The sequence below is a fragment of the Alnus glutinosa genome, chromosome 3, assembly GCF_958979055.1.
Source record: "Alnus glutinosa chromosome 3, dhAlnGlut1.1, whole genome shotgun sequence".
NCBI lineage: Eukaryota > Viridiplantae > Streptophyta > Magnoliopsida > Fagales > Betulaceae > Alnus > Alnus glutinosa.
In genome coordinates, this window is record NC_084888.1 from 35,023,696 (window position 1) to 35,093,775 (window position 70,080).

The 70,080-nt window shown below is 35.4% G+C and overlaps 7 protein-coding genes across 8 annotated transcripts; 3 read left to right on the forward strand and 4 right to left on the reverse strand.

The window, feature by feature from the left end:
- Nucleotides 1-2,030: 2,030 nt before the first annotated feature.
- LOC133863409 (uncharacterized) lies at nt 2,031-2,903 on the reverse strand. The gene is made up of 3 exons (XM_062299350.1): nt 2,406-2,903; nt 2,207-2,302; nt 2,031-2,120 (listed from the first exon to the last, which is right to left on the reverse strand). Exons 1-3 carry the CDS (start codon nt 2,901-2,903, stop codon nt 2,031-2,033), a joined length of 684 nt encoding a protein of 227 aa, XP_062155334.1.
- A 3,335-nt stretch (nt 2,904-6,238) lies between these two features.
- Nucleotides 6,239-8,416, reverse strand: LOC133863410 (uncharacterized). Its single transcript, XM_062299351.1, has one exon. The coding sequence runs from the start codon at nt 8,414-8,416 to the stop codon at nt 6,239-6,241; it is 2,178 nt and encodes a 725-aa protein (XP_062155335.1).
- Nucleotides 8,417-11,699: 3,283 nt separating this feature from the next.
- On the reverse strand, nt 11,700-13,827 carry LOC133864996 (uncharacterized). Its single transcript, XM_062301454.1, has 3 exons — nt 13,778-13,827; nt 13,064-13,146; nt 11,700-12,800 (listed from the first exon to the last, which is right to left on the reverse strand). The coding sequence occupies exons 2-3, from the start codon at nt 13,081-13,083 to the stop codon at nt 12,014-12,016; spliced, it is 807 nt and encodes a 268-aa protein (XP_062157438.1). The 5' UTR covers nt 13,084-13,146; nt 13,778-13,827; the 3' UTR covers nt 11,700-12,013.
- A 5,493-nt stretch (nt 13,828-19,320) lies between these two features.
- LOC133862880 (protein INVOLVED IN DE NOVO 2) lies at nt 19,321-29,173 on the forward strand. The gene is made up of 8 exons (XM_062298789.1): nt 19,321-19,537; nt 20,448-21,373; nt 21,618-21,799; nt 22,206-22,295; nt 22,394-22,681; nt 23,126-23,335; nt 28,168-28,412; nt 28,884-29,173. Exons 2-7 carry the CDS (start codon nt 20,473-20,475, stop codon nt 28,408-28,410), a joined length of 1,914 nt encoding a protein of 637 aa, XP_062154773.1. The 5' UTR covers nt 19,321-19,537; nt 20,448-20,472; the 3' UTR covers nt 28,411-28,412; nt 28,884-29,173.
- Nucleotides 29,174-30,823: 1,650 nt separating this feature from the next.
- On the forward strand, nt 30,824-39,707 carry LOC133862881 (factor of DNA methylation 1-like). 2 transcript variants are annotated; one of them, XM_062298791.1, is made up of 7 exons: nt 30,824-30,970; nt 31,677-31,953; nt 33,037-33,185; nt 34,825-34,950; nt 35,060-35,272; nt 35,361-35,619; nt 38,993-39,707. In XM_062298791.1, the coding sequence occupies exons 2-6, from the start codon at nt 31,698-31,700 to the stop codon at nt 35,595-35,597; spliced, it is 981 nt and encodes a 326-aa protein (XP_062154775.1). In that variant the 5' UTR covers nt 30,824-30,970; nt 31,677-31,697; the 3' UTR covers nt 35,598-35,619; nt 38,993-39,707. The 2 variants fall into 2 exon arrangements, with proteins under 2 accessions (XP_062154775.1, XP_062154774.1); XM_062298790.1 differs by having other exon boundaries at nt 30,825-30,995.
- Nucleotides 39,708-41,825: 2,118 nt separating this feature from the next.
- On the reverse strand, nt 41,826-44,308 carry LOC133864422 (expansin-A4). Its single transcript, XM_062300753.1, has 3 exons — nt 43,954-44,308; nt 43,343-43,661; nt 41,826-42,404 (listed from the first exon to the last, which is right to left on the reverse strand). Exons 1-3 carry the CDS (start codon nt 44,099-44,101, stop codon nt 42,095-42,097), a joined length of 777 nt encoding a protein of 258 aa, XP_062156737.1. The 5' UTR covers nt 44,102-44,308; the 3' UTR covers nt 41,826-42,094.
- Nucleotides 44,309-61,369: 17,061 nt separating this feature from the next.
- On the forward strand, nt 61,370-66,968 carry LOC133863488 (telomere repeat-binding protein 4). The gene is made up of 10 exons (XM_062299441.1): nt 61,370-61,637; nt 62,608-62,756; nt 62,900-63,737; nt 63,863-64,039; nt 64,178-64,240; nt 64,341-64,420; nt 64,812-65,053; nt 65,758-66,072; nt 66,184-66,247; nt 66,798-66,968. Exons 2-10 carry the CDS (start codon nt 62,676-62,678, stop codon nt 66,966-66,968), a joined length of 2,031 nt encoding a protein of 676 aa, XP_062155425.1. The 5' UTR covers nt 61,370-61,637; nt 62,608-62,675.
- Nucleotides 66,969-70,080: the final 3,112 nt, after the last annotated feature.

The following is a 70,080-nucleotide window of genomic DNA, read 5'->3' on the forward strand; positions in this document are numbered from 1 at the left end:
TGAAAATATTATATCATGATGATGTTCTTATCTTATACAAGGGTCATGAGTTATACTCTGTTTCTGTGGTCAAGGAGTGTTTGAATCAGTTTAGGGATATGTGAGCATTTTCTGCTAACCATGATAAGATCTGTTTATTTACTTGTGGAGTTGCAATTGCAAAGGCTGTTAAGAATCAGTTGTTGGGTATTTTGTGGTTTCAAGAAGGTAAGCTCCTTATAAGGTATTTGGGAGTTTCCCTTAATTTCTTCTAGATTAAAGAAGGTTGAATGTGTGGTGTTAGCTAAGAGGTCTGCTTCTAAGGCTAAGAGGTGGGCAGGCAGAGCCCTCTCTTATACAGGGAGGCTTCAACAGATTAATTCAATTATTTTTGCCGTGCAAGTCATATAATAGTCTTCTCTTAATCTCTTTTTATTCTTCCTAAAAGTGTCATCATTCAAGTGGAACAAATTCTCAAGTCTTTCTCATGGAAGGGTGGTAAGTTTAATAGTCCAGGGGTTAAAGTGGCTTGGAATTATATTCCCCACCCCTTCCCTTTCCTTTTTTTCTTTTTTTTTTTTTTTTTTTTTTTTTTTTCACTTCTCCTAAAAAAAAACATTAACTTCAAAACATTATAACTTTTTTTATTTTTTGTATTATATCAGCAGTTTTTTTATTACTATTTAAATAATAATAAATAAATAAAATCCCTCAAATATGAGGGGAAGGGGCTGCCAAACAAGGTCGGCATGGTAAGCTTGCGAAACAAGGCCAATGACATGGCATAGTTCCTAATTGTGCTTTTTCCATTAAACGGTTCTTGGAGAGAGCTTGCGAAGCTGCTACCTTAATATGTTATAGCGTAAGATAGTATGGCATGATAAGATTATTTATCACCACTCTTTTTTCTTTTTTCTTTATTTTACTTGCAATTAATTAGGAGATTATATACCCAAGACAGATTGGTTGCAATTAATTGGCTTACTTCAGGAAATGAAATGTATTTTCTGTGGGTTGGGTGAGGAGAATATCGACCATCTTTTTGTTTGCTGCAATTTCTCATAAAGTATTTTGTTTAATCTTTGGTATAGATGTAATATTCCTTAGGCTCATAGGAATTAGGAGAAGTTTATTCAATAGATGGCCTCACAATTTAGAGGCAAATATTTTCCCCCCATTGTTGTGAGAATTATGGTAGTTGCTATAGTTAATTCAATTATTTTTGCCGTGCAAAGTCATGTAATGGTCTTCTCTTTTTATTTTTCCTCAAAGTGTCATCATCCAATGGGAACAAATTCTCAAGCCTTTCTTATGGAAGGGTGGTAACCTTAACAGTCCAGGGGTTAAAGTGGCTTGAAATTCTATTCGTCTTCCCAAGTAAGAAGGTGCATGGGCTAGGTCTTAAAAACTTTGAGATGCATAATAAAGCGGCTATGTAGCATATGTCGAACCATGTATGGCTATGTTTCAATAATGCCATCCGGTTAAGTTGGTTAACTATAACATTCTAAGGAATAGGTGTTTATAAGATGTGAAGATTCATGTGGATTGCTCTTTGTTTTGGAGAAAGATTTTGGACCTTAAAGGCGTTATTCGGGATAATGTGTCTTGGTTGTGGGTTCATAATTGTGCTTTCTCCATTAAGCAGGCATGGGAGAGCTTGCGAAAATGTTGCAGATATAACTCTAATTAATTGTATTTGACTTCATAAACAATACTTTGTTTATGTCTTTTACCATTGTGCTAATTCTATATCATTTCATAGACACGTTAAAAATCATATGATTTAACATAATAGCATTATGTATTTTGGCATATGCTGCTATGCATACTGTTTCCATAGCATGATTTCTTTACATAATTGTAGTATTGTCTGATAATTAGGATATTTAATATGTTGCATATTGACTTTAGTTATAAGAGTAATGTCTTCTTAGTTTATCTAGTTAAAAAGATAAATATATATATATATATATGTCATCGGCATGAACTTCGTCTTTGATGCCATCAGGAATTGCAATAATCCTCGACATGCGGGTTTTGTACGCACGTTAAGATTGACAGCAACTTCTAAGGGACAAGACAAAGGTCAACAACCGAAGAGTACCCAAGATATTGCCGAAGTACTTAATCAAGTTTGTCTATGCAAAGATGATCAGATTGGTGCATACAAATTATAACAGATATTCATACTTAATTCTCCATGGATTATAATATATCCTCTTACATAAGAGAATATAATGATGGTCTGATCAAAAGAGCCAGATTGAGGCTTCCAGCTGGCACATTTTTTTCTTCTCCAAATTAACTTGGCATATTCCGTCTGTAAAAAAATTCAGAACAAAAGTAACAATCGCAGATAGTGGATTCCCGAAAATTGCTTCAATAATGAGCTTTAGAACCACTTCTATGACTTCGGTACCAACCTGTAAGGCCTTTTGCCGTACTTCCAATCGTAAGGTACTAATTGTATTTGTTCCATCACTTTGTTGCTTCAACTTCTTGTCTACCAAGTCTTTCACACATCTCACATGGTAACAGTATTTGCCATAAGTGGAGACATAGGCCCAACCCTCAATCTTTTTTGAGATTTTATTTCTTTGGCAAATTAGGCACTTCGATGCAGCCTTTTCCTTTAGCTCTAGATTCACCACCCCTTCATTACTTGCATTCAACCCCTGATTAGTTCTGTTACTTGGGAGCCTGAAACAACAAGGATGCAGGACAAGTTGTTTGCTCGGAAGAAAAAGCTCTAGGAATGCATTCTTCTTAGGCGGAGAGTAGTGGTACCTGAACCCTTGGACATCCTTCCCACATGCAACACAAGATCCAACGTGTTCTGGAGATTGCTCATGAAATATGAAGCGGACATTCTCGGAGAATAATGAGTGCATGGTGGTACTGTTGGCCGAAGCTGAAGTCATGCGTTCCTCGTGAAGTTGATAGCGGCATTCGATCGGCTAGCTTTCGAATTCGAAACCCTAGTTCTTTACACCCATCACACTTATAAGGTGCTTTGCTATTCCTTATGAATTGAAGCGGGTGTTCGTGGGTATCTTCTGAGACAGTTTACTTGCAATAGATCCTAAACAGTAAGCAAAGAAGACAAATAAATTCGGAGTTTGATCATTATATATATATAATATGTTGGTCATCCATTTAATCCCAAAGATTTGGACAAAGTTATGTTTTCTTAATTATTCACACTTGTGATATTTTTATATATATTCCAACAAAAATAATTGCTAATGATATATATCCACCTTGAAAATATTTGAAACGCGCGTACCCAAAACAGGCCGAAATCGCCATGTACGTGTAACAGTCAACTTCACTGTCACTGATTTAAGAATGGTTTTAGATGAATTTGATGAAGGTTTTTGTAGTAATGGTGGAAGTAATGGATTAATAGACTGAAAATTACAGATAAGCGGCAAATTCGAGGATGCCCTCCCTCCAATACTGTTTTCACAGCAATAAGCAACAAGCAAGATAACCTACTGTTCCCTCTTATGGCCTTATATACTGGCCTTACAAGACAGTTAATAAAACGCTATAACTAATGCATAAAACGCAACGACTGAGAGTGGCTAAAAACGACAATCAGCACCCCATGGAACGCAGATGTCCAACGCACCGTTTTAGCCCCTCAGCAAGCCTTCCAGCTGGGCTACACTCAACTCTTATTTAATATCTAGCTGCCACGTGTACGTCAGTCAAACCACTCACTTCCTTTAACTCAGAACTCAGTCGACTTCCCGAGACTTCAACTCCATCCTGTTCCTCATCTTTCTTCTCGTTCTCAAGCTTCCAGCTTTCACCTTTCTTCCATCTTCCAGCTTGAGCTCTTTATTCGTTACAATACCTCCCCCTATCAAAGCACCTTGCCCACAAGGTGCGGGTAGGCGTTTGCGAGAGTATGATACTCCTCCCACGTGGCATCGTCCGCTGTTTGTCCTTCCCAACGAACAAGAACTTCGATGAAGGGTCGATTATCCTTCGGTCGCGAACGACGGCCAAGGATCTCCACCGGTTCAGGACGGAGCACCCCTTGAGCATCAACTGGCGGAAGTCTTGGTAGGGCCGAAGACGACGACCCCAACTTTGGTTTAAGCTGGGACACGTGGAAGACGGGATGTATGCGGGCATCTGGAGGCAGATCCAGTTCATAGGCTACATCGCCGATCTTGCGGATGATGGTGAAGGGCCCGTAAAAACGGGGAGCAAGTTTTAGGGCTCGGCGGTATGCCACGGATGACTGCCGGTACGGCTGCAATCTCAGGTAGACTTCTTGCCCTATGTCAAAATTTCTCTCTGATCTCCTTAAATCTGCATACTTTTTCATTCGTTGTTGGGCATTTTCCATGTTGTGTTGGAGAAGACTGAGAATTTGTTCTCTGTTACGTAGCACCTCTTCTACTGCCTCTACGCGAGTAGTGCCCGGAATGTAGCTTAGCAATCGGGGTGGAGGGATCCCATATACAGCCTCGAATGGGGTTATCCTTGTAGAGGCATGCCAGGAAGTATTGTACCAATACTCTGCCCAGGGCAGCCAATTGGTCCAATGCTTAGGACTGTCCTGAGTGAAACATCTCAGGTAGTTTTCCAGGCATTTGTTGACTATTTCTGTTTGCCCGTCTGTCTGGGGGTGATAGCTGGTACTCATCTTAAGAGTAGTCCCCTGCAACCTGAATAGCTCACCCCAAAACGCACTGGTAAATGTTGGGTCACGGTCCGAGATAATGGATTGCGGCATGCCGTGTAACTTGAACACATGGAAAATGAATAACTGAGCCACCATAGCTGCTGTGTAGGGGTGAGATAGGGAGATAAAATGGCCGTATTTGGATAACCTATCTACCACAACCAATATCACTGAGTGTCCCCTTGAGGAGGGAAGTCCTTCCACGAAGTCCATTGAGATGTCGGTCCAAACCTTGGTAGGGATAGGGAGGGGCTGGAGTAACCCAGCAGGGGAGGTATTTTCATACTTGCACCTCTGGCACACCTCACATTCTCGGATGAAATTTTTTATATCTCGCCTCATGCCCTTCCAGAAGAAATCTCGCTTGGCCCTATGTAGAGTCTTCTCATACCCGGAGTGCCCAGCTGTAGGATCACTGTGTACAAAGGTCAATACCTGTGTCTTAAGTTGAGGAGAGTGCCCAAGGATGATTTTGTTCTTATACAAGAGAAGGTCATCCCGGACAGAGTATTTCCGGGTATCTAGCTCATTGCTATTCCATTTATTCCATAGTTGCTGGAGGTCTTCATCCTCTGCATACTGCTGTTTCAGATCCGCTGTCCAGCTAGGGGTAGGAATAGAAAGTAAGGTAAGGGTTATTTCCTCAACCCAATCCTCCCTTCGAGAGAGAGCATCCGCCACCCGGTTATCTGCCCCTTTTTTATACTCCACTAGGAAGTCGTAACCAAGCAGTTTGGTTATCCACTTCTGCTGGAAGGGGGTGCCTACCTTCTGTTCCAGCAGGAACTTTAAGCTTTGTTGGTCTGTTCTTACCAAGAAAGGTTGTCCCAAGAGGTAGGGCCTCCATTTCTGAACTGCAGTGACTAGGGCAAATAGTTCCTTCTCGTAGGTGGACATGTATAGTGCTTTACCCTTGAGCGCCTTGCTAAGGAAGGCTATAGGCTGCTTCCCTTGCATTAACACAGCCCCTATGCCAACTCCACTGGCATCACATTCTATAATAAAGGGTTTAGAAAAATCAGGTAGGGCCAAAACCGGGGCTTGGGTTACAGCAACCTTCAAGGCCTGAAAAGCCTCCCTAGCTGAGTCATTCCATTCAAATGAGTTCTTTTTAAGCATAGAAGTCAGAGGGGCAGCGATAGAACCATAGCCTTTGATGAATTTACGGTAATACCCCGTCAAACCCAAAAATCCTCTTAATGCCTTAATATTTTTCGGGAATGGCCAATCCACCATTGCCTGAATTTTTTCTGGGTCAGCACATACTCCCTGTGCAGTAACTATATGACCCAGGTAATCCACTTCATCACTCCCAAATTTGCATTTAGACATCTTAGCAAATAACTTGTTCTGCCTTAGAAGTTCAAGGGTGGTTTTCAGATGTGATAGGTGTGTCCCCATATCCCCACTGTACACCAAGATATCGTCAAAGAAGACTAGGATAAACTTTCTTAAGTAAGGTTTAAAAATATGGTTCATAAGGCCCTGAAAAGTGGATGGCGCGTTAGTTAGCCCAAATGGCATAACTAAGAATTCGTAGTGCCCTTCGTGAGTTCAGAAGGCTGTTTTGGGAATGTCAGCCTCCACCACACGGATTTGGTGGTAGCCGGATCGTAAGTCCAGCTTAGAAAAAACCTTGGCTCCTCCCAATTCATCTAGTAGTTCATCAACCACAGGTATAGGGAACTTATCTTTCACGGTTACCTTGTTTAGAGCTCTGTAGTCCATGCACATACGCCAAGAGCCGTCCGCCTTTCTAACCAATAAGACTGGAGAGGAGAAGGGGCTGTTGCTGTGCCTTATAACTCCTGATTCCAGTAGCTCCTTGACTATCCGTTCAATTTCCTCCTTTTGATAGAAGGGGTACCTATAGGGCCTGACTGACACGGCCTGTACCCCGGGCTGTAATGGTATGGAATGGTCATAAGAGCGGTTAGGAGGTAACCCTTTTGGTTCCTGGAAGACATCCCCATACTCCTGTAAAATAGGTAAAATGGGCCTAGGTGAGTTGGGGAGCTCTGCAGTGTCTCCTTCCTGCTTTCGCATTGCCCAACACCCTGCTGAGTGGCTCACCATCTGGAGCAAAATACCCTTCTGTTCTTGCTTCGGTAGTTTAAAAGAATCCCCTTCCTCAAAGCTCACATTTGGCCCTCTTTGCAACCCTAGTAACATACAACTCTTTCCCCCATACTGGAACTTCATCTGGAGTTTGGTGAAATCCCACATGATAGGCCCCAAGGTCCTTAGCCACTGTATTCCAAGCACTATATCACAGCCAGCTAGTGGTAATATAAACAACTCAGTCCCAAATACAGTTCCCTGCACCTTTACTTCCATTCTTTGGCTTCGGCCTGGGCTCTTCACCTCTTGTCCATTAGCAATCTGGACCAAGATACCATCCTGCTTCACTGGTCTAATTCCCAAGGTGGCTGCTAATTTCATGTCAATGAAATTATGAGTGCTGCCAGAGTCTATTAGGATAACCACTTGGTGGTACCTCAAGAGACCGACTACCCTCATAGTCTTAGGGCTGGGACTGCCAGTAATGGCATTTAGTGAAATTTCCGGAAACTCTTCCATAAAAAATTCCCCCAGGTCCTCTTCCAACTGCTCTGGTTTCTTGACCAATTCCTCTTCCCCACCTTCCACTGCTTCCAGGATAAATAACTTCGGAGCCACGCAAACATGCCCCCTTGTCCATTTCGCGTCACAAGTATAGCACAGGCCTTTTCGTCGCCGTTCGTCCATCTGTGCTTGTGTAAGTTTTTGAACCGGAACCAAGGCTTGGCTCGGTCTCAACCCTTCATTGCCCGGTAGCCCACCTCCCCCTGGTGGTCGGAAATTCTGCTTGATCTGATCCTGATGAAACTTCCTATTAGAATTGGAAATGACACTTCCCTTAGCAAATCCCACCGGTAGGTTAACACTCAACCCTTGGCCTGAGTACTGGAATTGTCCAGAATTGGCAGCCGTTCTAGGGTACCTTCTACACGTAGCCACGCATTCCTCTTGCATTCTAGCTAAGGAGTAGGCATCCACCAGAGTTGTAGGATTGAACATCCTCACAGGCACTCTGATTTCGTCCCTTAGTCCCCCCAAAAAACAGCTCAACTTGTGATACTCGGGTAGGTTGCGGACCTTCAGAGCCAGAGTGTCGAACTGGTTCTTATAGTCTTCTAACGCACCTTCTTGTTTTAGCTTTGACAGGGACTCCATCGGATCATCATACGAGCTTCTACCAAATCGAATCTGCATTGACCTCACGAATTCTGCCCAAGGAATGGCTGGGTTACTGGCCCGTAATTCCCTGAACCAGACCAACGCCTTGCCATCCATGTGAAAGGAAGAGATGGATAGCCGATGCTCCATTGGGGTACTATAGTATTCGAAGAATTGCTCAGCTCTACAACACCAAGTCTCCGGGTCCTCACCGTCAAAACGAGGGAAATCCAGCCTTACAGACTTCGGCTTCAGCAACCCATCACCCAGACCAGATCCAGATGATTCTCCGCCACTGTAGTCCTGGGGATAAAGCACAAACGGCTGAGCCTCATTTCTATTGTTCGTGGTCGTTCTGGATTGCTTATCCAAGTGCTCCTGAATCTTCTGCATCTGAGCCGCAATACGCCTGTTCACGTCTTCCTGTTGAGCTACTTGAGCTTGTAATAGCCCCATCACATCTTCCCGAGTGACCACATCTTCCTGGTTTCTCGAGGGATTTTCTGCTGCCATAGATCGGGTTTTCATGTGCGGATCAGGCTCTGATACCAATTTGTAACAGTCAACTTCACTGTCACTGATTTAAGAATGGTTTTAGATGAATTTGATGAAGGTTTTTGTAGTAATGGTGGAAGTAATGGATTAATAGACTGAAAATTACAGATAAGCGGCAAATTCGAGGATGCCCTCCCTCCAATACTGTTTTCACAGCAATAAGCAACAAGCAAGATAACCTACTGTTCCCTCTTATGGCCTTATATACTGGCCTTACAAGACAGTTAATAAAACGCTATAACTAATGCATAAAACGCAACGACTGAGAGTGGCTAAAAACGACAATCAGCACCCCATGGAACGCAGATGTCCAACGCACCGTTTTAGCCCCTCAGCAAGCCTTCCAGCTGGGCTACACTCAACTCTTATTTAATATCTAGCTGCCACGTGTACGTCAGTCAAACCACTCACTTCCTTTAACTCAGAACTCAGTCGACTTCCCGAGACTTCAACTCCATCCTGTTCCTCATCTTTCTTCTCGTTCTCAAGCTTCCAGCTTTCACCTTTCTTCCATCTTCCAGCTTGAGCTCTTTATTCGTTACAGTACGTGAAGAACAAAATGGTGATGCAGCGTTTGTTAGCTTGGTAATTAACAGGATCGATCAAAGTTTTTGCACACAAAAAAGGAAAAGATCAGTACAAATATATATTTATTGGACAATAATATAAGCATATTAATTCACCAGGATGATTTCGAAGCCATACGAGATTCTTCCTTTTAATTCTTCCTCTTCTTATGCTTGGAAGGACATGCGAAATGTTTGTCCTTAAATAACGGGCTTTGGTCTTTCTACGGGCTGCTGAAAAATAAAGAAGAGTGTTGTTTGTAAATAATGATATTTTTTATATGGATATAGCCTGAAGTAACGTGTCTGTTAATTAGAACGAATGGATCTCGTACGATTCACAAGAAATTATAAAGAAGCCAATCACTACAAAAGAAGCTCTGTTTGCAAGGGGTTGAAAATGATCTTTATTTTTAAAGAAAAATGTTTGGTTTCATTTTTCTCACTTTTTTTTTTTTTTTTTTGTCAATATTTATTATTTTTTATATAAAAGATGTATAAATTCATCATTGAATTTAGCTCTGAGACCACATACATGTAGGTTCCACAAATTCAATAGTAAATTTGTAAAAGAGGTGTACGTATACGTAAGAGAATGACATCAAATACATATCATTCTTAAAACGTACATAGAAGTAAGTCTTCAAAAATCGTATTTCCACTTTGATATCATGTTAATTAAATCATTACTAATCTCAATTAAAGAAAAGAAAAGCTCTGTTTTGTAAGAGGTTGAATACAATATTCTTGAAACAGAGGAGTGAGCTGGGCCTTCAGATCGAGATCGTACGATTTGATACCATGTAAAATCATCACTTGTTCAAAAACTTTAAGACAATAAAAAATAATTAATTTAATCATTTAATTAATATTTTAACAATACTGGCCTATGAAATTAAAGATTCTCAAGCTCAAATCATGGGGAGAATATTGTGCAGGAAAAACCTTGGAAGATTAAAGCACTTAATTTCTTGCTAAGGAATTGAAGTTCATATGTAGTTGTATTATATATACGTACTTAACTTTTTCTACACTTTTCTCTAAACGCGCGAGCAACGTATATATAATTAAATTTTAACAATAGTTTTCATGGCAGGGGAAAATGATCTATCGTCTTCCCTAATATATATATATACATGATCAGTCATTTTAAGTAGGAGCTTCAAACAACAATGATCGATCGATGTAGGAGGACATGCATGCAGGTGTTAAGATTTCTTACAAAAAGACAATTTAAGCAAAAATACGCATAAATTTGAAGCTTCTTATATAATTGTTAATAATCTCTTTGGGAATATATGTACCGCATTAGAAGAAGAAAATAGTGATGTAGCGGCTAATTATAACAACGTGATCGAATATATATATAATTAAGCTTATGAACTCATGACCTGGATGATTCCAATTAGAGCACGATGAAGAAGTCAATAAGAATTGATTAAAAGTTGAATTCACAGTTCATTATATTACACAAATCATGTCTTTATTTATATAAATGCAAAATGATCGAAGACTTTAAGCAACATATATGACTACGTGTTTATTTGTAAATAATAATGCCAATACGTACCACAAGTCAATCATGGAAGTTTCCTTAACATTTTCCCTCAAGTTGGCATGGATATATAAATGATGTAATGTAACTGCTGCAACGACTTGCTGATCACTTTTGGTAATTATACAATAAATTACCATTAGGCTCACTTACGCTGTCCATTATGTGAAAATTAATCAGACAACTAGTCTCACATGACAACCATCAAGAGACTAAGATGTGTGTTTGTGTGTGTGTGGGGGGGGGGGGGGGGGGGGGGGGCATGTGTGGATGAGATCGATGGGGCGAATGGGGGGCAGTAATGTCACAGAGGGAAAAGCCAGGGCTACCATATATAGTCTTTTATGTGGGATCAATGGGGAAGAGAAATTCAAGGTGGGGAAGCCATGGGAGACCGAGCTACGTTGGAGAGAGTTGGGCTAAAGATCAGAGAATAGAAAATAATGTGTTTTGATTATAATTTTTTTTTTCCTAGCTAGTTTTTGTTTTCTATTATGATGTGGCAATTTTTTATTGGAGGGCACAAATAATCTGTTTGTGCCGGATCTTTATAGAAGTTACTTTCTTTATAACAAAATAGGCAAACCGCGTATTGTCATTTTCTTAAGGAGAGTGAGTAAATTTCAAATCATAAATAATATAAATATATCTCCTACACGTTTTTTACCTATATCATTTTTAAATTCACCATTAAATTTATGAGACCCAATGTGTATCCTTCAAATTCAATAGTAGATTTAAAAATTAGTTATACTGAGATGTGTTTAAGATGTGTCGGGAATATACGCGGTCAGGCTATTTTGTTAAAGAAAATAACTTCTATAAAGACGTAGTACAAACAAATTTTTTGTGCCATCCAATAAAAAATTGCCACATCAAAATAGAACACAAAAATTGAGGAAATTAAAAAAAAAAAAAAATCAGAACACATTATTTTATATACTTTCTCTCTTAGACCAACTCTCTCCGACCTCTCCCATGGCTTCCCCATCATGAATTTCTCTTCCCCACTGATTCCACGTGAAAGACTCTATGGTAGCCTTTCCCTCTCATCCACAGCGTAGCGTATGAGGCAATACAAAAGTCAAAGTGCGACATTGACTAACTATTAAGACAAAGATTTGACTGTTCAAATTAATATTCATTTATGATATCACATTGATGTACTTTTGTTAAGCTTGATGGGGACAAGACAGAGATCACCAACGGAAGAGTACTCTACCCAAGGTATTGCCAAAATACTTCATCAAGTTCATCTATGTAAAGATGATCAGATTGGTACACACAAATTATAACAGATATTCATGCATACATAATTCTCACCATGGATTATATATCCTCTTACATAAGAAAATATAACGATGGTATGATCAAAAGATCCAGATTGAGGCTTCCAGTGGCACATTATTATTATTATTAATTATTTTTTCCTAATTAACCTATTCTGTCTGTAAAAAAATATAGGACAAAAGTAACAATCGCAGATAGTGGATCCCCGAAAATTGCTTCAATAATGAGCTTTAGAACCACTTTTATGACTTCCGTACCAACCTGTAAGGCGTTTTGCCTTACTTCCAATTGTAAGGTACTTGTATTTGTTCCATCAATTTGTTGCTCCAACCTCTTGTCGACCAAGTCTTTCACACATTTCACATGGTAACAGTATTCACCACAAGTGGAGACATAGGCCCAGCCCTCAATCTTTTTTGAGATTTTCTTTCTTTGGCAAATTAGGCAGTTCGATACGGCCTTTTCCTTTAGCTCTAGATTCACAACCCCTTCATTACTTGCATTCAACCCCTGATTAGTTCTGTTACTTGGGAGCCTGAAACAACAAGGATGCAGGACAAGTTGTTTGCTCGGAAGAAAAAACCCTAGGAATGCATTCTTCTTAGGCGAAGAGTAGTGGTACCTGAACCCTTGGACATCCTTCCCACATGCAACACAAGATCCAACATGTTCTGGGGGTTGCTTATGAAATTTGAAGTGGACATTCTTGAAGAATAATGAGTGCATGGTGGCGCTGTTGGCCAAAGCTGAAGTGCATTCCTTGTGAAGTTGATAGCCAGGACGACAGTTCTTTTCGAATTCGATACACCGGTAAGATGATCCATACCCTAGTTCTTTACACCCATCACACTTATAAGGTGCTTTGCTATTCGTTATCAATTGAAGCGGGTGTTCGTGAGTATCTTCTGAGACGGTTGACTTGCAGCAGATCCTGGACGGTAAGCAAAGAAAGATAATTAATTCAAAATAGGAACTCTTTAAGGAGACTAAAGTACACTTTAATTAGACTTTGATCATTCAAATTAGAAAAAAGACTTTGATCATTCTATAATATATATGTAAGTACGTATTCCATTTAACCCAAAAGATTTGGACAAAGTAATGTTTTATTAATTATTCACACTTATGATATTTTTATATTCCAACAAAAATAATTGCTAATGATATATATCCTTGGAAATATTTGATACGTACCCAAAACAGGAAATCGCCATGTGAAGAACAAAACGGTTATGCAGCGGTACTTGTTAGCTTGGTAATTAACAGCATCAAAATTTCTGCACATAAAAAAGGAAAAGATCAGTACAAATATTTATTGGACAATTATATATATAAGCATATTAATTCACCAGGATGATTCCGAAGCCACACAAGATTCTTCCTCTTCGATTTTATGCTTGCAAAGGCATGCGTAGTTTTGATCCTTAAACAAGTACGGCCGGCCGGGTTTGGTCTTTCTCCGGCCAGTTGAAAAATAAAGAAGAGTGTTGCCTATAACTGATTAATGATATTTTTCTATGTATATAGCCTGAAGTAAAGTGTCTGACGAGATTAAAGATTCTCAAGCTCAAATCATGGAGGGAAGTAATTGCGCAGGCAAAGAAGATTGATAATGCAGTTATTGCTATCAAAGGAAGTTCATATTTAGTCATATACTATATATGAATCTTTGGCCTGGCCACATCCATTTAGAATATATAGTTCATTCATTGCTAAATCTTTTGGACTGGGTGGCTTGCCACCTCTATTTAGCCTAAGCGGGTGGCCAAAACCATTTCCTACAGCCGGCTTAGAGGTGGGTCGACCATCGCTTATGAGTGAATAAATATATTAAAATTTAGGTATCCAAAAAAACTGAAGATAAATATACGTACAAATTATTGGACAAATATAAGCTTACTAACTCACCAGCAGGGTGATTCCAAAAGGCACGCGAGATTCTTACTTTGTAATTTGTATGGAGAGCAGGATATATAGTTCATTATATCAAACAAATCATGTCTTTATATACATTCAAAATGAAGACGTAGTCCAACGTACATATGACTGGCTGACTGCGTGTTTACTTGTAAATGAAGGAACTGTATATAGACTATGTCACTATAGTAGCACGAACAAGTCGGTCATGGAAGTTTCTTTGAGATTTTCGGGCCGGCGTATATAGCACTCATGCGTGCACGGCGTTTTTGACTTGTACGTAATTTGTAAATTAACTACTTATTTTCACAAAACAGTCTAATCGCGTGATGTTCTTTTCTTAATCTTAGAGCATTCTTAGTAGCCTCACCAAATTTTACTCACCAAAATAACTAAAAATCATTTTTTTCTATTTTGGTGAGCCACTTTATTAAAATTCCCCAAATAGCCTCATCATTTTAACTAGTTAATATTCACTATTCTATTTAAATAATAATTTTTTCATATTTATTTATTTTTTCTCTATATAATCTTTTTATAAAAAATCATTGATATCCATAAAATAAGGACATTATGTGTGAGAGATGGGAGATGAGAGAAGAAAATGAGAGAAAAAAGCAAAAAAGTGTGCTAATCATGTGAGAGAGAAAGGTGAAACAAAATTTGGTGAGTGGGTTGTTGAGTGAAAATGCCTCATCTAATTTGGTTAGTAATTTCAGTCATCAAATTTTTTTGGTTAAAATGGTGAGGTTGCTGGGAGTAGTTTTTCAGGATTTTCATCAAATTGGCTCACCAAAATAGCTAAAAAACTATTTTGGCGAGGCTAAATATTTTGTAAATTAACCTAGCTGGCATTTCTCTTGAGCAGGAGGCTTGGGAGTTAGCCCACTTACATCATCACATCGTTCATCCATGCCAATATATTTGCTAAAAAAAAAAAACTCGGTCTCGGCGAATTTCAAATTGGAAATATTGCTTGGCACATCATTTTGTAAGAGTTTTTTTTTTTTTTTTTTTTTTTTGTAAAATATTTTGTAAGCCTAGCATTCCTTGTGAGGCAGTATAACGACTACAAAGACAAATTAATATGTTATTTATTTTTTTAAATCAAAATACATGATTTAAACTACATAATTGATAAAGGTATAGTAAAACTTTTTTAAATTTGGATAAGTAACTTTTTATATATTTGACTTTATCAAGCAAAATACCTATTAAAAGATCAAGTGAAAAAGGCAGTACTAGATACTCCGGCCATGATCCCATCCCATCCCATCTTAATCAAATGATCAGGTAAAAAAACTAGCCATGATGATGATGTCTTTTAACCGTTAATTAATTTCGGGACTGAGTCTTAACCATATATATTAGGAAAAGGAAGAAGACTTTTTTTTAAAAAAAAAAAAAAAGAACGAGACTTTGACTTTTGAGTTATGACTCGGTCACCTGTACGTGTGTTAAGACTAATTAACCCGATCACGACGCTTCTCCTATTTTTCCAAGTTATCAAATTTCTAAGCACTTGAGTCCGTTTGGTTCGCGAAATAAGTCTTTAAAATAAAATGAGTATTATTTTATTGAAATAATTATTTATTTATTAATTTGGTAAGGACTTATTTTTCTAAAAATTTAGAGGAATAGTTATTTTTGATGAAATAGACAACATTTTTCAAATATATATATATTTCTTTAATTTTTTCAAACTAAACTCAAAAAAAAAATAAATAAATAAAGAATTAAAGAATTGAACCTTAGATCAATAGTTGGCCGGCCACCCACACCAAACCTCAGGGGTGGTGCGGCCACCCCCGGTGCCATTGGGGGTGGCCTCGACAATGAACCTCTAAATTTTTATTTTATTTTATTAAGATTTGAGTTTTTTAGAAAAATAATAAATTATGTGGGTTGTTTAGAAAAATATGAAATTATGTGGATTTTTTAATAATTTTGGTTCAATTCCAGTTGTGGTATATGTGTTGTTACCAAACTAAGGAATTTGAATAATTATTCCATTCTACTCTTCTTCATTCCCAATAATAACTTTTCATTTTCCTAATGAAATACCAATTCCATGTACCAAACGAGGCCTTAGTTTAAAAATATATAATTAGGGAAACCTGCAAATTGCCAAGAGTTTTCCAATTGTAATCTTGAATTATCAAATCGTGTTGCTTTGATTATCTGGGTCATTTTGCAACTCAACAATCATCTAGCTTGCTTCAAGATTCTGATTCCATATCTTATCTGATAGTGATATGCATCTCAGCTAAAAGCTTCTTAAGCTTCATCTTTGGTTATTAATTTCCCTTCTATATGCTAAATAATTGTAATTTTTTAAGTTTTTAAATTTTTTTTTTTGTCACGGTGAAATAGCCAAAATGCAACAAAACCAACATTAGTTATGAGAAACTACGTACAATGCATATAGATCGATAAAGGTTCCCCATGTGTGCCTTGAAGATTGATTTAATTAATGAAGGCGTATAATCTTGTGAATGGGGATTTTGTCTTGGCAGTTTTAAGGATTGTTGTTGGAGTACCTAGAGTTATGGCGCGGTGAATTGCATTGAGTTGTGTATCATCACTCCTACATTCTCCCATTAATGGTGAGCTCAAGGACTCTTTCTATAGGAATAGAGGTCGGTCTCGGCAAGGTGAGCCTTTGTTGCCTTATCGTTTGTTCTAGTGATGGAGACTTTTTCAGGGCTTAGGAAGAGTATGACGAAGAGGACCCAGTTTTGTTTCCATTGGAGATGCCATAAGGTGAAAATATTATATCATCTCTGTTTTGCTGATGATGTTCTTATCTTATACAAGGGTGAGTTATACTCTGTTTCTGTGGTCAAGGAGTGTTTGAATCGGTTTAGGGATATGTAGCATATGTTGAAACATTTATGGCTATGTTTCAATAATGAAATGTATTTTCTGTGGGTTGGGTGAGGAGAATATCGACCATCTCTTTGTTTGCTGCAATTTCTCATAAAGTATTTTGTTTAATCTTTGATATAGATGTAATATTCTTTAGGCTCGTAGGAATTAGGAGAAGTTTATTCGGTAGATGGCCTCAGATGAATATTAGATTATTCCAAAGAAGAAATAGAGATTCAAAATGCATTCTTTCAGATATTTTATTGTGAAAAATTTACGTACCCTTCTCAAACTACTACTTAATTAACAATGGTCTTCCAAACTTTCAATTGGGACAATGTCTTCCCAAACTATTAAAAAGTTGCCAACGTCCCCCAAAGCCAATAAAAAGACAAAAATGACATTACAATTTTTTAAATAAGATAACAATACCCCTAAAAATTCAAAAAAGGAAATATATATATATATATATATATATATATATATATATATATATATATATATATATATATATATATATATATATATATTTCGTTTAAACGAAATTTTTTAATTTATTTGAAAAAAAAAAAAGGAAAAACTTTCGAATTTTTAAATTTGGCCACCCTGATCTTATGTATTTTTTATTTTATTTTATTTTTAGTTTTAATTTTAATTTTACTATTTTATTTTAGTATGGGTATTTTCGTCATTGGGGAAAAACATTGACAATTTTTTCTAGTTTTGGAAGACATTGTCCAAATTAACAATTTGGGGGAAATATTATCAATTAGGTGGTAGTTTGAAGAGAGTATATAAACTTTATTTTGTTTTGAGTTAGATTTAAAGTAAACTCCTATAAGGATACTATACGTGATTCTTCCGGTAATCGCTTTTTTGCTAAGTCTTGGAGTGTTTATGATGTAATCTTTTAAATTTGCTTACCTTTTTACTTACTTATAGGCTCATTTTTGTTTTTGTTGAATTTTTTTAAAGTAATGCTATAAGGTTGATAGGGCTTGTTTGGCAAAGAACAGAACAGAATAGAGTAGTGGGTTGTTAGTTTTGAAATTAGTAAAAAGTAATGATGTGATATAAAATAAAAAGAATTTATATAAAAAAGTGAAAAAAAAAAAATTTGTATTGTAGTGAATTTTTTTATTTGAATAGTAATAAAAAATTATTGATGTGATATAAAAAGTGAAAAAAAAAAAAAAAAAGTGAGAATGTTTTGATGTTGATTGTTATTAGAAAGTGTAAAAATAAAATAAAAAATTGTGAATAGTACCAGCCACTATCCTGTAATGTTCTGTGGCTTATCTTCCTTGTTTGATAGAATACAAAACAGAACAGTAGTGTTCATGTGTTTTTTTTTTGTTTTGTTTTTTTTTTATTTTTTTTTATATTTTTCACCACCAATCAACATCAAAACATTCCCATTTTTTTCACTTTTTATATCACATCAATAATTTTTTATTACTATTCAAATAAAAAAATTCACTACAATACAAATTTTTTTTACTTTTTTATATACAAATTCTTTTTATTTTATATCACATCATCACTTTTTACTAATTTCAAAACTAACAATTTACTACTATGTTCTGTTAATGTATTTATCAAACAAGGCCATCAAACAAGCCCATAAACACGGTTATATTAGGCCAGTATAATGAATGAGTTGTACGTAGCATTACATTTTTTAAAAAAAAAATTATATATATATCTACATTCTTATTATAAAAAAAAAAAAAAAAAAAAAAAAAAAAAATTACTACTCCAGAGTACACGCCACCGTTAAGTAGATAATGATGTCACCCGTGAATCTGATTGGTAAATTATGCATGTGACGGCTCTTCATTACTGTTTCTGGGCACATGAAGCTGGGATGTCATTGGCAGTGTTACTGATATTGTGCCTCAGAGGTGACTAAGTCATTCCCAAGGCCGTCCCCAAGGCGAGTGCAGATTACTAGGCACGTGCAGCCGCGAAAAAGATAGTCTGTGGCTTCCTCATGATGTTCACACATGAGCTCTCTCACGTAAATAATATGATCTTCTTGAATTAAATTTGATGCATTTAATCTGTCTTAATTTAGTAATTTTAAGATAACTAATATGTAGGATTTTATGGTTTTTTTTTTTTTTTCAGATTTTCTTAGGTAATTAGATTACAATTTTTAATAGTTTCATCGAATTATGAATATGGATACAAAGATAAAGTTTGTCATTTTGCTTTAACAATTAATGTTCGGGTAATCCGGTGCGTCCACCACCAATTTTATTTTTTAGTTTTTAGTTTTTTAATATTATTATTTTTTTTTATACATATTTTTTAGTATTTTAGTAATTTTGTTATAATTCTAATAAAGAGCATATGTCTTGTCATGAAACTAAAGTATTCATAATCTCTTCTATTTTTTATGAGAGTGAAAAAAAACTTTTTTTTTTCTTTTATGGTAGAAATTTATTTATTATTTTTGCATAATATATAAAGCTCTTAGAATATTTTTATACTATAAAAATTAAACACCTTTTCTTACCATGCATGTCATTGAATGGTTTAGGACTCGATTGATTACTGACAGTTCATGGTTAGGCAATGGAGGCGCCCCCAGGCTAGCATTAATATTCTCCTTCGTTGTTCAACTAAACCACCTGACGCGCTCCAAGCGCGCGTTCCATCTTGCGCTGTTCAGAGTCTTCAGACTCTCTCTCTCTCTCGACAAACACAGACAGAGGAACTCACACTTTTTGTAGTATTGGTGTGCGCACAACTCTCACTCTCACAGCACCAAACCTATTCACTTCCATGTCTCATGTCTGACCCAGTTCCTTGATCAAACCCTAAATCCAACTTTCCCAAGTCTTCAAAGGGAGACCCCAGGAAGCTCCAATTGTGAAGGTAATCTTCTCTGTTGCTCACATTTTCTGCTTTATTTCTTTCTTTGCATGCATGGATCTGTTTGGATAATTGGTCTGAAATGCACGATCTTTTTGGGCTCGATTTTCTTTCTGTCTCAGTTCTGGAGTTTGAGGCTCTAGACTACTCTGTAAAAGTCATATCTTTGTTCCTTTCCGCCGATCCGCTTGTGCTTTTCTTGATTCTAGTTTTTATTTTAAAAATTTTTAGTACAGATCATGTGGTTAGATTGAGGCTTAGTTGAGCTGAATTGGAAATGGGGTTTAAGAATAACTGTTCTGTTACTGGTGTCTGGTTATGTGTATTTTGAATGTTTGATGGCCGTTGTAATTATGTGAGTGTACTACATTGTGGTCTCAAATACAAGATTATCTTTGGGTTCTGTTCAAAGTTCAAATATTTAACTTAATATGGTTGATTGGCTTACCAATTATATGGAGTAAATGTTTTAAAATGTAGTTCTTGGCATTATATACAATGTTCCTTTGGTCTGAAATTGTCACTTGGTTCTGCAAAAAAAAAAAAAAAAACAGAGAGAATGAAATGTGGAAAACTGTTTAATTGTTGTGAAAGCGCCACGCTAGTGAAGCTCAAATGTCCAATTTCTTCTCGGTTGATCTTTTAAATTGTGCAAGGGTCATCCTTGCTTGGGGGGGTATTTTGGATTCAAAACAGTAAGATATTGGATGAATTATAGCAGTTCTGCATTAAACCCTCAATGATGTCTACATTCTCTCCTTTGCTCAGGTTAAACTAGTTTGACTTCCTAATGGTCACACTTGAGAAATCACCTAGAAAAGAAAATTTGATAATAACCAACAGAAATTATTTATGTAAGAAAAGCGTGAAAGCTGATTTTAACCTCTTTGGTGTTATTTTTTCAATTTTCTAGGTACTTTTTGACTTTAAGTGGAGTGATGGGTTACGGCTCAGGAGAAGACACAGATATTAGTGAATCTGAAATGGGTGAGTATGAAGATAAATCTTATGAAGAATTGAAGAATGGGAATCAACATTTCAAAAACTCAGATGAGACATTTGCTTGCCCCTACTGCCCGAAGAAGAGAAAGCGGGATTATCTATATAAGGACCTTCTTCAGCATGCTTCTGGGGTGGGCAAAAGTAGTTCGGAAAAGAGAAGTACGAGAGAGAAGGCTAATCACCTTGCTTTGGTGAAATATTTGGAAAAAGATTTAGCAGGTCCATCAAAACCTGTAGGCAAGGGTGATCCTCCTATTGGCTGTGACCATGATGAGAAAATTGTTTGGCCTTGGACAGGAGTTGTGGTTAACATGCCAACTAGACGGACAGATGATGGGCGATATGTAGGAGAAAGTGGATCCAAACTGAGGGATGAGTTGAAAAGTAGAGGGTTTAATCCCATAAGAGTCAACCCTCTATGGAATTTTCGCGGTCATTCAGGAAGTGCTATTGTGGAATTCCACAAAGATTGGCCTGGGTTACATAATGCTATGTCATTTGAGAGGGCTTACGAGGCAGATCATCACGGGAAAAAGGACTGGCATACTAGTAATGGCCAGAAATCTGGTCTTTATGCTTGGGTTGCTCGTGCAGATGACTATAATTCAACCGGAATTGTTGGGGAACACCTACGAAAGATTGGAGATGTTAGAACGATTTCAGAAATTATGGAGGAAGAAGCCAGGAAGCAGGATAAACTAATATCTAATCTGACAAACATTATTGAACTCAAGAACAAGCACTTAAAAGAGATGGAGGAAAGATGTAGTGAGACTTCAGTCTCTGTTAGCAACTTAATGGAAGAGATAGATACGCTCGTTCAATCTTATACTGAAGGTTTGTTTTTTATTGTAGATTTCAAATGTTTAGTCTTCTTTAATCTCCTGAACTGGGTTGTGCAATGCAATGTACTGCACTTGTTGGGTTAAATAGAATATCTTCTTAGCTATTTACAGCTATAGAATTCCTGAATAGTTGGCAAATTCTAGTGTAGATTTCACCGTATTGGATTTGTCACTATGAATTATTCCTTTTTGGCATCAGACTGGTATCAATTAATCTATGCCATGTTTGCTTACAGATCTAAGAAAAGTGCAACTGAGTGCTAGGGATCACTTTCAGAGGATTTTTAATGACCACGAAAAGATTAAGTTGCAACTGGAATCTCAGAAAAAAGAGCTTGAGATGCGTGGGATAGAATTGGAAAAGCGTGATGCGCAGAGTGAAAGTGAAAGAAGAATGCTCGCTGAAGAGATTGAAAAGGTATCATTATTTGGGCTTGATTGCTGTCACAATTTCTCTTATATTTCATAATTCACATGCTATGATTATTGAAGAGGTAAAATTTCTTTGATTAAAAAAGTTTATTCAATATGAGAGAAATGGTCAAGTGTGTCTAACACCTAATTAATATCCCAACATCTACATGCTGTCTAGAAGGGGAAGAGCAACTATGCATATTTTTTCCACTCTGGTAAATGTCAAATGTAATAACCACAGAATGATTGATTAGAAAACTATTTAAATTTGATACTGTCAATGTAATTCCTATTATTTGCTTAAAATTGATTCAACCAATTACTGCATTTATTGAAATGTTTTTGTATGATTATATATGAATTTTGCAAGATGATATGCTTGACCACCCTGCTTTTGGTTATTCTATCAGAATGCCATAAAAAATAGCTCTCTGCAATTGGCCTCTTTGGAGCAACAGAAGGCTGATGAAAATGTATTGAAACTGGCTGAAGATCAGAAGGTCTGTTAGTTGTTTTTTAGTGTTTAAACATTAATCAACATTTCCTTGCCAATTTCACAGAAGAAAATTTGTTATATGTTACTATTGATTTCATACAGAGGCAAAAGGAGAAACTCCATAATAGAATAATTCAACTGGAAAAGCAACTGGATGCAAAACAAGCGCTGGAATTGGAAATTGAGCAACTGAGAGGGCAACTAAATGTCATGAAGCACATGGGAGATGATGGAGATGTAGAAGTTCTGCAAAAGGTGGAATCGATACTCAAACAATTGCGAGAAAGAGAAGGAGAGCTTGATGATTTAGAAGATTTGAACCAAACTCTAATAGTGAAGGAGCGCAAGAGCAATGATGAACTGCAAGAAGCTCGAAAAGAATTAATAAATGTATGTTCTTCTCCCTTTCAATGAAAAGCTGCAAGAAGATTTTAAACGTATGCATATTATTAGAAGTTAGTACTAGGGTGCTATATTGTGTGGATGATGTAAATTATGATTTATTTATTAATAGTAGGATCCCCAGAGGCGATTGGCTCATGAGTTAATATGCCCTTATTTTCCAACCCCAAAGTCATTATTTGACCCTGAAATTTTGAAGGTGTGGGTTTCAAATTCTGATTTTATTAGAGTGACATACATTTTGGTTTTTGTATAAATGCTTTTATAACTTGGAATAGTGGGATGGCGAGTGTTCTACCCTGTTACATTAATTTTAACTGTGGATCATGGGCTGGCTTATCGGCATCTTCCTTATGTTCTGATCTAAACAATATTAAACCTAATACCAGTTCAAATAGCCTGTGAGGAAATATTATTTCTCTTACTTTGTAGGGCTTGAAAGAAATGGCAAGACGTACTTCTATTGGTGTTAAAAGAATGGGAGCACTTGACAATAAACCATTCTATGAAGCAATGAAGAGAAAGTATAACGAGGAAGAAGCAGATATGAGAGCTTCAGAACTTTGCTCATTGTGGGAGGAATATCTGAAGGACCCAGACTGGCATCCTTTCAAAGTTACTACCGTTGATGGGAAACATCAGGTGTTATTCTTATATGTCATAATATCTGCCTCTCCTAGATATTACTCAGTAGTTCTGGTTTAAATCTGTTCCATAGTAAGTACTGCATGTTATTTTTCATGAATGCTGTGCATGTTACATGTCTTTATCTGGCATAATGATTCATTTTAAAGGATGGAAGGAAGGAATTTTATTGTAAGCAACAGAAACACATGCTCCCCTCCAACCTCCCCCCCCCCCCCCCCCCCCCCTCCAAAAAAGAAAAAAAAATAAAAAATAAAAAAGAGCAGACCAAGAAAAAAGAAGAAGCAGCTCAAAGTGTGTGGAAAGGGCTCTTTAAAGCAGTCTCCTCCATTTCTTTTTCCTTTTGATTATGATTCTTTGAAATTTTGCACTTTATTTTGAAATTTTAATGCCTGAAAAAGAAGCTATTGGACACTACCACATATTGTTGTGACATGATCATATGATACTTGCTATTGCCACATGTGAAGACCACATAAACATATGTATTTAATTCTTGAATTGATGGCCATTGTTCCTAAATAGGACGACCAGAATCTGTACTTTTTTTCTTTTTATTTTTAATAAGTAATCAATATATCATTAAAAATGTACGCTTTTAATCAGATTGGCTTATTACTTATCAAAAATATATCATTGCAAGCGTAAAACGCCTCCAAGTATATAAGAAGTATACAAGAGAAGCTACCCCGAGCTAGTAAGGCAAAAAGAATAAGAAAATGATGGTAACTAATCATTAAAGGAGAAACAAAAGCAGCTGTCCAAAGATATAAGGTGTTAGAAAAATAAAGACTTAATCTCCTCCAAAGCCCTCTCATAGTCCTTAAAACTTCTATCATTCATTTCCTTCCTTAGACACCACAAAATGCACGAAGGCACCATTTTCCACATGAGCACTCCGAGTGCTTCTGACAATCCACCAACAAGCATACAAATCGAGTACTCATCTAGGGATAACCCAAGACAACCCAAATTGATTGAAGAAAACATTCTAAATGGCACAAGCAACCTCACAATGAAGATGGACCATGGACTTTCCCATTCATTTTACACATACAACACCTATCAACCATAATGATGCGCCGCTTTTGGGGATTGTCCGTAGTAAGGATCTATCCTATGACTACCGACCAAACAAAAAGGCCACCCTCGATGGAAACTTAGTCCACCAAAGACATGCACTTCCCAATTATGAGCCGCTCTAGCAAAGCTCACATTTCATTGAATGACACCTCTAGAATATTTCATGTGAGCTGCAACAGAAGAATCCTTTGCGCAAGCTAAAAAAAAAAATCTGGAAAGGCTTCCTTCAGAGCCATATCCCCATACTAAAGATCATACTAGAATCTAACCTTGGATCCATCTCTTACCTCAAATCCAGTATGACTACAAAACCTTTCCCAACCCCTCTTAATATTCTTCCATTATCCCACCCCATACGCCCCAACTGGCTCACTAGAACACCATCCTCCCCATGAACTTTCATATTTAGAGTCTACCACCACTCTCCATCAAGCTTCTCTCTCAAGCCCATAGTGCCAAAGTCATTTACCAAAGAGAGCATGAATGAACCTTAGCAAGTTCCTAAACCCAACCCTCCCTCAGAGATCGGCATACAAACCTTGGACTAACTCACCAGGCGATATTTGAACTCTTCATCTAGCCCACCCCATAAGAAATCACGTTGGAACTTCTCAATACGATTTGCAACACTCATAGGGAGAGGAAAGGACATTAAGTACGTATGTAAGTTTTTTTTTTTTTTTTTTATAAGTAATAAGTTGGTCTTATTAAAAGCGTAAGGCGCCCCTCAATACACCGACAGTATACAAGAGAACGCACCTAGCTAGAAAGTGAAAAACGAACAAGAAATTCATCAAAGGTAAACGACAACGGTGACACAAAAGCCACCGTCCAAAGATACAACGTATGAAAAAAAGAAGCTAAAATATCCTCCAAGGATCTCTCCAAATCCTCAAAACACCTATCATTTCTTTCCTTCCAAACACACCAAAGAATGCATGTCGGCACCATCTTCCAAATAACAGCACTCCTCGGCCTATCAGCCGTCCACCAACACGCAAACAAGTCAAGGACTCTCAGAGGCATAACCCAAGACAGACCAAAACGAGAAAAAATAGCACTCCACATAGTGTATGCAACATCGCAGTAAAGGAGAAGATGATCCACTGATTCCCCGCTTCTCTTGCACATGCAACATCTATCCACCATAATGACATGCCTCTTCCTGAGGTTATGCTCCGTTAGGATCTTGCCTAGAGCCGCAGACCACACGAAAAAAGCCGCCCGCGGAGGAGCCTGAGTCCGCCATACACTCTTCCAAGGAAAGTGACTTCTCACATCGCAAGCCAGAGAGCTAAAGAAAGACCCAACCTTGAACAAACCTTTTTTGGAAGGGATCCACCACAATTTGTCTTCACTACCTCTATTAAAACTGATCGAGTGCAATACCTGGAAAAACGCAGCAAAGGTATCCACTTCCCAATCATGCGCTTCTCTGAAAAAGCACACGCTCCACTGATTGAAGCCACCCACAAGCTCCACATTATTCGCAACTGAAGCATCCTTCGCACGAGCAATTCCAAATAAAACAGGAAAAGCTTCCTTAAGAGTTGAGGATAATCCTACCACTCCCCAACCCTCCCTAAGAGATCGGCATACAAACCTTAGACTAACTCATCAATTAATATTTGAACTCTTCATCTATCCCACCCCATAAGAAATCACATTGGAACTTCTCAATACGGTTTGCAACACTCATAGGGACAGGAAAGGACATTAAGTACGTAGGTAAGTTGGATAAGGTGCTCTTTATAAGGATAATCTTACCACTCTTAAACAAATACAACATTTTCAAACTAGCTACCAACGTTCTATCTTCTCAATTACACTGTCAAGTATATGCTTAGCCTTATAGGATGCCCCAAACGGAAGACCAAGATACTTCAAGGGAAAAGATGTAACCCCACAACTTAGAATCCCAGTCAGCCCAACCACATTATCAACATTTCTCACATAAACCAATTTTGAGTTGGCTAAGTTCATCTTCAAACCTGACACAACTTCAAAACATAAGAATAAGCTTCATAAATTGCGTAGATGATTTGGGTCGGCCCCACAGAAAAGCAAGGTATCATAAACAAATAACATATGGGAGATATTAGTCTTTGTCCCCACATAGAAGTTAGATAACAAACCTCCACTCACTGCAGCTGAAATCATCCTACCCAACGCCACCATCAATATGACAAACAGGAAAGGAGACCCCATAAGAAATCACGTTGGAACTTCTCAATACGGTTTGCAACACTCATAGGGACAGGAAAGGACATTAAGTACGTAGGTAAGTTGGATAAGGTGCTCTTTATAAGGATAATCTTACAACTCTTAAACAAATACAACATTTTCAAACTAGCTACCAACGTTCTATCTTCTCAATTACACTGTCAAGTATATGCTTAGCCTTATAGGATGCCCCCAACGGAAGACCAAGATACTTCAAGGGAAAAGATGTAACCCCACAACTTAGAATCCCAGTCAGCCCAACCACATTATCAACATTTCTCACATAAACCAATTCTGAGTTGGCTAAGTTCATCTTCAAACCTGACACAACTTCAAAACATAAGAATAAGCTCCATAAATTGCGTAGATGATTTGGGTCGGCCCCACAGAAAAGCAAGGTATCATAAACAAATAACATATGGGAGATATTAGTCTTTGTCCCCACATAGAAGTTAGATAACAAACCTCCACTCACTGTAGCTGAAATCATCCTACCCAACGCCACCATCAATATGACAAACAGGAAAGGAGATAGAGGGTCCCCTTGCCTCAAGCCACGAGAGCCAATAAAGAAGCTTGTGGCAAAGCTGTTCACCAAAACTAAGAAATGGACCGAGGAAATCCAATAAGCTATCCATGAGCAGTATTTCCCACCAAACCTGCACCTTCTCAGCATATGCAGCGGAAAATCCCAATTAACATGATCATAAGTTTTATAATATTTTTGAGTTTTTGGAGTTAAGTGCTTCTTTTTCTACATTTTATGAGTTCTCTTGTATACTACCTGTGTACTAGGCTTTCACTCCTCAACGCTTTGATTGAATATACATTACATTACCTATTAAAAAAAAAAATTGATCATTAGTTTTTTTCTAAGTCCATTTTACAAATAATCCCCGATTCTCCATATCTCATTCTGTTATCAAGGCATTCATTGGCAATAAGAATAAGATTTAGGATCTGCCTACCTTTGATGAATGCATTCTGTGACTTCTCTAGGTTATTTAATTGTCAGTTATCAAATTTTCCTCTAAATTTGAGGGTCAGATTTCAAGTCTACTTTAGTTTGGTTGTAGATGCCAAATATTGTTTTGCTTCTGTAATTAGATAGGCTGAATTTTTGAATTACATTGGCAAAGTCACTTGCAATTGACATGTCTGAACAAACCAAAAAATAAAAAATAAAAGGATATGTTTGAACATTTGACCTGCTTGCATGTCTGTTTGGTAGTTTATCAATGTTCTTTTATGTAGCTTGTCAGGAGCGTGCTTTCTGCTGTCTATCCATTTGTACTCAATTAGTAAATCTGCATTTGTTAATTGGTCTGTCGGGTGTACTTTGAGACAATTCTTTTAAGAATTAGAAAATCTAAGTAATGTTCAAGGATTCTGCTGCCCTAATTTATTATTGAAGCTTTTAATAGAATAGTTGCAATGATATTCTAATATTCCCATAGTACATATTTTTTTTGCTTCCCTTTTAACTTGACATGGTTTACTTAAGATGAATGTCATTGTTTCAGCAAGTTCTAGATGTTGAAGATGAGAAATTGAAAGGTCTGAGGAATGAATTGGGTGATGAAGTTTACAAGGCTGTGACAACAGCTTTAATGGAAATAAATGACTACAACCCAAGCGGGCGGTATATAATATCAGAATTGTGGAACTTCTCGGAGGGAAAAAGAGCTACACTCCAAGAGGGAGTCACATTCTTACTAAATGAATGGGAGGAAGTAGTAGCTAAACGCAAAAGGGGAATGCGTTGAAGGTTGGTATAAGTTTCAGATACTTTACTGTGAAAAATTAAGGGCTGATAAAATGGATAGCTGTTTGAGATATTCATTAATAATATTAGATATTGGTAGGCTAGCATGTAGATGAGTTTTGAATTTGGCCTTTGCTACCTTTCTGATGAGATTTTGCTACTTTTGCTAGGTGGCATTCCTTTGGTAACTGACTAGGCTAGGTGGCTTCTTTTCATGGAAAACAATTTTGATTATTGGTTATAAATTTAACAGTGACAGAAGCATGAGTATACACACCAAGTTACTTCGTTCTCTAAAAGAAGTCTTCCGCAAATATTGCATTTATATTCAGCTTAAATAGTCTAGCTATTATGCTAAAGTCATATATTTCCCTATTCAGTAGCCCTTACATACCTGTGAATCGTGATTTCAGTATTTTGTAAGCAAAGCGATATTGAATTTTTCTGATGTGGAAACAATGTTGCTGGTTGCAGGAAATAAATATCTGAGTCCCCAAATGTAGCAACTACGGAGATGGAATGATCTTGCCCCCTTTACTTGATGGGGGAATGTGTCTAGGGCATTTCTTCTCTGTAAATTATGAAATTTCATGTTGTACGAATTCTGCTCTCCATGAGACAACTTGTTGTATGAACTGCATTCATGAACCCACGCCAACACTTGGCATTCCTGTTGTACAATGGATGGAAAACCTATTCCAATAATGTAACCTTTGATCGATATGCAACTTCTGTTTTAAATAAGCTTTTTCCCTGTTTCTCGATTGTCAAGAGTTACCATTGTAGTCACATTCAGCCAATATAATAAGGTGTGATCTAAATTGGTTCCTAGACATATTCAAACATCAAAGGTCATTCAATTAGAACGAAGCCCTCTATTCATGGCTGGTCACTCTGTTCATGGGATCTTGCTTCATTAGTGGTTAGCTTGAAGGACTTTCTTACATAACTGTGGGTGGTACAGGATTACTTGGTCTTTAGTCACAGAAAGAATAGGCTTAGCCGCTAAGTCTCTTGTTTCTTTAGAAATTCTGCACTGGCAAGTTCCTCCCTTTGGTTAACTGAAAGCATTGGATTGGTGATCAAAGGAAAAGGTCAAAAATTCTCCCCAAGGAAGGCCCCATGAATTTGTGTTTCTGATCCTATTCTATGAATTTGGATAATCTACTTGCAACTGATGCTGTAGACTGTAGTAAACACCTTTCATCATACTTAGGGTCCATTGCAATTGCAGATATGTATTCTTATAACAGTTGCAACTTTCTTTAGAAAGCATAATAAAAGTATTATGAAGGTGCCTTCTTGGCAGCTCTGATCGTGAATTTAGAAGTGTAGCACAACTGTGACTAGCTGCCCAAATTGAAATTTAGAAGGGGTGCCTGGAAGGTCCGACTAATATGCCAGCAAAATCTAGACGAATTGACTCTTAAAATATGCAGCAGCTGTGTTTAAGAAGGCATGATATGGGAAGGTTGTCCCTTTTCTGGGATTTCCCCATCTTTCGTTTTAACACAAACATTAAAGAAAAAACTTGGAGAAAGCTTCATAATAACTTCGACAAAGGCACAAGAATGGTTCTTAATTATAGTGTTTTTGAGCTGAGTAATGCTAGAAACTATATTTTTATCTTACAAGCATTTTACAATACTGACAAGTGACGAGACAATTCCAATCAATTATTGATCAATATTTGTTAAAAAGAAATAAAATCTAAAGAGTTGGTTAAGAATATCACGTCAGTACTGTGGGATAGTTGTGAAATAAAAATGTAGTATATAACATTACTCTTTTAAGTTTTTCCCGTATTGATTGAAAATAGAGTAACGTAATACACTACATTTTTATCTCACTTTGCTAATGTAACACTGTCAATGATCAGCTCTTGTTTAAAGAGAAAAAATTAAAAAATCTAATGACTAATTGATAGTATCACATCAGCAAAGTGTGATAAAAGTGTAGTATATATAATTTTTCTCTTGAAAATATGTCATGGTTCTTTGTTTTTTCCTATCCATATTGATGAGGACAGCATAAATTTTCTCCAATGCAATGTGATTTTTCTTGCTTTAGTAAAAGACTAGAAAAGCTAGAGTATACATCGAAACAAACAATTTTTTTTTTTTTTTGGGTCAGATTATTTGACACCCAAAATTTGGGCCAAGATATACTTTATCTTGTAAAATTGTGTGTCCAGAATCGAGGTTCTTCTGCATGCATGTGATAAGCCCAGTCTTTAATCGAGTTTACACTCTTAGATCCTATGAACACGTTAAATGCATTAAAAATATGAGGTATAACACAGTCAAATTGATCTCTAATGTAAGACGTGTAATTCACATTTTTATAGACTGAAGTATGTAATTTCTCGAGGGAAGCTAGTTATTCACCTCTCTCTCACACACACAAGAGAATCAAAGTAATTTGGAGATTAGGTATGACGTAGTTTTGAACTTGGTCTTTGTCCATATCAAAAGCTGCCACCTTTTCTCCCCCTTCTCTGCCTTTCACTCCAAAGCCACTCACCGCAGAGCACCATAGCAGCACAAAGGCTGAACTTGAAAGTAGAAACCATTTCCCCACTACTTGGTATTTTAGTCTCTTTTCTTTGTTCTTTTCTTGGATTATGGGTAAAAAAAGGATGCATTTTGTTTGCCATTTTACTTGCATCCTGAGATTTGGGTGCAATGAATATTCCTTATTTGTTTGTATTTCCAATTATTTCCGTGATTTATGTCCATCCTGATTCGATTATGTGTGGTTCTCGAACTTTCTTAAGCAAAATGTCTACTTTTATGCTTTCTTTTTTTCCTTCTTTTCTTGCCTGGGGTTTTGGGAGATTTGGGTTTTTGGGAATCGTAATTTTTATATTACATTTGATCTGGTTAAAGCCAACTTAGTTTAGTTCTGTTATCCATCATGATGATGAGGATTTTATCTATGATTAAGATTAGGAAACATTATTAATGTGTTTTATTTTCCCGTCTCTTTATTAATACTATTTACGATTAGATTAATCAGCCCAAATGATTTTCTATTATAAGGTAAAAAATGACGATGGAAGAAGAAGCTTTTACTCTGTTATTTTCCACTTGTATAAATTGATAGTAAAAAGCCCGTATAATTTTTACTTCACAAACAACTGTTTATGCATAAAATACCCTCAAAATGTCCATTTTCTAGATGCATGAAGTCCTAAATCTGATACCCTTGGCTTTAGTTCACGTAATGGTTCAATTTGCTTAAACTTATTTTTGACTGATGCTGCAGGCACCTAAAATTTTTGTCCAGATGTGGAACCACAACTATGAAGATGAATTAATCAAATGCCACAGATTTGCTGTGGGCCTTGCAAAGGAGATTGATTACAAGAACCAAAGGTTGTTGGAGATGGAGCATAAGTATAATGAGACAATGGCTACTGTTTGCAGACTTAAAGAGGAAGTTAAATCCAAAGACACGAGATTTTTGGAAATGAAGCAGAAGTACAATGAGTCCTCTGCAACTGTTAAAAGGCTGATGAATGAAACAGATTTGTTGCATTCAGGTTTGTTATTCATTTAAGTTATAAAAGAACCTTACTGTATCATTCTTTGTTTATCGTTATCATGTCATGCATATATATCAATTAGGCACTGGTGGGTGTTGTATTTAGTAGTAAGATCAAAGTTCTGAGATTGAATGTCTCTAAAAGAGGCTTTTCCTAATTTCTTAACATCTATAAGACAATGATAGAAGTTTTAAGAACCGTGAGAGGACGTTGGTGGAGCTTAAGTCATTTTTCTTTAATACTCTTTATATTTGGACAGCTGTGTTTTTAGCTCATTTGATGCTTAGTTTTCATGATTTCCTTGTTCTTTTCTCTACTTTTAGCTAGGTGTTTCTCTTCTATACTTTCTGTGTATCCGGGTTGTGCATTTCGCTTTTATATTTCGATTACTTGTCAAAATAAAAATAAGACAATAGTTCTGAATTTTTCTTCATGAACAATTTTTTACAGTATTGTTTGTGCAGGACAAATTTTACATGAACATCTAGATTAAAATTTTGATTAAAAGGTAGAAGGTCGAATACGGTTGACTTCTCATTGCTCATATGAATAGAATCTTGTAGGAAAATATTGCGGCAAGATACTTCTTTTAGTTTCTAAGTGACAAACCATGAACTGTGTTCTCTTTTGCTTTCTGATACTGCAATCCAAATTTTTCTAATTCAATAAATTTCAAGAGATAAATGTGAATCTGTCCCTATGGAAGTCAGGAGGTGACTTTGATCTGTTAATGCTTCTAAGCCACTCCTGATTCTAAACTATACTTAGTGGATGCAAGCTTGTCAAGTAGCATTTCTCCTAGAAACAAGCCACTTCAGGATATTATTGTCAGTCTCTGAACTTAATTTATTAGATATATACATTATGAAGTTTGAATATGTCTCTGAAAGGGCTTATCAAAAAAAAAATATGTCTCTGAAAGGGTTTTTTGTTTCCTCCTTTCATGTTAGTCTCACTTCCATTCATTCAACTATTCTGTGTTGTTTACATATATCACTGCACTTATAGTTTGCGTAGTCGTGCACAACATTTAGATTTCTCGGGTATTTGTTGATAATATTTCCCCTTTCATCTCCCCAGAGATGAGAAAAACGCAGTCCATCAACAGGAAGCCGGATGAGGCCTTGAAATGTAAAAAGAAAGAGCTCGACCAGCAAGCCAAAGAATTGGAAGAGAGTAAAGCCCATAATGACCTGGAGCGAAGAAGTTTTTTGAACGACATTGAAAAGGTTAGTACAGTAGTCAATAGACACCTGAACATCTCTTTGAAAACTTCAATATTACAAGAATATTAAAAAGAATTACGTTGAATTGGCTCAATTATATGATTGCATTCAGTTATTAATAAGATTTTTTTTTTTTTATAAGTACTTATTAATAAGATTATTTTTTTTATAAGTACTTATTAATAAGATTATGTTAAGCATGGTAAAGTGATGCTGCATCAGTTCAAGCCTTTGGAAACTTTTTGGTGTTGTCTTGTCATTGTCAAATTTCAATCAAGGGTGTGAATGGGAATGGCTATTCAAATTAGCATATTATCTGTCATTGTTTGTAGCATTTCTTTACTTTAAGTGTAGTTACAGAATCTTGGCTATAATTTTGTATAGAAGGATCTCAATTGGTTCTCTTTAAGTTCTTAAAGTCCTGAGAAAGCTGCTGTTATGTGCTTTTCTTGAGTGAAATGGATTTAGGGAAGAAGATGAAGAACATGATAGAAATAGAGGGTAAAACAAGGACCAAAGGCTCTTGGAGAGGCCTATCTCTCTTACAAACCATGGGCTCTTCGAGAGGCCCGAGCTCTCCAGGACTAATTACTAACTAGACTCAATATCTTCTCTTTTCCTACCTTCCTTCTCCATTCTATGGGATTTTATAGGAGAATGTCTTTTGCCACCTCATCCCCTTCTAGAACATTTTGGCCAACCGAATATTGTTAGCTCCTAGATACCTCCAGCTCACTACCTTCTAGAATACCCCTTATATCCCTTACATACCCATTATATCCCTTACAGCTGCAGTACTACATTTTCATACTGCTGGCTCTTAGTTGTATAACTGGTCACTAGGAGCTACATTCTATGTGGTATTACAGGGAAGTCGAAGAATGTGCATGAACTGTGCTATAAAGATCGGCATTCAGCTAGAAGGGGCTAAAGAGTCTTTTACGTGTCTTAGGAGATATGCTAAACATGGGCGAGAAGATCCTTTCTGTTCCAACAACGTTAAAAAAGTTGTCCAGCAACCCTTTATACAAAAAGCAATGTAGTTGAAAATTGGGTCTAAATATTTAGATTATTCCAGGCTTCTGCTTAGAAGCTGCATTCTATATGGTATGATAGAAAAGTGAAAGAATATGCATTAACTGTGCTATAAAGATTAGCCTTAAACTAGACAGGCTAAAGCATATTTTATCAGTCTTAACTATCAGATTGTAACTGCTCCACAATTCTACACTGTATTCTATCAACATCGGTTACATCCAGTGAACCTGCACTGAAAGAAAACCTCGAGATCTACTTTCCCACTGTTAATACATTCATGTCTCAAGTTCAACTATGCGATGTCCCCTGAAGTTCAGGGAATAGTGTTATTCTAATTAACTAAAATAGCTCCCAAGTGTATGCTTCGCAGAATCTTTCTTCTTTTTATTTTTTATTTTAAATTGTTTTTCATGTCTTGACATTAATGTTTTATTATGTGAATAAGCTGGATGATGCACTCAGTAATATACACTTGATCCAGAGGAATAATGCATGTATCACTTTCACAACCAGAGGAATTATAAATGTACTCTTTCTGATAAGTTAGAGATTGATGGTAATTTTTGATAAGCTGACATAAAAAGTTCGATTGTAACTCATGCAGTTGAAAGAAGAATTGCAGGCTCAAGAGGAAAAGACAGATGCAATAGAAAACCTTAACTCTGTTCTGTTGGTTAAAGAGCATATGATTAACCAAGAGCTACAAGAGGCTCGCAAAGAATCAATAGAAGTATGGCTTTATTTCCCCCACTTTTTGCATGCAATTCGCCAGTTGTTTCGCTTTGCTAGTTCCACCTCCAAAACATGCTAATAAATGTCCTGGCTGTTTTGCCATGCAGAGCTTGCAAAATATGTTGACTGGGCGATCAAAACTGGGAATAAAAAGAATGGGGGAGGTTGACTGGAAACCTTTTGGAGATATATGCTCACAGAAATTCCCTGGTGAAGACTGGGCGAAGATATCTGCTGAATTATGTTCAGAATGGCAAGAAAAGTTGAAGAATCCACATTGGCACCCTTTCAAGAAAGTCATGGAAAATGATGAACCACAAGTATGTTCATATACATATACATTTTGATGCTTTTGTGACCTTTAATATTAGTTGTGACTTGAGAATGCCAGAAAATGGTGAAATACAGGAACAAATAGATGAAGGCGACGAAGACTTGAAAGAGTTGAAAACTAAATGGGGTGAGGATGTATACGAGGCTGTTACCAAAGCATTGCTGGAAATGAATGAAGTCAATGCAAGTGGGAGCTATGCAGTCCCAGAAATTTGGAACTTAATGGAGGACAGGAGAGCCAGTATGAAAGAAATCATTCAGTATATAATCAAGCAATTGCGGGCTCATATGCGTAAAAGAAAACGTTGTTAATGTTGGCACCAGGTCTCACTTTGTAAGTTTTCTTCAATTGGCATACACCATCTTTTTCGCAATTGTTGTTAATAGTCTACTCTCCATAATGATTAATGATATATATAGTACCTTGGTATTTTTAGAAGTATGAGTTTATGATTTCATGAGTTATTAAAAAAAAAAAGAAAAAAAAAAAAAAGAAGAAGAAGAAGAAGAAGAAGAAAGTGGGTGGCCTCCAAACCACCGGTGATGGCTAGGGGTGGCTCATGGCCACCTTCTTTCCTTCATTTATTTTTTTAAAATAATTATTTTTTAAGTTTTTAATATTTTGCTTTTTATATTTATATATATATATATTTTTTTTTTTATTAAGAGTAACATATGTCGTTACATTATTGGCATTAACATGATACCTAACAAAACCCGTTAATTTTTTTTTTATGGAATTTGGCTGCAATAACTAATATATATATATATATATATATATATATATATATATATATATATATATATTTTAGCATACTTTGAACCTCTGATTTTATTTTCATATCAGTAGAGTTTCTTTTGTCAATCTGCATCTGACACCCAAGCCACACAAAACTATTGGGCTGGGCTTGAGATGGCTCCAAGCGGCCCAGATTGTCCAGTTGCCGCCCTTCAAACCCTAGAATTGATGCGATCCCAGCTATAAAAAGTCTTGCCTCCTACCTGCAACCCTATTACGTGCTCTGTGCATTGCACGAGATCTCAATCTCTGTTATTGCACGAGATCTCAATCTTTGTTTTCTGGGTTATTTGATAAAATAGGGTCTGGCTATGATTACAAAGAGAGAGGGCTATAGTGGGACTTTCCAACGAAGAGAAAAAAACCCAGTTCGATTTGGAGGAGAAAGACTGAAAGTCGCCGCCGGCCCCGAGAGGGGAAGGCTTTGGCGTCTCAAAATCTGTCTCTTTTTCTTTTTCTCGATCTGGGTTTTCCCCACAATGACTGATCTTCCAATTCTTTTACACTTGATATGAGCCCCAAACCCTTAAGATGGTTTTTTATTTTCTTGTTTTTGTGCATTTGTTGTCTATTTTGTGAGAAACACTTGTTTGCTTTGTATTCTCACTGAAACAACGATGCGTACAGAGAAAGCCTTTTTGCTGCTCTGCGTGTTTTCCGAAACAGGTTTTGGAAACAAAACCTGTTCTTGGGAACTTGCGGGGGTGATTGGGCAGCGGCCAGACAACCGTAGCGATGGTTTCCACAGATGACGGGTCCTACTATCTCGTTCATCTACTAAATCCCATCTCACATTTTCTACATTTTTCTCTCTATTTTTCTGTGTGTTTTGGCTCAAATATAGGTGTTCAAGATTGTTATATTTGTTCTCTGTAGTAGTCCTTTAGCAAATTGTAAACTCAAACCAAAATCAAAAAATATCCCAATACACTTAACTAACATCTTTGGTCTTGATAAGAAACATAAGCCGAGGGTTGTATACAACTATCCCAAGAATGATTTGGGACCATTGAAGTTAGCTAGAGCGACAGTGTTTGGAAACATATTTATGTTTTGGTACATCAAGTGCTCGATGGTTTGCCTAAACGACCTCCTGACCATCATAGACATTATCAACATGTTCGTAGGTTATGAATGCTAGTATTAATGATGTCCGCAGTAGATGCAATAGAAGGAAGTTGCTAGAGCCATCGGTTTGGCCCATATTGTTGTAGTGAGGTCCCAACCTAGACCCTCAATCGTGTGCTTGTCCCACGGCTCTTGTTGGACCTCTCTAGAAATCTTCGAGTGCAGCAAAGCGACAGGATTTGGTATTGTTTAGGTGGAGATGCCCAATGGTGGGCATGGTGAGTGGTGATCGATTGGTTTGTGGGAGTTGGCAGAGGGTAATGGAGTGTGGTCATGATGTGTGTTTAGTTCTGCGAGATTAGGAGTTCTTGATGGTTTGGGGTTTTGGTTTGTTTCAGGTGGTGGTTAGATTGATGGCTAGTCGAGTTAACTGTTGCTTTTTAGTTTGTGGTTTTTTCAACATTGGACCTTGTTACACGGCATGCATCTTCAACTTCAAAATGCCTTAGGTGTAACAGAACTTTGCTAGCAACCAAAAGACAAAGCATTAACAATCTTAAATGCAAAAGATTAAAACTGATTTTGCCTTTTAATGTCAAATCAAACACTTCCAAATAGAAGGTAACCTTTAAAAAACATTAATCATCCTGTTTTCTAACACAATGGCTCGTTTGGGTATGTGATATTTTTAAAAAATATTTGAAATTGTGAATATTGAAAGAGAGTTTTTTTTTTTTTTTTTTTTTTTTAAATTATGTTTGAATGATTTAGAAAATCTGAGATAAATTTTAAAAAATTGGATAAAATTTTAATAGAATTTGAATTCTAAAAAATAGTATTTGAAAAGTATTTAAAAAATACTTTTAGTTAAATACTCTATTGGTACCTGAGTTTGAAGCCATTTTAAATTTAATACCTAAATTTTTAAAGGGTGAAAACTCAGTTGGTACCTCTATTAAATTTTTTGTTCAAATTTTAACGGTCGGTCACATATAACTGTTAGGTTGACGGTGGTTGACACGTGGTACTATAAAAAAAAATAATAATAAAAAAAAATTTAAAACTAAAAATCTTTAAAAATTAATTTATAAATAATAAAATTTTAAAATAATAATAATAATAATAATTAAAAAAGAAGAGGGGTGGCTGAGCTTGGCCGGTCTGGGTGGAGGGTGGTTCGGCCACCCCATGGCCAAAAAAAAAAAAATATGTTAGTTTCGGCCATCCCATACCGGCCAGAATTGGGGTGGCTCAACCATCTCTCATTTTTTTCAATTTTTTTTAAAAACTTTTATTATTTATAATTAATTTTTAAAGATTTTTAGTTTTTATTTTTTAGACAGTGCCTCGTGGCAGACCGTTAAAATTTAGACAGAAAATCTAATGGATGTACTAACTGGGTTTTTACCTCTAACTTAGATACCATATATGATACAAAATAAAACTCAAGTACTAAATTTAAAATGGCTTAAAACTCAAGTACCAATTGAGTAGGTTATGCTTTCACAGTGCTATCAAAAGATGCTGTGTAATCGAGTGGTTGCGTAGAGAGAGAGAGAGAGAGAGAGAGAGAGAGAGAGAGAGAGCGTGTTTTCAGAGTTTGCTTGTCGGGGGAGGGAGCCTCCCTCCTCCCGGTCTTTTGTCTTCCAAGCTCGTTGAGCTTTGGAGATTTTGTCCCTCCCTGGCTTAACCAGTGGAGGACGGGTTGTCTTCCTACCATTAGGGTAGGGAGTTTTAGTCCCCTTGACCAGATCAGGTAGTGGTTTTTGTCTCCTAATTCTTTGGAGTTGTGGAGTTGATTATTGTGTTTTTCTTTGTTTTCTTTTTGTTTTTCCTGCAGATTATCTCCAGTGACGTTGTTGTTTTGAACCCGATTGTTCTCTCGAGTCCCTGGTGTTTATCGTCTTCTCTGGTAGTGTGTTTAAGGTTTTTCTTGGAAAGCCAGATCTATGTGTCTTCACCAGAGATCTCTTGTCACGCGCCCCCTAGCTGCTTTCACTATCGTTTGTCGGTCCAGTCGTCTCAAGCTGTGGTCGCGTCGCTATTCCCTGACCGGCTCTTGGCCAGCACGCGCAGAGTTCCTGTATCTACACCTGAGGGCCATGCGTCGTTTCTCAGGCCTAGTTTGTGGTGGTTCGTGGTGGTTGAGTTTTGCTGGGGTCTCGAGATTTGGTGCGTGTCTTGATCGTGCCGACTTAGGAAACGGCCAGCTCCTTTCCGGCAAGGGCAGTGGTTGGATTTTCTGTGTGGTTTTGTATATTCTTGTCTCTTTGCTTGGTTTCTTTGCAATGGGCTGATATTGCTTGGGCTTTTTAGTGGCTTTTGCTAGACTAGGCCTCTTTTCCTTTGTTGGGTTGTGCTTTATTGTTTTGAGAGGCCCTAATGCTTGGTCTTGTTATGTCTAGCCTGTTGTATTTGTTTCCCTGTTATGTTCTAGTTTAGGCAGTTTGCACTAAGGTCAGATTTTACTAGTCATTGGTTAGCACGGGGTGGTGCTGTTTGTACACCTATGGTGGATTGCTTTGTACCCTTACCTTGTTAAATGAAAGATTGATCTTTCCTTTAAAAAAAAAATATATATCAATTGAGTATTTAACCCAAATACTTTTCACCCAAACATGCCCTTCACCGCTTCACGTTTCAAAAACTTCATCCCATTATGATTAACTCAAACAAAGTTTTCTTTAAAATGGGTTAAAAAAAATTATCTTATTTAGTCTGTTAAACAGACGTGTGATTATAACATGCATTTTTTAAAATAACATGCATTCAATCCTAATCCTCTTCCTATTAAGAAGCTAATTCAACATAAGGAAATTAAGTAAGGTTTGAAAAGGGGATACAAATAATACAATTCATTCCTTTCTTTTTTTGTTAGAATGGAAGATAGATATCGTCCTTTCAAAACCTAGCTGGTAGAGAATCTCCAATAACTTAAGGTCTGTTTGAAATTGCGTTAAAAAGTTTAAAAAGTACTTTACTACACATTGCGTAAAACAAAAACATGTTTGTTTGGTAAAAGACTAAAAAAATATCTTTAGACTATTTTGCTCTAAAAATATGTCACAACGCATTTTTTGAAAAAGTTTGAAAATGAAACTTTTTCTCGAAAGTTCTTTTTGGATATAAAAGTTCTATTACCTAATACAATTTCATATAGTCTGTTAGTCATTTTGCCTTTTTAGCTAAAATGGCTAACCATTCCTCCCAAAATCTCCATTAGATTATGCAAATGCATTTTTCATGCATTGGTGAATAGTGTTTAAACCGATGCATGATTAGTTTCTCTCTATTTCTTGAAGATTTTTCTTCCTCTTTTCTTTTTTCTCTCTCTCACTAATGAATGACATGCATTCCTCTCATTTATCTCTCTCTCTCCACGCATGACTGCTTGAAAAATATGACTGAAAAAAAAAAAAAAAAAAAAAAAAAATTCTAACGAAAAAATATGATCCTTAAAAAAAAAAATTAAAATTAAATAAAAAAATTAAAATAATATAAAATAGATAGAATAGCATATTAAAAGCCATATTAGATAAAAATATGACGCATATCAAAAGTCATTAGCTAAAATAGGATAGAATAGCTTTTAATTAGCTATTTTAGATAAAAATGTAATAACACAATATTGTCTTTTTTTGCTCTCCTGAACTAAACTTTCTAAGAAGTCACCCATTCTAGTATAATGGTATTATTCTCACATAAGCACGTTTAACTGCAGAATTCTAATGGGTTCGTAGTCATTACGACTTTATAACGCGTTGTGTCAAGAAGAATTTGAATGTACATATAAGCACATCCTCATTCTCATACCCAGGCGATATGAGACGTCACAAAAAATATGACCAAATCATTGGAGATGTTCTTAAGAGTTGCATTTTGGGGTAATATTAAACTCAATCCCCGAATGAACAAGAGTGCAAGGTATAGAACAACTAGGGTACCGCGGGTCCTGCTCGCGTTGGTTCTGCTTTGTAGTGACCAAGAAGCACGAGCTTCAGATCAACCAGCCATTGACAATCACTTTTGTGGTTCCCAATTGGTATGGAGCTTCCTGTCCAATGTAGGGACACTTTCTTCATGATCTAGGGTTCAAATGTAGCTTGCTCTAAGTAGGGAGAGCTCCTATTTAGTCCCATCTGTCCACACTCTTCCCTTTCATCCAAGGAAATTTAGGATTGATTGTTTGGTGTAGTGGATCGCAAAATACTTCCATGAAACAGAGTTTAAGTTTGAGAAGAAAAGTAGGACCTTCTGTTTAGCCAAGAAATGTCCAATCCTTCTTGATAGTTCAAAACAATTCTATGAAATAAAGCACGGAGTGCCCGCTCAGGGGTAGAGGTAGCAAGGGGCTTGGGGGAGCACGCTTTTCTCCCCACCCCCCACCAAAAAAAAAGAATTAAAATTAAAATTTTGCACCTGATTTTTAAAAAAAAAAAAAAAAAAAAAAAAAAAAAAAAATTGCCCCCAGCCCCAATTGCAAATGGAACGCTGGCTCCACCCCTGTGCCCGCTAATAGTTCATCATTCTTACATATACGCCGCATTTTGTAATGAGATGGATGATGCTTTAAGTCTTAGAATGATCATTAACGTCAAAGTATATTGTCACATTAATTAATAAAAACCAAGTCCAGCTCTTTGCCCCAAAACACTTGAGAATACCAAAGTAAATTAAAAAAATAAAAATACTTCTTGTATATAGTATTTTAAAGTAAGAAAAGCCGCGGGCTTACATAAATTTGCAGCCACTTCAGCCCCTTATATCGTTTCCTTTTTGCTTTCCCTTTTGCCCTTTTTACCAAAGTCAAAAAGTTTCACCCTCCACAAACACACTTTTCCCGCATTTTTCTTACTCAATCAACTTTCCAGGAAAATAAAAACGAAAATAAATAAAAATTCAAAGGACCATAATGACATATTTAGCGGGAAACTTCGAAATTTTAGACCCTAAAATTCTTTCCGGTGAATGTTTGTCCAAATTGCCAATTAGAGGGTACAATGTTCCATGAAGTGGAGGTGCGGCGGTCACTGCCTGTAACTCTGAAGGAGAGTGACTGACCAACGAAAACCTCGTTTGATTGCCAGTTCTGACCCCAGTTACGACTCATGGTCATCCACCCAGTCTTTGACCCTTTCACGCTCACCTTCACTATGTCCCCTGCACCTGCGACGTTGGTGACCAGAACCAAGTTGAAGTATCGGAAGCCGTTGATTGTGAACCTAATCCCACCCTCCTTTTGGCACGGTACTCTGAAAAAAATAAATAAATAAATTTAAATTATTCTCATTTCAATTAAATATTAAAATTAATTTATTCTTATTTCAATTAAATATTTCACATGTTAAGCTTGATTTGTTTAAATAATAAAAAAAGTGTTATAATTTATGGAAACGGATGATTTAACAATAACTAGTCATTTGGTATATCCCTTAAATTCGTGTATCTCAAGGAATTAAGATTCTTTTCATTTGCTTTAGAAATGGGCAACAATTCAGAGAGAAAAATTAAATTTTACAAATCATGACTATAAATAATTTTACATTATTTAAAATTTCATATTCTTAAATATATTGTTTAAGAATATATTTTAAATTTTAAATTTCAAACGAAGAAAATCAAACCTCTTCCTCGTACTGTTACGCGGTTTTGGGTGGGGTACAGAAAGGTAAATCTGCTTTTCTCTTGGGTGTTGTGTTTAACACGAAAAAGGGTGGGTCAAACCGGAACCCTTTTCAGATTGATGGACGAGAGTACAAGATCTTATGGCAGAGAGGCTCGGGCCCACTTCTTTGGGTCTTGTTTGTCACGGTAAGATCAAAGATGGTGTGGACGTGACGACAACGTGGATATGATTATCTGGTGTAAGCATTGGATGTACGGTTCTGATTTTACGGACTAAAACTAAGTACCACAAGTAAATCACAGGGAAATCAATTTTCTGACACTTGTCTGAGGACTGTACGATTTACGAAGTAGGAGAAAAACCAGTCAACAGCCAATCACATGGATCGGCTATTCACATGGATCGGCTGGATAGCTTTAAGATAAATTGGCTAAACGATTGTCGTCCAGGTAAGATACGGCAGGTCGTTTTTACAATACCACCGTACCTCCACCTTTCGTCAAACAGAGCCTAGGGGAGTTGAAAAGGAAAGCAAAAACGCATAGTTCAAAGAGAGAGACTTACCGGCGGTAAGAGACGGGGACAATGCCCGCACGGTACTCTGCGATCTTGAGGAACATGGGCATGGCGAGGTCGAAGTGGGGGCGAGGAGGGTTGCACCACCCGCCGTCGTCGCTGGAAAGGGCGTAGTTGGGAGGGCAAAAGTTGGTGGCGGTGATCAAGATGGAGGGGCTACCGGAGTGGCACCACTGTGGATCGTTAGCGCACTTGATCTCGAAGCAAGCCCCGCAGCTGAGACCGCTGTTGAACAGGGCAGTGCTCAGTGCAGCTGTGTTCACGCCGTAGCCTTGGCTGTAAAGGTTTCCGTACCCACAAGCGCCTCCTGTGGAGAAAGAAGAAGAAAATGAGTTACTAGTCTTCTTTGGAATGGGGTTTTGAAGAATGCGAGTATCATAATTGGTGGATTTGATAAGAGTAAAGTACTCCTGGTCCTGGACTTTCTACTCTATGGTGCTTCATTGGAAAATGCGGCTAGAAATAGTTGATTTCAAAAGCTTCAAAGGAATTTCACAAAACAGAGTAAAAACAGAGTCAGAAAACAGAGTTAGAGTGGTTTTTCAATTTGGTTAGACTTGATGAAGAGAACAGTGAGACGTGAGTAAGGGGCACAATACCCATAGTTCCAGAGGCGTCATTGCCACCGTAGAAAGTAGCATGGGCGCTCTGCCAATCTCCACCACTGTAAACGCCTGGGATTCTGGCGTCAACCAGAGTGAGAAGCGCCATCAGAGAAACAATGCAGGCCACACTCAAAGCAGCCATAGCTTTCAAATGCTCTTAGAGACTCAGAGAAAGAGATGGCTCAATGCTGGCTTATTAGGAGGATCTGGCGTGTGAGAGAACAAGGCAGAGAGGACGGCTATTTATCGAGGCAGTGTAGTGGGGAATTGTCAAAAAAAAGGTGGAAAATGGGGAAGAAATTATCACCCTTAATTAAAGGTGTTTGGTCTCTCCCTAATCAAAACCAACTTTTTTGGTTTGGCCGAAATTCCATTCAACCCTCTCCAAAGCCCTTATTGATTATATCAAATTGACGGGAGGGCCATTTATATATTTTGCCTTCATTGATAATAACAGTTGGGTTTTTTTGGGCAAAAGAAGGGACATGTAGTAGAATGATTGTGTGGGACAAAATGAACCTGGTCCTCGAGGTTGATACTTGATATGAAATCACTTTGCTTGATTTTCAAGTTGTGCCATCAACTGTGGCCGATTAAGAAGAATTTTTTTTCTTTTTGTCTCTCTCCCTTTTTCTTTCTTTTCCCATCTTTGAAATTTTGGCTACCCAACCCAAATTTCTTTCCCTGTTTCTTTATCTTGGTTTTAACTAACTATAGAGGTTAGATCATGCCCCCAATTAATGAATATTAATAAGGATTTTTTTAAATATATATATATATATATTTGGAAGGCTTAATTATATTCATTATTTTTTAATTAAAGCCCCTAATTATAGTAAGAAGGCAATTAAAAATGCATTAATATCATTTAATTCCCCAACATTCCATTATGAAAATAAGTCCTAAAAAATTGATAGTATTAAATAATAGAATCAAATAATATTTAAGTCATTTTTAAATAAAAACCCATTTTTCAATTTTAAATGTTCTATTATTAGAAATATTAAAGAGAATGAAAAATAATATCCAATATGTTGTGAGTAGAGCTTTTGGAGCCTTGTGATGAACATTAAACAGTCAAAATTCTAATCAGAATTTAAAAGACAACAATAAGTTCTGATCTCAATTGTCAATTAAATCATTTGTAAAAGATGTGGATTGCTTTCGCATTCAATGCTAATAATATATAATTTATTTCAAACGTTAAAAAGATAGGAATTTTTTTATTTATTTATTTTTATGAAAAAAAGATAGAGATTATGCTACACAAGTACTCTAACATTCAAAATAAAATGAGGAAACAAAAAGTAAATGCTAAGAAGATGGAAAGTTTTCAAAATATTTTATTCAATTTAATTATAAACTTCTATCTTTATAAGTTTTCATTGTTTTCTCTTTATATTCCTATTTTTAAGTCTTATTCAAATTTAAATTATTATCTTCTTCTATACTTTCCTTATTTTCTAACAACTCAATATTCAAGGCATTAAAATCATTCCTTAGCTAATCATTGACAAAAAAAAAAGAGGTTAGTTATCAAAAACTCAATCAATCACTTGCATTAGTTACCAAAATGAAATGTTAGAAAAACTTAATCCGTAATTTTATATCCCAAAAAGCGAGAAAAATAATTATATTAAAATAAATATTATTTAATTAATATTTAAAAATAAATAAGATGCATCACTTAAACTTGTCATCTTAGGCCTCAAAATATATCGAGCCGGCCCTAAATTAGATTGACTCAAATCACATGCTACACGTGTCAAAAAATTGTAAAAGAATTGTAAGTATAACATTAGTTGGTTATATATTATAACACGAACGTCAACATGCTTAAAAACTTATTTTTTGGTGGGAATATATATATATATATATATATCCACTTGAAATAACCAAACTAAAACCAAGTTTTATGACTTGCCAAACACTTACTCAAAGTAGTGGGTACTCATGGTACGGACAGAATGTGAGTATGCTTGCTTCCAATAATGGACTCCTCACGATAATAGGATATAATTGTGATAATAAAATAATTAAAATAATTAAATATTTAATATACATTTGTCAACCTCCACTCCAACATGAATTGTATTTTTTTCCGAACTTTATGCCCAACCCAACCTACCTAAAAGAAAAACTCTCTTTTTATCTCTTGCTTATTTTACGTAATTGTTTTTATCAAGTAACTCAGGTCTAACTCTACGAGTTTACTTCTCCACCCCCACACAAAAAAAAAAAAAAACAATTAATAATTATATAATTGATCACAAAATTTGACCTTAATTACTATGGGCCGTGTAAGGAAGATGCAGTTAATTAGCCGCTGCAATTAAAGCTTTTCGATTTCTTAAAGTGGAAAACCGAAGGCCAATGCCGTTTTGGCGCCGCAACAATTTACCCGCCAACTTGAAGCGTTTTTTGTGCTTTTGGTGCGATGAAGGCAAAAATTCAACGGACAAATTAAGATGGGGGGCCGGGCGGGGCCCCATTTATCCGCATTTACCGCTCCACGTATCACGCCGTGCATTAGCCGTACGTTCGAGTAGACTTCCCTATACTATGGCTATGCGGTCTTGTGTTCGCATTGGTCTTCGTTCTTAAAGTTGAATGTTTTCTTATTACGTACTCTTTTTCTCCACTAATTTATTAATTAAATACTACCAATTACCAACTTTGTCAAGGTTCAATGTGAAATGAAGGTGCTTCATTGTCTTATTGTTTTGGATAAGTACTTCTTACGTACCCAAATTCAATGAGTTTTTGGATTGCATTGGGTAATTCCTCTTGTCTTGTCCTTACTTACAACCAAAGACTTAAAAGACCATTTTTAACTAGTCTTAATTTCTTTCAAATCCTTCCAAACATTTTCAAATAAGTCCATATTACTATAGATTTTTGACAATTTTTTGTTGTTGTCCGTATGGTTAGTAATTTAGACAGCAAATGTAAAAGAGTTCATATGAGTCTCATATATATATGCTTGAACAAGTTCCCGACAGTCTGCATAAAAGTGGATTCCATAGAGGTTTTTTCATATTTGCAATCTGGATAGCAAATTGTTGAAGATTCGGATTCATTGTATTTTCTGAGTTTGCAATTTTCATTATAATTTTATTTATAACCGATATGACGACGGTCCGTAATTGGTAAAATAATTAAAGAATACCGGATAAAGCATAGTCATAGAGCAATAAGTGAGGGGTTATGGGATGAGATGATGAAGTGTACGTTGGGGTAGTGAGGTGTAATCTTGGTGGCAAATTCACATGAATTAGGATGTTTCATGGGACTCAAATCTCAGGGTCATGGGTGGCGCCTGGCGGGTGGGTGCGTGTTGTTGAGCTACGGTTTAATTATTTTGATTACGTGTTCGATCTTCTAGATTTGGTTGATGCCCCGAAATGGACATTCTTTCTGCTTCTTCTTCTTCTAAGCAAGTACAACTGTACAAGGGAGAAGGAAATGGTCAACTTAACTATGGGTATGGTCCATACAAATTATAGGGAGAGTAGATAAAGTTCTAAATAGGTGGGCTTTAAGGGCCACGTACACCAAATTTGATAATCCTAATTTTTCATCAAATTGAATTGGAAGTAATTCTTCTAATTCAATTTATTATATAAGGGATTGGATTAGGATTGTTTACAATTATTTATTTAAATTTGAAAGAATTTGAGCAAATGATTGTAAGAGACCACTTATAGAAACCACCTGACCAAATAAAACTTGGACTGCACAACCACTTATCCGATTTGGTGGCCGGGTTTCATAAATGGTCTTTCACAATCACCTGCCCAAATTCTTTCAAATTCGGATAAATAATTGTACACGATCCTGATTCACTAAACGAGTAATTCTAATTTCTAAATGCATGTCACCACTATGTTTTATTTGCATTCCTCAAAATTGATGTAATTTTTAAAATTATTATTAAATCAAAATCAATAGTTATTTATGACAAATTCAATAGTTATTTTAAAAGCAACATTAATTTTGGAGGACATGAGGTGACCTGTAGCATTACTCATATTAAACTGACATGTCCAAAATACGATACACATATTAGTTTATTAAACTTAATTTTTTTAAAAAAAAAAAAAAAAAAAAAAACTTTATTCATCTACAACATGTGAATAAATTACATTATTCATAAAACTAACATTAATTAATATTAACGTTAACATTAATTAATATTAACGTTAATAAAATTTAAATAATAAGTGTACGTTGGGGTAGCGAGGTGCATGTACTTATCCCTTGAATGACTTTGTGTTAATAACAAACAACCTTGTGCATGTATTAAGTGCTATATATAGTTTACCAACCCTACATATTATATATTCCCACCATGACTCTTCATACGTAAATATTATTTAAAAGAAAAACAGTAAAATACATTTTTGATTTCTTTAATTAAGTGCATGTGGGTTAGTTTTGTTATCAATTGATCATCTGAAGTTTGTATCTATTGTCAATATAATCATTTTGCATGTGCATTTCCTGTTGTTCCTTTATATACATTAATATCACACGTATATATATATATATAAGAGTAAAAGATTCCTGTGAAAATTAATTTGAACAAAAACAAAAGAAAATAGGCTGTCATATATAGGATTCCCTTGACAGTAAATACAAACATCAAAAACCAAATATATTGTCGAGTTCAAAGTTCAGGCCAGATTGATAGTAAAACTCAAATTTGAAATGGTTAAAATATATTGTAATTTAATTAAGAAAGGCATAAAAAGTAGGCTAATGAAGGAGGAGTCACATGATTGAGATTCTTTGAAGTTGGGCCGCCAACATTAATTGTTTACTTTTAACTGTGCAGTTTTCTTTTTTCTTACCTACTGCGGATATTCAATTGTTAAGCATAACTGGATGAGAAGTGTAATTATGTTTCTTGAGTATCTCTAATATGTAGGCCGGCGTTTGCATGTGCTCGCAGGAGGAGCTTGAAGCTCAGGGCGTAGGCAATCGTGGGTTAGTTGTTGAGGCCGGTGATCACTTGATATATGAGTCAAGAAGATCATGGTTGTCTTCGTGTTCGATCTTATTTTAGAGAGACGCTAAAAATTATACTTTTTATTTTATTTTTATTTTATTATGTCAACGCGGTCTTATCAATCAATTATTATTAAAAAAAAAAAAATTAAAAGTTTATTGACACTATCACATCAATATAGTGAGAAAAAATAAGATAAAAGTATGGTTTCTAGCATTACTTTTTTTAAAAATGTAAACTGCTATGTAACAGTCTACGTGATACTCATTTCACATGACACTTATCACGTCAGTCGTCACTAAAATTTACATGTTAATCTACATGACATTTAATTACCACTTCAACCACTAAAATGTAAACTGTCACGTGACACTTATCAAGTTTACAAATTAATGTGGCACTTTATGCAACACTTATCATATAAACTATTAAAAATATAAATTGACACGTAGTGGTTCATGTACGTGACTCATTTCCATAAAATTTAATCTGTCACATGAGTTTATAAAGAAATTATACATATAATTCTTGTGGGTATATGCTTGATTGCTTTCATTCTAGTAAATTAGACATCCCACGAGATGTGGAATTTACGAAATATATTTGTGGCAAACATATTAATCACTAAATGTGCCACAAAGGGCACAAAAAGGGTGCCCTGATTAGCAAAGAATATGTAATTAGGAAATTAAAATAATTTGGTTGAATTAATTAGTGGGTATGTAAATTCTGATGCATGCATGCTCTTTCTTCATTGAAAACTTGCCTGATCTTTTCGAAACCCTAGGGACCATTCACCATATTTATGTCTTCTCTTTAGACGAAAGCAAAACCCTATGGTCTGTGTATAGAGCTCTATTGAGCTTTACGCGATCCCCAAAAGGACAAGGTCCCAAGTTTCTCAAGCAAGCAAATTTAGAATCATATATCTTCAGCTTTCTCTCTCCCTGTGCACCGGCCACCGCCATTACTGCAACTGTGGCTCAACCTTTTCTTTTCGTTTTCGTTTTTTGCAGGAATATCCTTTAATTTGGAGGTCCCCATGTGCTTTAGTCGATCTCTAGGTACTTTAAGCTTGATGAAGGCTAACTGCCACATCAACCAATTTAACTACCACCCATAATAGTGAATAAAAAAGGGTTGAAGAATCAAGGAATCGATCATTTCTAGCTATAATATAAGAAGAGACATAGTTCTTTTGTTTTTGAAGAGGGTTGGGGGGAGTGTAGGCACACGAAAGCATCTCCTTCAAGCTGCTTCCAATCATCAACTTGACCAACTTGACCCGTTAGTACTCAAGTGGAATACACTTATACACATCCCTATATGTGTGTGGGTCTGTGTGTTTATTACATATATATATTTATAGTCTCCATTTTTTCTTTGAATAAATTACTTGATGGGGTGCTGCTTGTTAGGGGTACTTTTACTACGGGCTGACTTAACAATCCACAAGATTCAACGTTAATCATTAAACAATTAAGTTTGTGTCAAATTTTATTGTACCACATGGCACTCATGTATATATACTGCCACATGAATATGGACGATAAAATTACTTTTGTTAAACTCCATTTTTTTTTTTTAGTGAAATAACCATGAATAAGGTATTTAATTTCTTCTTGTTTGTGGTTACAAGCAATTAATTCATCTTTAGATCACATGTTTATATTGGTAGCGGGTTTAATTAGTCCAACTCTTCTCAATGGAGATACAGACTCGTTCATCTAGGTTTAGTGTTGTTGGCATATTCTATGTCGAAATCTTTTGTATTGCAAGTTTAAGTCTAGTGGTTGAGGTTGTTCTAAGATGAGGTTTCAAAATTGGGTTAAACTTGAAGATCATAAACTGTCAATCGTTCGGCCGTGATCATTGGACGCCTTAGGATATCATATCCAAGAAATTTGGTTGCAGTCCCAATAGCAGTATGTTCAAATGAAGGTTCTTCATAAGCAAAAATTTAAGCTACCCAAGAGGCTCGATTGGAGAGGCGATCGCACAACGTTCGAATGAGAATTGACAACAAAGAGCACCAAGAGCCTCGATAGCAGAGGCGATCATGAAATGTTCGAACACGATCTTTTGTCAAGGCTTCACATAGAATTCCATTAACAAGACCGATCGCATAGGGTTCGAACACCAGCGGTTTCAAGCTTAGTTTGAGACACTCGGTCGTAGTTCTGATCACACTACGTTTGAACGCCGTCGACTAAGAAATCATGAAACCCTAGCTTGCGTCCAAATGCGCTACGCCACTAACCCATTTGAACGCCAATGCCTAAAATTGAGTTTTTCAAAAACCGACCTACCCTAAAAGCCTGTGTTTTCTTAGGGTCTGTATAAGCCTCATAATGTACGATTTTTCGTAAGACTCCATGACCTTTGTTTTGTGTTGTTTGGGTCTTTGGGTAAGTTTCTAGAACAATTTCTTTTCTGCTCCCTGGATCTTTTATATCGGTATGGGTCCGGGGTCCAACCAAAATGATAATTGCACTGGATCGAGGTACGTTGGTCCACCACATTACCACAATTCAAAATTTACTTCTTAGGCACATGTTGCACACTTTCGCAGCAAAAGGGGACAATGAGTCCCATGCCAAGACGACATTTTTTGCTCAGCCAATCGATGCATAGAAGAGAATGGGGTCCCAAAATGTATATATTAAAGATTTTAAAAAAAAAAAAAAAAAATCTATTTTTAAAAAAGAATAGTATGTTAATAATACATTGGGTTAGATATGTTGAACAATATAATTCATGAGAAGCAAAATGATCTCCAAGGGAATGATACCCCCATAGTTATTGCTTTATGCTTAAGAGAAAGCATGGTAGTTAATAGTTTATATGGATGATCATGCCTCTTGGTATTTAATACCATTTGAAATGATAGGGTCATCTACATTCTCAAGTAGCTTAATTTGTGGTTTTCTATCAATTTCTTTCTTCATCTCATGTTGAGAAGAATGAACGCATCAATGCTAAGGCATTAATTATTACACTTAGGTTTCAGAAACTCAACTCTTATTTATTAACATTCTTTCAATTACATTTTCAATCGGAAAAAATGATATACACCACGTGTTATGGTATTACAATTTGCATGCTAGAGAACTTTACCTAGACAGAATATCTCATGAAAAGTTATCTTGGCTCTAGCTTATCTAAGAGTATGAGTGGTTTAATTAAATAAGGATAGTTGTAGTAATCATCTATCTAAGTCAATCTTTTAATTATTTATAGCACTATGGTGCATAAGTTATTTAGTAATTTCTATTGTTCCTTGTACGAGTTTATCTCTAAGTTTTTTAGTTTGATTCAGTTTGAGTTGTGTAGATATGTAGTCCATTATTTAAATGATGATCAATTAATAAAGAGTAACCAGAATTAATCCAAAACCTTATATTTGAAAAGGTCTACGTTTCTTCATAATCTAAAATGTTCGGGTTTCCTCAGAATTTAAGGTCTAGGTTTCAACTTAACAATTTATCTCATTACTTGTCTGATAAATCGTTCACGTAACACCACACTTTTATTCCACTTTACTGATATGATACTGTCAATTAGTTACTAGATTTTTTTTTATTTTTTAAAACAATTCTTAATCGACACTATCACATTAGGTCATTAGCTAAATGTCATTTCTTTTTCAATCCAACCCGTTAGTAGTATAAAAGCAAATAATACATACCACTCCTATTCCTAGTAGAAAAAAATGGGTCACCCACTTCTTGGCATTTTGGGCCTGTTTGGGCTAAGCCCAAATGGGACAATAGTTTATGGGTCTGACATAGTAGAATCCCAAACCTGAGTCAACTTAAAATGGGTTCGGATCCAATTCGGGGTGAATACTGGACCTATCTGTTTTGGGCAAACTCACAAATGTAGAAAGAATGATATAGGAAGAAGGCAAAAGACTCAAAAAGAGAATTGAAATTTCTAATTGATTTTAATCATCAGAACCTCTCATTAAAAAATGGAAGAAAAAAAATACAAAATTTGGATACACCAATTGCAATAAACTCCATGCGGTATAAAAATGTGCTGAAAGCTCACAATGGTATGCAAAAATAACAAACAGTTCCTTGCACCAAACTTTTGTTCAAATTTTAGACGAAAACCGTCAAATATCACGTTAACACCAATCAAATTATAACCTATGTCAGCAATAAAAAAAAGATATATATATATATATATATATATATATATATATATATATAAATTGAAAGAAAAAGCTGGAATACATGTGGCCGAACCACGCCCTCCGAGCATATTTGGGGTGATTGCAGCTCTTTTGATTGGGGTACTGCATATTTTGTATGCATGGACTTATTTGTTATTTTTGCATATACTATAGTGAGCTCTCAACACATTTTTATATCACATGGAGTTTATTGCAAATCAATGTAATCATATGGACTAATTTTACATTTTTTCCAAAAATTAATGATGAACATTTTGTTCAACTAATACAATTTTAAGAATACGACTACGTCTTCATCCAAACTTGATCCGACGAAAGCTAAACGGCCAACTAATTAAGCAAGATTATGAGCTGCATTATTGGCACTGTCAATTAGCTCTTTGATCTTATGTTATATTTGTCCTCGTAACATAAGATTATTATCACATATATTTTAAAAATACATGTGAGAATCTTGAAATTAATGTTTATTCTGGGTAGCTATCATCATACTTTAAAATATTGTCCGTATCCATTTCTTTCAGAAGTTGCACTTATAAAAAGAATGACTCTCGCCATTTTTAGTGATATCAAATCTTGGTGATCAGGTTTCAAATGGTGCGATTATTGAAAATTATTTGTTGAAAAAGTAAGGCCCATTACATGACAAGATCCAATTATTTTTGTCAACCTCATCTACCTAACCTAACCATCGATCGATTAATTAGTTAGGGATGATTTTTTTTTTTTTTTTTTTTTTTTTTTTTTTTTTTTTGGAATGAAGTTTGAAAGTAGGATATATAATATAAAATGTGAGTTTTGAAGGTGGTATCTTTTGAATAAACCTGGACTCTTAAAGTCCACCAATCTAACATTTTATGTGATAGTTTTTCTTCAATTACAAGCAATTAATAGCTTATTAAATCCATCACAAATTGCAGTACTTAAAAATGGAAGTCAAATCCTTAATCCTTTGCAAGTTAAGCCAAATCCATTTTATTCTCCTTAATTATTTTTTCACCATATTCAACTCATTCACACTTTGGTTAGTTGGAAAATAAATTTAGGTGAAAATATAGCTGCATTCTGCTAGCTACTTTAACTCAAAAATTGGTGAGTTGTTGAGTCGAATATGAATGTTCTTAGTCACATTCGACTCGCTATTCTAAAAAGTGAATAGGTAAAATAAATTAAAATTAAAATTAATTTTTAAAATAAATTAAAATAGAAAATATTGTTGAAGATGCTCCTACACTCAACCCAACCTTATCCCTCACGTTTCATCCTTTGTTATTAAGATTGTAGATCTGCCTCGGGGGACAGCCAGCTGGCGGAGCCATTATAGACATGCTGTATTCACAAGCTATCACATGGTGTTTTGGAGGCCTCTACAAAATACTACAAATTACATAGATTTATACTACAATTTTTTTTTTTTTGTCTTTCTTCAAATATGTTATTATTGCATTGCAAAAATCCCCGGTGGGTCTGGAAGTTTCGGAATAAGATTCTTTATAATTATTTTATTTGTCTGAATTTGAGAAAATTCGAACAGATAATTGTGAGATATTACTTATGGGACCTATATGATCGGATAAGTTGTTGGATAGTTCAATTTTTATTTGGTTAAATAAATTTTATAAATGATCTCTCACAATTACTTGTTTAAATTCTTTTAAATTTAAACAAATAATTGTGAAATTCCTCGTAGAAAAGCTTTACTTGTGTAACATGCTCTTTAATTGATGCACCTTTTTTTTTATGTGAATTTTCGGTTTGGAAGATTCCCTTTCTTAGCTGTAAATACTTCCTTGCCTTTTGTAACATGGCATTCTCGAGCCATGAGCTGGTTGTTAATGGAAACTTTATTCTTACTCCTAATCACCGGATATCGCTTGATACATGTAACTAAAGCCAATAAAGAAATTTTTTTTTGAAAAAAAAAAATTTCACCAAGAACACCAACAAAACAATGAAAATTAAGCTTATTATATGGGCTAACATAATTTAATCATGTGTTCCCACTATGTTCGACATACATTTCCTCATTCTTCTAGGGTAACGGAATATTAAGTGACAGGAACTGAGATATGGTAGATACGACCTCTCTTTGTACTCCTTGGGCTTGTTTGGTAAGGGAAGAAGAAGGAAAGGGGAATTATTAGTGGAAGTTAGAATTGATAGATGTGATATAAAGTAAAAAGAATTTGTATAGAAAAGTGAAAAAAAAAAAAAAAAAAAAATTGTATTGTAGTGAATTTTTTTATTTAAATAATAAAAAAAAATTATTGATGTGATATAAAGTTTAAATGTTTTGAAGTTAGTTATTTTTGGGATAAGTGAGGAAGGCTTCCTTTACCAAACAAGCCCCTTGTGTTTGTCCTTTCCAATAAGATTGGATCTGGTTGGCCTAATCAGATTGAGTTCGGCCGACCCAAATCAAACGTGGTTCAGCTGATCTAGATCGAGTGTGACTCTCTCAACGATAGTGTAGATTATTTTAGGTTTGGCCAGCCTATATGATTATGTTAGTAGTAGGCCGACTTGAAGCTTTACTGAGGACAGGTCAACTTTGGCCGATTGGCAGGCTGGGGAAGCCCGCTTATAAATGTGATTAAATAAATATGTCACCTCAAATATTTTCATGTGCTGATTTAGCAAAATAGTATGGAATAATATTTTGGCAATAGAATTAGCTCATCTAAGACTTTACTAATTTAACCAGCTCAATTTTTGCCAAAATTGATATACGAGGGGGATTATGTCGCATGTTTGACATAAATCTTATTGCTAATCATTATGGTGACAACTGAGACAGCCACCCATTAATCAGGCCACAACATACACATTGGTCTTATTGATTTAACGCTGTGCATGACTCAATGTAAGTGTGGTTTGTCTGTGATGCATACCCTAATTAATGGTCGACGGTCCACCATCACTATTATTGTTATCATATGCCACAAAACATTCGAGCCAACGGCCGGTGGAATTGCATAATTGATCGCGCTAAGGATTAAGTTTTTTTTTTTTTTTTCAAATTAAATTGAAATACTACTTTTTACACTTATTTCACACCAATTTCACAAACGTACGTGTTATATTTTAAATAATTTTTCATGTCAATAATTTTAAAAAAAAAAGTTTCAATAGTCACTTAAAACACGTCTTATATATATTTTTAGTACATGCTCATTTATATAGACTGACTTCATTAAAAAAAATAAATAAAATCTAAAATGTGTTCAGAGAGGAATCACATTGAAGAGGAATGAACCGGATCTTCTTCAGCTTACTTAAAAATAAGAACAAAATTTTCGTTTCTTAATTTTTTTTTAACAATTTTACCATTCCATTTAAATAATAAAATAAAAATATATTCCTCTCCAATTCAAAGAGGAATGGGCTCTAATCATCCAAATACACACAACTGAGTCAACTGACAACAGCTCGTTTCTACCAATGAAGTGGGTAAAGCCTATCACACTGAAATTTACCCATTAAATGTTTGAGATAAGGTCCTTCATTTCCCATGATAACTGCAACCGGTAACGTGGGGGGTGAACAACCCAAGCCCAAACCCCCAACCGCCACCAGACCAGACACATGCAGTTGAACTCCATCCCTTGCCATTAACTTTGACCTCCACAATCCCTTCAAAAAAAAAAAAAAAAAAAAATTGACCTCCACAACTTTACAGGCACGTGTAAATTACACTTGCATGTCTTCCCAAACGGGCGGCTTTGTTTTCTAAAATTTTGGACAACTTGTACGAATATTGAATAACGTCGTTTTCAAATTATCAAAAGCTATAACGTAAGTGTTTGATATTTTAATTTCTTTTAATTTTAATATTCATTAAATTTCATGTATATCTTTAAATATCCTAAATTTAAAAATTCTGACCATAAAATGAATTTAAACCCTCTTAGAAGGAAAGAAAAAAAAAAAGGAAGAAAAATGCAGGCGAATTGGTTCTTTGATCTAAATAAAATCAATTTATAAATTAATTTCATATTAAAAAACTCTTTTTTTTTTTAAATAAAAAACAAAGAAAAATACCGACCGAACACATTTAAGAAACGGAACTGTTATTCTTCCTTGAAGAATGCGTGTCCAACACTTATAATGGAGACACTTTTGACGGGAGAACCGCGAAGAAGAATGACTTTGGGGCCACTTGTTTCTTTGATTCTTCCGGTGCCTTCTAGGCTTTCTATGTACCACCGCGTAAAGAAGAAACAAACAGAAACAAATCCTTTGCAAGAGGTAAGAGAAAATGAAACTCCTCCACAGATCCCGTTGTAACTGACGCCGTCAGACTTTCTTTGGCTTATCCACTGCCACTACTTCATGCATGGCTGACAGGACATACCACATATACACCCCCATCTACATCAACTCCCATGCTCACGTCTCACCTGTCATCCTTTCTGTCCTTTTTTTTTTGGAAATTAAAGTGCGATAAAAACTGGTTCTGTTTAAAAATGATTAAATTCCCATTTTATTTTTAAAATTTAAAATTAATAAAAACAACTATTTAATTAATATATTAATGCTCTTATTTACACGTGACTTCCCAACAATTAAAATTTAACACGTAAAATATCTAATTAAAATAAAAAATAAAGTTAAACTATAAAATTTGAAAATTTGGTTTGTACTAAATATCTCTAGTGTTAATCATTTTTTTTATTTTCTAGAGAAAATATTTTGTACTTCATTAAACTTTTGAAAAATAGTGCTTGTTGCTTTGTGAATCTTTTCTATTCGTACTCTATCTATGACTTATTTACCTGCGACTTTGTCTAGCCCGTGCGCAGCAAAATTAACATCTGTTCTGGTACGACAAATCTACTGGTTTTGCAATATATTCAAGATACCTATAGAATCTTTCACTACTTTTCCATACCTACTCTAATTTCAATAGTTGGCTTTCACATCATTTACTATTTGAATTGAATTGCCCCAAAAAAAAGAAAAAAAAAGAAATCATTATAACCCTAAATTACGACTAAATTTTGTTGTATTTAATACAACTAGCACTTTCACAAGGGGGAGGAGGGTAATTTTCATTGTCCCTCAGCATCATGTTAACATTTATTCGTGGTAATAAATCGTGGAATTTATTATTTATTATTTAATCGATACTTTGATGAAATCTTATTCTTAATCTTTTAAGAAGTTTACAAAATTTCTTTAATTGTGTTTCGTAAGTTTTTTTTTTTTTTTTTTTTTTTTTTTTTTTTTTTTTTTTTTTTGACATGTCCACACAAGAGGGGGACGAGGGATTTGAACTATTAACCTCCGCTTCATGAGGTGTGGTCCCCAGCCAATTGAGCTACCCCTTGGGACCGTAAGTTAGTGATAGGCTGCTTGAATGGCATAAAATTAAAATTTTATTTAATATATGCCTTTTTTAAATTTTTTAATTTATGGCGATTAGTTATGGTATCTCGTCGATAAATACTGGAGGTACCAAATCTTTTACCAAGAGATAAGTACTAAGATGATGTGGAGCTTATTCATTGGTATCCGTAGTGTTTCTTTTTACTAATTGTTTTGATCATCTCTAATGAATAAGTTCCACATCATCTTGATACAATCTCTTGGTAAAAAATTTAGTACCTCTAACATTTATGCAAGCATCAGTCTCGTTTTTTACCATAATAAATATCAATCAAGTGCGATTATAATTTAGTGGACCTGTATAAATGCAAACTAGGGTTAATTTAATTTAATTTAATTTTTTTTGACTGAATAGCATAATTTATAATTTCAAAATTTAATGAAATAAAAATGAGCACTTTAGATTAAAAATAAAATAGTAATGCTATATGCAAGCTAGATATTTGAATCCTATAACCCTTTTGTCCCTAAATGTAACATGACTTTTAAAAAAAAAAAAAAATATGAATAAATTTGGAATGAATTATTATTGAGGGATAAAAAATTAAAATTAAAAATTTTACATATAGTATTACTCAAAAATAAAATATTCTACGGTGATTCCATGCGACACCTTAAAACAACATATTCTACAAGCATGAAGTGGGGTGGGGGAGATGGTGAAGTGAATCTTTTGGATCTAACAAAATAAGTTTGTATTTAAAATAAGTGTCTTTTGTTTAAATATTTTCTTTCTCCTTTTTATTTTTTATTTTCAAAACAAAATATTAATAAAAAAACTCAAAACACAAAATACTTAAATTTTTTTTCACATTTATATCACCTCAAAATACATTTTTCAAATAATAATAAAAGAAACCTCCAAAACACATCAACAAACCGAATATCTTTTAACACTACAAGAGTATTTACATATTTAGGTTAAGATATGACTATTTGTAAGGGAATAAACCCATTTAATTTTTATTTTTTTATGCAATACCTTTAAAGTATTTTATTAGAAAAGTTAGGTGATAAACTCATAAGCCTATGTATCATTTTTCTTACAGGTATAAGGATTAAGAATTTAACAAAATCATGATCTACCGTTCTTAATTTTTTTTAATCAATGATTAACCCTTAACACCCCCAATATATATTAAAAAAAAATCAAAATCCCAAAATCCTTTATATATCCCTTAACAATTTAAGGGTATTAATGTTTTTGTCCTTAAATGGGTTTTTTAAAATTGCAATTTAAAAATGTATATAAATTTGTGTTTTCAAATCGAAGGCAATAGAATGCGTTTTAAAATATACACGATTTTAAAAGTCAAACTGCGATTTTATTAAACCCGTAATTACATTTTTAAAATCATATTTTCAAAAATCGCATGTTTTAAAGTCACTATTTTGAAATCGTAAATCCAAGCGGACGTTAAGAATCCATTTGGCTTTGTAATTTTGAAAGCCAAAAGTGTTAATTTAAACTAAATCGTGAAAAATTTATTGTTTAATTAAGAGGACTTTTTTTAAAACGTAAAAAAAATATGTGTTTTAAATCGCAAGCAATGAAGTGTGTTTTTAAAGACTAAATTACGATTTTAAAAGCTAAATCATAATTTTACCAAATTGCTTAAATATATTTATAATAATCACATTTTCAAATCATATGCTTTGAGACCTAAAAGTCATCCACACTACATGAACGTGGTCCCCAGAACTTATCAAGATATTATCGTGGTCCCCATTTGAAACCATTGATTTAATAATACACCATCTAGCTAACATAGGGAACCCACAAAATTCGTAAATTAAGTGTATTAATTCTTTTCGCGGATCCAACCGAATCTTTTTATTGGATTTTTTTTTTTTTTTTTGGTTCTCTCTAAGTAGTAATTTTCGTTGTAGAGAATTATAGTGGTGGACTTTTAGCACAGTCAACAACGGGCAATGGGCTATAATTGGATTAATGTTTCGTAAATGATGTGTTCATGTGTTTGATATGAATTGCACACTGAGTTTAGTAATTGATCGAATTTGTTAAACGTTAATTTTATATATATTTCATTAAATATTATACACCAGTCCAATTAACTACACAAGGATATATATATATATATATATATATATATATATATATATATATATATATATATATATATATATATATATATATATATATATATATATATGGGCAAGAGGGCCTAAGATATATGTTTTAGTTTTTTTTTTGTTTTTGCCACGATAGTACATATTTATGGCAGATGGCAAACCGTTAATTTTAACAGTAAAATAACATAGTGATTTATTTGAAATATAAGCAAAATTTAAGGACTTTATTATTGAAATTAGAAACTCAAAAATTAAATTTAAATAAGATGAAAATCAATGGGCTAGATATGATTTTTTTTCAAAAATAAAAGAAAAAAATTAAAAACAACACATAAACCAATAAAATAAAATATGTATAATAAATGGGTGGGAGAGTTCGATCATTCTTTCTTAATAGGACACATAAACACAGTCAGTGGACCCCTAAAACGAGTAAATAAAGACCAAAACGGCATCTGAGGATATACCCTTATCCCCAAAAATATATAGAAATTCCCGAGAGAGGTTTCGTACAGCCAGCGAGCACTCCACGTGGCGAAACCTATCCAATGAAATAATAATAAGGGGTTGAGAACTGGTCTAAAAAAGGAGGAGAGAGGAGTCGGGGTTGTGGCAACCGGCTATTTCCGGAACAACAATGCCAGGTTACCGGCTTGCTCGGTTGTGTGGACACGAAACTGAAAGATAATACGAGTATAAATAATTTAAGGGGTTTAAGCCACTGTTTTCTTGTATGGGGGTTTTTGAAAAAAAAGAATAAAAGAGAATTTTAGAGAGAGAGGGAAAGTAGAGAGAGAAAGAGAGGGAATCGAAAAGTGTTTTTCGTGAATTGAATTCCAATTGATCGATCTTCTTGCATTTGCTGGAAATCTATGATCTTGGGGTGTTTCTTTTCTTCTTCTTCTTCGGAATTGCATTTTTTTTTCGACGGAAGCTGGTAACGGAATTTAGATAGAACTTGAACCAGAATTCGATCTCCAAGAGGTGAGTTGATTGAGCTTTGTATGGGATTGTGAATTTGTGATGTTTTGGTTCGTTGAATTTGGGTTGTGATCTTGTTGTTTTGGGTTGGGGTATTATTTTGTTGAATTTCTTGGAAACTGTTTCACGGTTTCGCTTACTGTTGATCGTTTGGGTTCTGGGGAATTGTGTCGGATTTGAAATTGTGGTGGAGATCGGGATCGGATCGTGAAAGTTAGGCCGAGTTTGGTTGTGTTTAATCGGGTTTGATTTGGAATTTGAATTCCACATGTTTCCGTGTTTGATTTGGTTTCGAAATTCTCTTTGACTTGTTTTGGTTCCGAATACGTAGTTGTGAAGCAAACAGGCGTTGAAAATTGGCATTGGCTTATTTAATATCGATTTTTACGCGTTTAATATAATGTAACTAGACCAAGCTTTTGAACTTCATGACGTTGTCCTTGATTTTTGGAATTACCACGTTGTGGAACTCGACATCGTTGAATACTTGAATTGGTTTGAGGATTTCGGGTTTATGGAATTCAAGTTTGATTGTTTATATATTTCTATATTAAGCAACCAATGTGAATTTGAAATTTGAAATTTGGGCATCCATTTCCAAATTGGGTGGCCCGGTTTTATGCAACTGATTGAAATCTTTATTAACTGCCTGGAATTTGATCTCTGGTTTGGTTTTGGGATCTGATAATTGATATGGCAATTTCTGTGATGTGGATCTATCGTGGGATCGTTTGATTGTAAGGAATTACAGTACACAGATACAGACACAAGCTCTCACACACACATATTGCAGCAAAAAAGTATTGGTAACCTCCAATTTTGTGCCATACCTAATCCTTCTAACTTGGATTGCTAATGTTGACTTTTATTACCATTGTATCGAACCTCAAGTCCTTTAGGATTCTGTCCTGATTAACTAGTGAGAATTGTGCTGACAATGGGTCATTTTTTTTTTGGGGGGATTTGGTGGCAGTGAGGAGGATCTGGATGGTGAGGCTTCTTCGTGTTTGATGAGTTTTTTCAGCGACGTATGTCTAAGCTATGGTGTTTAAGAAGAGGTTAGATGATGGATTTAATGGATTCCAGGTCCCTGCTATACCTAGAGGTCCCAGATCTGTTCGAGTAAGTATTTCTTGCAAGTCAATAAGACTAAATTTACTTATCAAAAAAAAGTATTTCTTGCAATTCTAGTTGTTCGCTGTTTTCCATTATTCTATGTGCCAAACTCTAGTTCTAACTCTGTAAATCTTGGTTATTGATTCCAGAGGAGGGGTCTGTGTAAGAAGACAGTTGAGGATAGTCAAATCTGTGCATTTGAATTACTGGCTTCTATAGCTGGCAAGTTATTGCAGGAAAGCGAAAGTTCTGCTTCTAGTAATGCATCTGAAGGAAATGATCAGCCTTCCACTAGCAAATATGTTAAACGGGAACAACAAGATGAGGATAAACCATTCGTGGCACGGTGGAAAAATCAGGGAAGTTGTGGAGACAGTTCTTTGGCCTCTGAGCTGGCCTCACAAAACATCAATCTTAAGTGTATTCTGAAGGAACTTTCACATGCTGAAAGTGATGATGTTTTGGAACGCAATTCAATCATTAATAACTCTGACTGCTCACAGAAAGTCAGTGGGGATTTGAAGTCTGCAATTTGCAAAAGCAAGACTGATTTTGGAAACTATTCTAGTAAAGTGGAGGGAGACTCCCCTCATTTTGGGGAGTCTTGTGATGCTAATGTAAGGAATGAAATTCAAAGACAACAAGAGGTTGAGGGGTTGAAAACTGAAGGTGCTATTGCATTTAATTCAAAGGAGCCAATGGAGTCGTGTCTAAAATCTCCTGCAGCAATTGACTCTGACAGTAATGTCAAGTTGCCATTGCGCCAGGACCCTGTTCCTGATGCTTGTTTTTCCAGGCATAGGAATGATATTATGTTAGGTAGTAGAGATGATGACGAAAATTTATCTAGGTGCTTTAAACCTAGCACCAAAATAAAGGCTTCTAGGCCTCCACCACGAATTGCAGACCGAAGAATAAGGAAGTTGCTTAATTCCAAATACTGGAAAGTAGCTCCAAAACTGAAGGATTGTGAACTTTCTAGATCTGGTAAGCAGTTGACGAATGGTTTGAACATACTATTCTTCATATTTACGCTATGCTTGTGTTTCAAGTATATTCAATTCTCACTATTATTATCTTATTAATAAAGTTGATGATTTCTGCATTTCTAGATGGGGGGTTAAAACCTCTTTATCGCAAGAGAAAAATCTTTTGCAACCGTGAAAGAGGTCAGCGTGACATTCTCTTTAAGAGGAGGAAAATGTTTGACCAAAGCTCAGTAGTGATTTCTGATGGTGGGTTCAGTAGTGAAAGTGTTTCTAATTCACCCGAGAAAGGAATGACTGAAGGTAAGACCACCGCCTCTGCAAATTTGCATTGAGGTCCTTTTCCACTTTATTAATCTGTTTGTGTTTCTTATTACTGTTGGGATTTTGGGTTTGTGGTCCTCAATAGTGGCGCTCAATAAATGTAATTATTTTGTGCAGCAAATAGGGTATCATCTTCGGTTATGGGTCATCAAGCATCCTTCCACTCCAAGGATTCTCTCGGTACTAGAACGTTTGGCTGTTTGATATATATTCACTCTTTTCATTTTATTTTGTTATGGTATCCCAGCGGTTCTTATGTGTTGTATGTTTTTCTGCGCAGTTAAGTTAAGCATTAAGTCCTTCAGGGTACCAGAGCTTTATATTGATGTCCCAGAAACTGCCACTGTTGGTTCATTGAAGGTATTAAAACGTCAAGTCTTTTCTTTTCAGTTTGGCAATCATATTCTACTTAGCCAAAAAAATAAAAAGATAGTTATATTGTCAAGGATGCACATTGCAATGCAACAACACTACTCTTTTTCTTTTTAAGACTCTCCAACTGTTTTGCTATATCTGAAGTAATGAGGCTACATGCTAGAGTCTTCTGCAATATGATATAAGCATAATGCTTTGCAGATCTATTGTTTTTATCGTTTTACTTTCCCTTGTAGTTCCCATGACTTTTTCCTTAGTGACAGGGACAATTGCTTGTCTGTCGCACTGGTAATAGGTTTTCAGTTAGATCTTCCTAAGTGCAACTTTTTTTCTTGCCTTCTACATCATATAGTGATATTATATGACTCTTTTGTAGAGGACCGTTATGGAAGCTGTAACTGCTATACTTGGAGGTGAATTACATGTTGGGATTCTTCTTCAAGGGAAGAAGGTTAGAGATGATAACAGAACTCTATTGCAGACAGGAATTTCTTGTAAAGACAATCTGGATTCCCTTGGTTTCACATTGGAGCCCAGTATAGTGCAAACTCCTCCACCTATGTGCTCTAATGATCTCCCTCCTCTGTTAACATGTGACTCATCTCAACTTTTAACCAGGTAATTCAAACGTGCTTTTGCAAAATCCTTTCTCAGAGTTGGCATTTTGCATTGCTTGATAATTTGTTATTATTTTAAAGCCCAAATGGTCATCAATTTCTTTTTTCCTTATTTTTTTTTCACCTATCATCTCTTACAAAAATGCTAAAGGATATGATCATATCCAAGCTGCCCCTCCTAAGACACCATTTAAGTGGGACTAGTACTGGGTAGGGACCTTTTAGGGCCATTGTCTGGTGCAATGTAGAGTCCTGGACTGCCAAGCACTAGTGTGCAGGCTTGAGTCTTGAGAGTGGTCACTTCATGAAAAATTATTCAAGGGTATAGGACTTTATGCAAGCCATTCCTCTCAGGACCCCACTTTGGTGGAACCAGTGTTGGCTACTGGCCCTTATTTCTTATATAGATTTGAGTGGGTTGGACATTCAAAAATGCAAAGAATTAGTGTGTGCTCTGTGTTTCATAGCATCGAATGGTCCAGGAAAGTTTACTTTTATTAGTTCTCATGAGGCCTAAAAGTTTTGCAAATCAAAATAGAGCAGGTTCCTTACCATGATGCCTAAGCTTTGACATTTTTGAATGGGTTGAGATTTTTGGTTTAAGTTTAGCCTTTTGGAATTGAGAATCGATGGTGTTTTTGCATAATGCATTATCAGTGTTTTTTTTTTCCTACTAAAGCTTGTATTATATTGCTTTCTTTCCAGCTCCCAAGGAAATCCAGTTTTAGAATCGGGGATCTCTGATCCCTTAACTGACCCTCCTCCACTGAGCAATTCGGGCAACCACATTGAGAGTAATTATGATACAGTTTCCTCGCATATTGACACAATTGACAAAACAACGCCAGATTCCAAAGCGCTAGTTGCTCTTCCAGCAATGAGCATGGAGGCACTGGCTGTGGCTCCCTTGAACCAAAAAACAAGGCATTCTGAACTTGTACAGCGTCGAACCAGGAGGCCATTCTCTGTGTCAGAAGTAGAAGCATTGGTGCATGCAGTTGAGGAACTTGGGACTGGGAGGTGTGATGTTCTTCACCACTTATTGGCTTTACTAGAGAGAGTTCTTTATTTTTTCTTTTTCTTTTTTTCCCAAAGAAACTTCAGCATTTTAAATGGTATCCAATTCCGCAGGTGGCGTGATGTTAAATTGCGGGCTTTTGAGAATGCAGACCATCGAACTTATGTGGATTTGAAGGTAATATTTTTGGGGGTTGTAATATATGTATGAATGGGAAAATATTTCTTGAAAATAGGGGTCCTCATTTTAGATACGCGTAGGTGAAATGCTCTCTTCCAAGTTCATACTTTTTATTTGATTCCCATAAGATATGGCTTTCTCGGAGTTGAATTTTCTATAACATTCTTTTTCTTAAGATATAAAATCCTGTCACTATTTCCTTTCTATATTAGTTGCTAGTTTTAAATTGTGCATGCAAGCTTATGATGCTTATTTAAGTCATGTCCAAGATAATGCTTGCATTTAGGTAAGTTATTCAACATTTCTGAGATGCCAGATTTCAAGGTTTTTTAAGGAAAATTTATATTCTTTGAAACTCTCTCTCTCTCTCTGTGCCTTTTCTTTTGCTCCTCTCTTCACTAATGAATAAATGACTAGAGTGCATCAGGATTCAGTGCTTGTGGGGGAAGCATAAGGGTTGCATGGGTCGTTTAGGGCCATAACTGTTATATAATTTTGCTGTTACCAGCTTCCAACTTTTGCTATATAATTTTGCGGTTCTGTGCAGGACAAATGGAAAACATTGGTTCACACAGCAAGAATTGCCCCCCAACAAAGAAGGGGAGAGCCTGTCCCCCAAGAGCTCTTGGACCGAGTCTTGGCTGCTCATGCTTACTGGTCTCTACATCCAGCCAAGCAACATGGAAAGCATCAGGCTGGAACCCTGAAGATCATGTAGGCTGGAACCCTGAAGATCATGTAGGCCACAGCCAATATACATGGAGTTGGAGGTATCTAATTATTATGATGTAGAAAGAAAGAACAAAATGTTGACAGGAACTGAAAGAAAATTGTACAAATTATTCAATTTCATGTAATATTCTCCCACTCACTCGATTCATTTCTGACCTTCCCTTTGTGGAGAGGTTGCCATTTGTAAATGATTTGATGGAATAAGGTTACATTCTAACAGAAGTAACATTGTTTTTCAGTTCAATTCATTCAGTTTGATGAATATATTATGTAGGAAAGTGTAGAGAACAGAACTGGAAATTGTAGAAATCTTATTTTCTTCCTTGATTCTTTTATTTGTTGTTGGCCTGAAAGCCTTGGCAATGTGTAACTTGGTTGTCATTATCGTTATTCTCTCTTTCTTAATTTGAAGGCGCAGATCTTTTCACCATTTGCAAGAATTGAAAGCTATGGTTGGTTTTATATAGAAAGTGAAGCAATTTTCACTCTCACATCACATGGAACCCGTCCTTTGCTCTCTACCCATGTTGCCCCCATGTGATGTGAGCAAATTTTCTTTTATTGAAAGTCGCACAAAGTTTTTCTTCCAAACATGGCCGGATGATTGGGTTTCGTGTGCTTCACATTATGTAGAATAAGCAATCATGGCGGTGATTGTGTGATTGTGGCCCTATCTAATTATTTCTACTGCCATCGAAAACTACCATTTTTTCAAGCATCTATAGTTAAAAGATAAATGTTACATGGATTAAACTGTTCACGTGGAGGAAGGCCCTCAGTGTATTAAATTATTAATTATACTGTATTAGCCGAACGTATTGTCTTTGACGTGGCAATAAATCATTATTTGATCCAAAATCTAATGATTATCTATCCAAATTTAGTAGTGATTTTTACTGGCACGTTAAAGGGTTTGTACTTGAGAGTGTAGATTTGGGAGTGTACGTAACATTTCCCTACTTAAAATAAAAAGTGAAAATACAGGTGTTTTGAAAAAGTAAGTAGCTAAAATAATTTATTTATTTTTTTTTAAAAAAAATAAAAAAATAAAAAATCTTTTACTAAAATTTAGCTAAAAAATCACTAGTTGGATGTAAATGCATTCACATCCATAAGACGACCCCTCGGCTAGGGCCCAAAGAGAGTAGTAGCCTAGAAACTAATTGCGGGGCCGGTATAAGGGTCTAAGGACCAGGGCTGGGGCCTCTCCGACTAACCTCCTCTTTTACTTTTTCCGATGGCCAAGTTCTACTAGCACTTTGTATTTTGGACTCTATTTAATATATATATATATATATTAAATATTTTTAGTACTTGACGCAGAGATCAGAAATAATTAAATCAATATATGTCCCAAATATTTTATCTCGATATTTAATTGCCAAATGTGAACTTAATCTTAATATTTAATTTTGGAAAAAAAAAAATAAAAAAATTCATATTTGTTGAGGGCCTTTTTAAAATGGTTTCGAACTTGCTATAATATTAAAAAAAAAAAAAAAATTGATTATCTTATAAGTTGACAAAACATAAACACGAGGTTAATAACTCCTAAAAAATATTAAAAAATTTATTTGACACCAGGTCACGCCAAATACTGATCAACTCAGAACAACTCATAGGAAAACGACATAAATGAATAAAACTTTAGTTAAATAATATCCTAATCTTGATGAATAAGCATGAAAAAGAAAGCAACAAAAATTTAGCTAACAATGAAAAGAATGACAATGATATATCTAAAAAAAAAAGGTCATTGATAACACCTTTTTACTTGACATGTATAAAGACTCAAAGGCTTTTATTTATTTGTGTTAATTTTTAAATTCTGAAAAAATCTAGACATTTTCAAACTCAAGATTTTGGATTAATTTTGCTTAACTTTTATTATCACTTTCAACACTTTAAATAAAGAAACACTTTGGAGAAGATCACTCACGATTTGTGATAAGTCCTCCTATGAAAACTACAAATTAAGCTTTGGAGATAAAGATAAGTCTTCATTTGATAAGATAAGACTAATTAACTAAATAACAAATATCAAATGAAAGACTACGATAGTTGTCATAGTGATCCATCTAACTACTAACCGACACAATTGAAATACTAATTAATACTGACTGCATGCAATATACTCCTCCCGGCCACGTCATCTCATAACAGTTTCTGTTTTATAAATTGATTTTATGGAAATTATTTTCAGAGCCAATTAAAGAGAAAAACTTAAAATTTGTCTTCAAGCTAGGTTTTGTGAAAATAAAAACAGAACATCATAATTTCCTTTACTCAAATCATTAATGTTCGAGTCCAAGTCCACAATGCATTGTAGTGTCCCAACGCCATATAACGTTATTAAGTTGGCTCTAAAAAGCTAATCAAAGTATAATTAGAACTCTTTAGATTCACTTATATAGCCAATCTCACCTAATGTATAAATATTGTGGGACTTGACCCATTCATCAATTTTTTGTAATTATTTTTTTAAAAAACCATAATTGATGTCTTAATTAAAAAGAATTAACTAACCTCTTTATAATAATTGGGGACTTAATATATTTTTTTTTTAACCATTTAGTATTATCACAAATGAAACTCGGACATAAACAGTAATCAAAGATGGCGGAAATTGAAAAATATTATAGTGATTACAGACAGTTAAACTGTTATTAACAGATTATCCAAGACAATGACAACCAAACAACCCTAATACCAAATCATAGCAGTAATCAATATATATTTTTTCTCTCCATTATCCTGGCACTTTCAACGCAGTAATCTCTCTTCTGATTGGACAATCTCGAATATTCGTTGGTTGCTTTCCTCCTCTTTCAAGTTCATCAGCAACCAAAATTTACAGGTTTTTTCTTAAATTTCATTTAAATGTTTCTTATTACGTGAGAAGTATTGTTTAAAGAATTTTGTTTAATTTAATTTGAAGGAAATTTATGTTAAGGGGTCACTTTTATATGTTTATTTATTCTTTAAAAGCATTTATTTATTTATTTTTTTTTAAAAAAAATTGTTTATTCTCTTTTATCTTTACGAAGAACATGCTTTCACATGGACAGTAGATCTGATTTTTTTTTTTATTTATGTTT

Excerpts from the sequence above, each read along its gene's own strand:
- LOC133862880 (XM_062298789.1), top strand. The coding sequence starts at position 20,473 with ATGGGTTACGGCTCAGGAGAAGACACAGATATTAGTGAATCTGAAATG. Across the intron at positions 22,682-23,125 it reads CTCGAAAAGAATTAATAAAT|GGCTTGAAAGAAATGGCAAG; the intron begins GTATGTTCTTCT and ends CTTACTTTGTAG. Across the intron at positions 23,336-28,167 it reads CCGTTGATGGGAAACATCAG|CAAGTTCTAGATGTTGAAGA; the intron begins GTGTTATTCTTA and ends TCATTGTTTCAG.
- LOC133863409 (XM_062299350.1), bottom strand. The coding sequence starts at position 2,903 with ATGACTTCAGCTTCGGCCAACAGTACCACCATGCACTCATTATTCTCC. Across the intron at positions 2,303-2,405 it reads TACGGCAAAAGGCCTTACAG|ACGGAATATGCCAAGTTAAT; the intron begins GTTGGTACCGAA and ends ATTTTTTTACAG. Across the intron at positions 2,121-2,206 it reads CCATCATTATATTCTCTTAT|ACAAACTTGATTAAGTACTT; the intron begins GTAAGAGGATAT and ends ATCTTTGCATAG.
- LOC133863410 (XM_062299351.1), bottom strand. The coding sequence starts at position 8,416 with ATGGCAGCAGAAAATCCCTCGAGAAACCAGGAAGATGTGGTCACTCGG.
- LOC133862881 (XM_062298791.1), top strand. The coding sequence starts at position 31,698 with ATGTGGAACCACAACTATGAAGATGAATTAATCAAATGCCACAGATTT. Across the intron at positions 31,954-33,036 it reads AACAGATTTGTTGCATTCAG|AGATGAGAAAAACGCAGTCC; the intron begins GTTTGTTATTCA and ends TCATCTCCCCAG. Across the intron at positions 35,273-35,360 it reads TGGAAAATGATGAACCACAA|GAACAAATAGATGAAGGCGA; the intron begins GTATGTTCATAT and ends GGTGAAATACAG.
- LOC133864996 (XM_062301454.1), bottom strand. The coding sequence starts at position 13,083 with ATGGCGATTTCCTGTTTTGG. Across the intron at positions 12,801-13,063 it reads ATGGCGATTTCCTGTTTTGG|GATCTGCTGCAAGTCAACCG; the intron begins GTACGTATCAAA and ends CTTACCGTCCAG.
- LOC133863488 (XM_062299441.1), top strand. The coding sequence starts at position 62,676 with ATGGTGTTTAAGAAGAGGTTAGATGATGGATTTAATGGATTCCAGGTC. Across the intron at positions 62,757-62,899 it reads GAGGTCCCAGATCTGTTCGA|AGGAGGGGTCTGTGTAAGAA; the intron begins GTAAGTATTTCT and ends TATTGATTCCAG. Across the intron at positions 64,241-64,340 it reads CCACTCCAAGGATTCTCTCG|TTAAGTTAAGCATTAAGTCC; the intron begins GTACTAGAACGT and ends TTTTCTGCGCAG.
- LOC133864422 (XM_062300753.1), bottom strand. The coding sequence starts at position 44,101 with ATGGCTGCTTTGAGTGTGGCCTGCATTGTTTCTCTGATGGCGCTTCTC. Across the intron at positions 43,662-43,953 it reads TGACGCCTCTGGAACTATGG|GAGGCGCTTGTGGGTACGGA; the intron begins GTATTGTGCCCC and ends CTTTCTCCACAG. Across the intron at positions 42,405-43,342 it reads GTCCCCGTCTCTTACCGCCG|AGTACCGTGCCAAAAGGAGG; the intron begins GTAAGTCTCTCT and ends TATTTTTTTCAG.